This window comes from Mytilus californianus, unplaced genomic scaffold (genome assembly GCF_021869535.1).
Source record: "Mytilus californianus isolate M0D057914Y unplaced genomic scaffold, xbMytCali1.0.p SCAF_3, whole genome shotgun sequence".
NCBI classification, from domain to species: domain Eukaryota; kingdom Metazoa; phylum Mollusca; class Bivalvia; order Mytilida; family Mytilidae; genus Mytilus; species Mytilus californianus.
In genome coordinates, this window is record NW_026262679.1 from 32494244 (window position 1) to 32555191 (window position 60948).

General features: G+C 32.2%; 2 protein-coding genes across 2 annotated transcripts; both read right to left on the minus strand.

Moving 5' to 3' along the window:
- Positions 1–7826: 7826 nt before the first annotated feature.
- On the minus strand, positions 7827–36702 carry LOC127734374 (regulation of nuclear pre-mRNA domain-containing protein 2-like). Its single transcript, XM_052244210.1, has 9 exons — positions 36356–36702; positions 29516–29645; positions 28641–28741; positions 28102–28256; positions 26645–26771; positions 23599–23774; positions 14458–14653; positions 13672–13785; positions 7827–12757 (listed from the first exon to the last, which is right to left on the minus strand). The coding sequence occupies exons 1-9, from the start codon at positions 36504–36506 to the stop codon at positions 10962–10964; spliced, it is 2946 nt and encodes a 981-aa protein (XP_052100170.1). The 5' UTR covers positions 36507–36702; the 3' UTR covers positions 7827–10961.
- A 16083-nt stretch (positions 36703–52785) lies between these two features.
- On the minus strand, positions 52786–58950 carry LOC127734389 (stabilizer of axonemal microtubules 2-like). The gene is made up of 3 exons (XM_052244229.1): positions 58801–58950; positions 55073–55159; positions 52786–54691 (listed from the first exon to the last, which is right to left on the minus strand). Exons 1-3 carry the CDS (start codon positions 58835–58837, stop codon positions 53292–53294), a joined length of 1524 nt encoding a protein of 507 aa, XP_052100189.1. The 5' UTR covers positions 58838–58950; the 3' UTR covers positions 52786–53291.
- Between the last annotated feature and the right edge of the window lie 1998 nt (positions 58951–60948).

Sequence of the window (60948 nt, forward strand, 5' to 3'; positions counted from 1 at the left end):
GAAAATTTAAAAGAAAAAAAAAAGGAAAAAAAGAAAAAAAAAAAAAAAAAAAAAAATCCCCCCCCCCAAATTTTTTGAACCCCCTTATGATTCATCACCCCGAAACTCAATCCCAGCCTTCCCTTTGTGGTATGGTACCTTGCAGTACAATTTCAGAGAGATCCATACACTTGAACACAAGTTATTGTCTGGAAACTAGAAAAATGCCTGTTTTTGGCCCCTTTTTGGCCCCCAATTCCTAAACGTTTCGGGCAATTACCCCCAAACTCAATTCCAGCTTTCCCTTTGTGATATGGAACCTTGTAGTACAATTTCAGAAATATCCAAACACTTACACACAAGTTATTGTCATGAAACTAGAAAAATGCTTGTTTTTTGCCCCTTCTTTGGCACCTAATTCCTAAAATTTTGAGGCAATTACCCCCAAAATCAATTACAGCCTTCCCTTGTGATATGGAACCTTGTGGTACAATGTCAGAGAGATCCATACACTTACACACAAGTTATTGTCAGGAAGTTACAAAAATGCTTATTTTTGGCCCCTTTTTGGCCCCTAATTCCTTAACTGTTGGTACCATAACCCCCAAAATCAATCCCAACCTTCCTTTCGTGGTATTGAACCTTATGGTAAAATTTCATGGAGATCCATTCACTTAAACTAAAGTTAGAGTGCGAAAACCAATGTGTCTTCGGACGACGCCGGACGACGCCAGACGACGACGACGACGACGACGCCAACGTCATACCAATATACGACCAAAAAATTTTTAATTTTTGCGGTCGTATAAAAACGAGAAACGAGAAACACTTATGAACCACATCAACAAACGACAACTACTGAACATCAGATTCCTGACTTAGGACAGGTGCAAACAAATGCAGCGGGTTTAAACGTTTTAATGGTACCAAACCTTCACCCTTTTTCTGGAACAATAGTGTAACATCACAACATAGAAAGACACACTATAGAATATCAACTGAAATAGCTTAACTCAATCAAAGGACATATAAACACCATTGAACATACACTGAACAAATAAATTTGACCTATGATGCTTATTTTTGGCCCCTTATTCCAAAACGTTATTGGCAATTACCCCCAAACTCAATTCCAGCTTTCCCTTAGTGATAAGGAACCTTGTAGCACAATTTCATAAAGATCCATACACTAACACTCAAGTTATTGTCATGAAACTAGAAAAATGCTTGTTTTTTGCCCCTTTTTTGGCCCCTAATTCCTAAAATTTTGAGGCAATTACCCCCAAAATCAATCCCAGCATTCCCCTTTGTGATATGGAACCTTGTGGTAAAATGTCAGAGAGATCCATAAACTAACACACAAGTTATGTCTGGAAGTTACAAAAATGCTCATTTTTGGCCCCTTTTTGGCCCCTAATTCCTTAACTGTTGGTACCATAACCACCAAAATCAATCCCAACCTTCCTTTTGTGGTATTGAACCTTATGGTAAAATTTCATAGAAATCCATTCACTTAAACTAAAGTTAGAGTGCGAAAACTAATGTGTCTTCAGACGACGACGACGACGCAAACGTCATACCAATATACGACCACAAAAATTTTTTTGCAGTCGTATAAATATATAGTTGACCTATCGCTTATAGTATAAAAGAAACAGAACAAATCATGAAAACGTAATATTGACCAATGAACCATGAAAATGAGGTCAAGGTTAAATGAACCCTGCAAGACAGACATGTACACCTTATAGTTATCCCATGCACCAAATTAAGTTGACCTGTTGCTTATAGTAACTAAGAAACAGAATTAACCAGGAAAACTTAACATTGACCAATTCACCATGATAATGAGGTCAAGGCTAGACGAACCCAGCCAGACAGACCGACACACCTTACAATCATTCCACTCTCCAAATACAGATGACCTATTGCTAAAAATATTCGAAAAACAAACCAAATCACACCAAGAGTGCACACGATGAAATGACTCGCCTGATATATTTGTCATGACTGAATTTATGTTAAAATGAGTAATGTGAAGGTTTTGCTATAAGTTTCAATTAAATTAACCTCATCAATGATCAATGTAAATAAGGTCAAGGTCAGATGAACCCTGCAAGACAGACATGTACACCAAACAAGCATACCATACACCAGAAATAGCGGACCTATTGCTTATAGTATTTGATAAACAGACAAAATCTTTGAAACTTAACGAGATCAAGGTCAAATCAATCCTACCAAAAGGACTCGTACACGTTACAATCATTTTATACACCAAATATAGTTGCTTATAGTGTTAGAAAAAGAGACCAAAAACACAAAAACTTAACATTGACCAATGAACCTTGAAAATGAAGTTCCTTTGGTCAATGTGAAGTTTTTGTGTTTTCGTCGTTTTTTTCTAATACTATATTTGGTGTATGCAATAATTGTTAAGTTTACATTGTACACTTTACCATTATTCCATGCACCAAATATAGTTGACCTACTGTTTACAGTATTTGAGAAAGAGACCAAATCACGTTACTTTAACCTTGATCATTAATCCATGAAATGAGGTCAAGGTTATGTGAAACCTGTCTAACGGACATGTAGGCCTTGCTAGGAATCCATATACTAAATACTATTACTCACAAATGAGAAATACACACGACTAAAATACAACTTATTTTCAAGCAGTTGCTGAACTATAAAAATGAGGTCAGGACAAAGGACATATGACAGAATTAAACTTCCTAACATAAGGCATCAATATAGAAGGTATGAAGCCTTCAGGTCTTTTACACTTGGAAGTATAAAGCTCAATACAAACAGCTTAATACGATGATACCAGAAAGTGATTCCTATGCCTAGCATTCTGCCTGCAACTTTCCGAGACAAAAATGTTTCTGGAAATAAAAGAACGCCTCTACAAAATTTTACTTCACTTGAAAGATGAACTCTAATACTGAGAACATAATTTCTTTAGATCGGAATAAAATTTGAATGTGAATGATCCAATCAAGTGTTTTATTAATAAACTGTTTGGTTGATGCAAGATATTTAACATATTTTGAACTCCAAACCTAGTCATTTTCAGTCTCGTCAGTTGTTTTATATTCTACATCTTTAGGTTATTGGTATCTTTTAGACAGACCTACCTTTTAAAATACGTATAATTTTTATTCTGAACCGATCCGCTTTTAAACTCCCAGTAATACAACTGGAATCTTTGAGGGTATTGTTTATTACATTAATGTACTTATGTGAAATTGTATCGTCTAGTAAGAATATAATGTTGTCCGTTTGAGCTACTGATTTTCATATCCTGGTCTCACTACTTTTATTATACATTTTTCACATTTCTTCATTGTATGCAGTGGAGGATCCAGAAATTTTCATAAGAGGGGGCCCACTGACTGCCTAAGAGGGACCTGCTCCAGTCATGCTTCAGTGATTCCCTATATAATCAACCACAAAAGGGGGGCCCGGGCCCCCTGCCCCCCCCCCCCCCCCCCCCCCCTAAATCCGCCTCTGGACTATGAATACATTGTCCTATGCTATATGATTGGCAAAACTAAATCAAAGGCACGTGTTAGAAAAGTGACATGCTCTATGAATTTAAGCAACTTCTCTTTGGTGGGTTCATCAGGATAAATGTCTGCACCTACAAAACAGACCCCTGTTAACAAGTGGCAGTCAAAACTACATGCATATTCTCATCGTTTTTCAACTTTTCAGATCCTTCCAATTGATGTAAAGTTCAATTGCTCTCATACTGAATATGAATGAAATATTTGCCGCGGGACTTAAAAGTTACAATCATTTAATTGATCTTTTCATAACTACTGTAAATTTAGAAATTATTGCATGCATTTATTATTGCGATTTATGAAGAATGGAAAAAATGCCAGATTAATTATTGTGATTGGAGGAAAAAACTGCATACATATATATGCATCAGATATCAGAATGCGAGTTCTTAATTTCTCAATACTCACCAGGTCGCATTATTTGCATTAATAAAAACCTTGCAATAAATTCTGAATTTACAGTATACTATCATAAGTATTGACTGGGGTATAGAAATATGGTCATCCCTTGGTCTTCTTCCAACCTGCAGTAAAACCCCTTAACATAGTGGGTGTCCTTGATGCTGTGCAGGATGTATAAATTCACAGACACAGCTGGTCAGAATGGAGATGCTTGCCTTGTGTAGATGAAATGCCACAAAGGAGAAGGTCCGGTAAGGGCTTGTTTTGGCCTAATATTCTAAGTACATCTAATGAAAGATTTTTGACATTTTTTAAACACGTACGTGTCTACTTCGGTCGATTCAATTAGTGTATACAAAAGATTTGGACTGATTTGGTCATTAAAGACGCTCAAATAGAGACTTAAATATGAAAAATCTATCAAATATGCCATAAAACATCACTTTTTAGATGGTTTTTGTCTAAAATGAAAGTGTCCACATTCGTGTTCAGTCTCAACCTTTATATATGTTATGTATTATCATCAAGTACAACATATATTTAAATATTAAGACTGAACACAAATGCGGCCACTTCCATTTTAGACAAAAAACGCCTTTAAATTAGCACAAATGCTAAAATTGTGAAGATTTCAGTAATATTGCATGAATTTATGATGCTATTACCTGATGCATGTGCATTGTATTGTCAAAATCAGCCCATATTTATGGAACAGAAGTATTCTTCTTTCCAATAAATAGCTAAAAGTTTACATTTTAACAAATTTGTAAAAATGCTATATTTTGGGGCCAAAAAGGGGTCTTGCCGGGCCTACTCCTTTTCTGTACATTAAAGAACCCTTGTTATAACTCACTGCGTGGTATTAAGTGGCCTGTTGCAAGGCAAAATTTCAGCCTGTTTCCAAAACACACTCATTTTTCCAGTTGCAGTCCAAATTTCTTGCCTTCATCCCTGTTGATCCTAACCTGCAGAACCTATTATTTCTTTTTACTCATCCTGAACATGCATGAAATATATAATGCTGTATGTAAAGCAACAAGCAATTATTATAATACATGCTTAATATATCAATAGGAAATCTATGATTATTTAGCTTGTCTTGCTTCTGCACAATATGTATAAATTATTTGGAATTAGAAAGACACATCATGTTCCAGATGTTTGTCTTTTCAAGTTATCTTTCAGGCAGCATGTATTTTTTGTGTCTGATTCAAGGATAGAAGCGTCCATCTTTAAAATGTACCTGAACAGCTACTAAAAATACATTTTATCATTAGTTCTGGTGGTATACAGGATAATTTATTAGCTTCCCATGATAGTTTCTGAGGGATTCCAAACCAGTCAAAATACTGCAGTGTCAAAATGAAGTTTGAAGGAGCAGCACAAAGTTACAAAAATAATCTGACTTAGGGCTTAGGACTTAGGGGTGGGCTACCCTTCCAAGTAATAAAAATTTAACTTTCTGTCTTTTTGTATTATTTTGCTTGGAAACCATCACAGATGAAAAATTTGATTAATTGAGAATCTAAAATTTCATGGCGGATTTTTTTTATCAGGAATTTTAAAATTGGTTTGAGGAGGAGGTAGGATAGAGGGAGGGCCGTTTTTTTGGTTCCTGAAATTGTAAAGTTAAAATTTGTTCAATCTTATCAAAATTAATCGAGTAGGATGATATACTCTGGAAAATTCGGTACAAAAATGTCAATTGCAATGACACCAACATTATAATTGATTGGTCCAGAATCCTCAAATTTAATATCTTTCTTTGCTAATTACCAAAGATTTTTGTATGCAAATGTTCCATTAGGGTCAGTCAACTTTTGTTATTGTGTGTAAAAAATCATTGTGCCTACAGACAGATGACCACACTCCAGTACAATAACTTTCAGTTATATAACAAGAGGCTCATGAGAGCCTGATATCGCTCACCTGTAATTTCAGTTTCAGGCATTTGACTTATTTGTAGATCTTACTTTGCTGAACAATTTTGTCATTTACAATTTCCCTCTTTCTATAATAATATTAAAGATAATACATAACTCAAAACTGTAAAATTTCCTAAAAATTAACTATTTCTGGACAGTAACCCAACAATAAGTTGTCCTATTAGTCTGAAGATTACTCGACAGGTAGATCTAAACCTATTTAACACTTTCACCTGTCAGTTTTGCTCTTACTGCTTTAGTTTTTGAGATGAAAGCCAAAAACTTCATTTGACCCTTATGTTCTATTTTTAGAAACTGCCGCCATGTTTTTGAATGGATCCCCGAATACAACCTATAAACTAAATACCATAAGGAACATTCAATTGAAGTTTTGAAGTATTTGGCCAAGTAGTTTCAGAGAAGAGAGGATTTTTGAAAAGTAATTCACAAAAAATGTAAAAAAAAACGTTTTAAGGGCAATAACTCCTTAAGGGGTCAATTGACTATTTTGATCATGTTAACTTATTTGTAGATCTTACTTAGCTGAACATTTATTGCCATTTATACTTTCTCTCTATCTATTATAATATTAAAGAAAATAACAGTAAAATTTAATAAAAATAAACTATTTCCAACAGTAACCCAACAATGGATTGTCAAACTTGTCTGAAAATTTTAAAACAGATACATCATGACCCATTAATCACTTTAACTCCCTTTTATTTTTGCTCTAACTGCTGTAGTTTTTGAGATATAAGCCAAAAACTGTTTTGTCCCCCATGTTTTATTTTAAGCCATGGCGGCCGTGTTTGTTGATGGATCAAAACTTTGGATACAATTTACAAACTAGATTCCCTAAGGAACATTCAGTTAAAGTTTGGAAGTATTTAGCCCATTAGTTTCAGAGAAGATTTTTGAAAAAGTAATAGACTAGCACGAAAAAATGTAAAAAATAAACATTTCAAGGGCAATGACTCCTTAAGGAGTCAATTGACTATTTTGATCATTTGGCTTATTTGCAGATCCTACTTAGCTGAACATTTTTGCCATTTACACTTTCTCTCTATCTATTATAATATTAAAGAAAAAAACCAAACACAGTAAAAATTTCATAAAAATAAACTATTTCAGAAAGTAACCCTATAATGGGTGGTCCAATTGGTCTGAAAATTTCATAGCATATAGATTTTGACTTATTCATCACCTTAATTCCATATCACTTTTGCTATAACTGCTATAGTTTTTGAGATAAAAGCCAAAAACTGCATTTGACCCCTATGTTCTATTTTTAGCCATGGCGGCCATGTTTGTTAATGGATCAAAACTTTAGATACAACTTATAAACCAATTACCCTAAGGAACATTCAGTTAAAGTTTAGAAGTATAAGGCCTAGTAGTTTCAGAGGAGAAGATTTTTAAATGTTGGCAAACATGATGAATAAATTGTGTAAAATTGTCTTTAAAGGGCAATAACTCCTTAAGGGGTCAATTGACAATTTTGGTCATATAACTTTTTGTAGATCTTACTTTGCTGAACATTTTTTCTGTTTACAATAGGTTGTTCAGTTCGTCTGAAAATTTCAGGGCTGATAGATCTTGAGCTTTTGAACATTTTTACCCCATGTCAGATTTGCTCTAAATCTTTTAATTTTTGAGATATAAGCCAAAAACTGCATTTGACCCCTATGTTCTATTTTTAGCCATGGCGGCCATGTTTGTTGATGGATCAAAACTTCGGATACTGTTCATAAACTAGATACTCTAAGGAACATTCAGTTAAAGTTTGAAGGTATTTGGCCCAGTAGTTTCAGAGGAGAAGATTCTTGAAATAGTTTACGACGGCGACGGATGCCAAGTGATGGCATAAGCACACATGGCAGAAACCTGAAACGTATACTTTTTTACTCTTCAATATAATTAAAAAAAGCAAGTCCTAAAACAGAAATATATGACCTTGTAAAAATTTTATGTTGAAACTTTTTATCCTGCTGTAGAAGAACAAAGTTTTACATGACAACATGATTAGTTTCAAGTAAGGTGACAATGACACATTATCATTCATGATTTAAAAGCACTATCAAACAATGGGAAAATGTACAACATGATTCTCTTATACAGACATACAATGTGCATATTACCTCTTTTTCATGATAACAAATAGAATTCACCACATAGATAATACAAACTGTAACCTATGTAATTCACACATATCAAGTAAACCTGCAAATTAAGCAATTTTACACCATTTTGAAAAGAACACAACATGTGCTTCAGGTTTCATAAAAAAATTATTACGACAAAATCATTCTTCACATGGCATTCATGGATTGTGAAACTGAATAAACACAAACATAAACAACCTAGCAATGCTAAACAAAAAAAAAAAGCCACATTTTCAGAATAATTTTTTCCCGAATAAAACTTCTTGGCTGTTAATGCAAGCGAGTCAGTAGGCACTTTTACAATTTCCAACCATCTACAATATAAAATTCTATATAAATTTTTAAAGATTTCTTCAAGTAAATACATGTACATCCACCTCCCAATTACTAACTTTAATTGCCTTCTAACACCCTCACATAACCATTTCTGGACCAGCCCTTATCCAGATTAGTTGAAACCTGAACCACACATTATTTCATTTGCTTAATCAAGTATGCCTGGATGACATGCTCTGGACAGTAAAAAGAATTACAAGAAAAAAATCAAATGCAGTTGTATCATTTTTGCAATCTTTTTTAAAAATAAATGAGATCTATCAGTAAATACTGTAAATTCAGAATTTGATGCATGTCTTTATTATGGTAAATCGTAAAAAAAAAACACAATGATGCAAGTTAGATAAAACAATTCCTGTACTGTTGTCTAAATATTACAAGAGGAAATTAAATGGGCATGTCTACTATTGTGAATTTCACCGTCACATTCATTTGCATTAATAAAAACATTGCACAAATTTCTGATTTTACAAATTTTACAATACATTATATACCACATACACATATTTAAATCAAATAATGGGAGAAAAAGTATTCAACAAAATGTATATGACACTGTGTTCTTTGCATCTGTACTTTATAGAGTAACAATAATTTTTTTGTTAACATGTCCCGATAAGATTTTTCTATTTAACTTTGCATCAGGGATAACAAACCGTTAAATTTAAGATTCACTTCTACAACAATACAGTTTTGATCCCACAGTGAATTTTTCAGGAAAGTTTGCATACAAAGCTATTTTTTACTTATTCAATTCAAATATGTAATAAAAAATATACCTTCATGTGCTACTTTTAGAGATAAATGGGGTCAAAATTTTGGACATTTACTGGAAATTTCGGTTACTTAGACATTTCTATCCTTTGGAAAGACAAACCTAATTTTTTATTGCAAAAGATAAACGCAAGCAGATTTTTGTAAAAACATTTTGAACATCTTCTCTACATGAGTGTGCCTTGAATTTGTGTAACAATTCTTTGCAAATAATAAATTTTTATCACTTGCATGATTTTATTACCAAAATAAAAACGAAGCATTTTTTTGCATGTATTTATGTAATTCAAAAAATTTCATTGGTGATTTGTTCATAAAAATTGGCACAAATAATCTTCATACATAATCAAATCAAATGTCATTTTTAAAAAAAGAGGTCCATTAACTTGTTTTTAAGTTAAATCAGTTTGAATGATAAAAATCAGTCGTAAAATGCATCTTTTCCCCTGACATGTCACAGTTTGACTTCTCCAAAAATAACATTTTACGTTAGTGACCTCATAACCTCCCCTGCAACTGTATCATATGCCCTTAGTCATTTTCAAAAGCACTAATTTGGCCCTTGAAATCCTAATTAAATAGTTTTACTACAACTGAAAAAAAACTGTGTAGATACAAAAAAAATTATTATAATAATACTGTAAATAAATATGTTTTCAGAGATAACCTTTAAAAAAAATTCACCAAACCTGACCTTCCATTTTTTCAAAATGTAGGTATGTAGGGCTTTTAATCAAGAAAAAAAATATAAAATAAAAAAAACAAAAAAACTTTCCGTTTTGAATTTTCCTCGGAGTTCAGTATTTCTGTGATTTTACTTTATACAGAAACCAACTGAAAATCACTTTGCCTGGATCAATGGGAAATCAGATAAACAAATGAAATAAAACTTTGTTGTCTTTGGAAATGGTCAACATAAAAAGTTTTTTAATTTGTTGCCATTCTTGGTCATTTAAATTTCAATACTTTCATGTTTTGTATGGCAATTAAAGTAGAAAAGAAAAACTCCAATTTGTTTAATGTAAAGTCTAGAACAGCATTAGATTCTTCTAGCTGTGTTTCATGTTAGTTTTAAAAAAATGATATGCCTAAATACCTTACAAATCGGCCCAATGGTTTTAAGCAGGCAGATTCATATTGGAAAAGAAACATAATCTTTAATATTTGACCTTACAATAATAAATCTGCTTGGCTATTTATCAATAATGCCCAGAAAAAACCTTACATTTTCCTTCCACATCCAATTATGGGCAAATGGACCAGAATATAATTATCAAGTTTAAGGGGCCTAATGCAAGCACATTTTAATAGAAATATTTTTGATTAAAACAATATTTAAGAGGATAGAAAAATTTCTACATACATAGATACAAAGAAAAAGAATAAATCACATATCTTACACACCACTAACATGAGTTACATACCATCTCTCAACAATATACTAACAAATTACCAATCAGAAAGATGGGAAGCATTCTGTTGAACTTCCAAGACTTTATTATTAAAGAATTCTACAACAAAATAATTAAATTTAAGAAAATTAAAATTCTGTTAAACAAATGACTTTAAATGTAGAAGTATGAGATACCAGAACACACCAAAAACATTTGGCTTTCTTATCAAAATTTATAAAAATTCTTATGCTTTCATTCCTTTCCTTGATTATAAGTCTGATTTTATGACAACAGTATTTCATTAACATACAAAATCCTTTGATCATTTTAACAATTCAAAACAAAAGTTGTGTCAGGTGCTTTTCATCTTTCTAACTGTATTTAGTTAACAAGCAACAAAATATAACAATAACATTAATACCTCTGGAAAGGTCGTCTGAAGGGACGATAATTATCATGATATGGCCTCTTTGGAGGAGGACCACCATAGGGGTCTCTAAAATCAGGAAAATTGGGGTCCCTTCTATACGGATGTTCAAAACGAGGAGGAAATCGTGGATGAAAGAAAGGTTCATGATGAGGAGGAGGTGGCCGAGGATGTCTGTGAAATGGCGGCCTAAAGTCATGAGGGGGAGGATGATACGGCACTTCTTCATACTGTTCGGCTTCTTCTGGCTGCTGTTCATATTCATTTGCCTCCCCATCATATGTTTCCTCTATAACCTCTTCCATTCCTTCCTCTGGATTATACTCCTCCTGATCAGTATAACCACTTATTGCATTTAATGATTCATTGTTCACTTCCTCTTGTGCACCATTTTCATTCTCATTTAAGTGATTATTATCTGGTTCATCAAAGTCTACCGGAGTTATAGTAGTTAAATTAGGTCTTGATCTATTTGTAGCAAACATCTTGGGTTTATTGTTATTTTGTACCTCATCAATGACTGGCGGTGAAACAAGGTTTGGTCCTCCAGCTGTCTTTCGCTTTAGTTTCTCTAAAAATTCTCTGTGATCATCAGCCACTTGACCACCCGAGTCTGAGCCTGGCTTCATAAATTTATTTCTACCTTCAATTGGACTTGGAGGTTCTGAAGGTGGTTCTGGATTAATTGCCATATTGTCATTTTCTACCAAAGTTACTTCCCTCAGACTAGAAGTCCTGTTTCTTAAAATGCTTTTAGGTTGTACTGGAGGAGACACCATCTGAGGTGGTGGTGACTGTAGATTTGTGTTATGCCGTTGATGTTGGAAATCTCCCCACACTTCATGTCCTTCATGTGGCTGTGATGATGGCCTCACAGGGGCCTGAGAATTTGGGGGAGGCGGTCTCCAAGGAGGTGGTGACAACATATGGTCTCCTGCTGCCATTCGCACTGGGGGTTGTCCAGCAAAACCAGGAAAGGGGGGTCTTTGAAGTGGGGCAAGAGTTGGAGGTCTCCAGGGTTCTGGTATTCCACCAGGGTTGGAATTCACCGGATTTCCATACGGAGTAGACACTGGACCATAAGGATGCTGCAACTGGGGTCGAGGGTTTGCAGTTGACAATACAGGGGGTGATGTAGGGACATGACTTTGAGATGATACTGGGAGCTGGGAGTTGATCATAGGAGGTTGGGAGCGACTCACTGGAGGAGGTTGTGACATAGGAGGTTGAACCATCTGTGGGAACATAGGAGGTGGTAAAATTGGCGGAATAACCCCTGGCTGTGGCTGCTGTGTTGTATTCTGAGCTTTCCATTCTGCCCATGAACCTGCAGATTGTTCTGACATGATTGGTTGATTGTTTATAGTTGTGGTGTCTTCCTTTTTATGTTGAAATTGTGTTTTGACAGTGTTTGTTAATAATGATAAACTTGCAAGGAAATTAGACCCACTTGCTGTTGTTTTTGCTGTATTTGCCAAAATCTGTGTAAGAAAGTCAATCGGATTCTGATGTTGTTTAGCTGGTGGAGGCGAGTCCTGTTTTTCATCCATAACAGGAGTAGAACTGCCTTCATCTTTCACGGGTGTCCCTTCTCCTTCTTCATTTGACTGTTTAGACAAAACTTTAATGGCACTAGCTTTTGGAGGAGGATTATAGACAGGAATTTCTCCTCCATTGTTAGATTTTCTTGGGTCATGTCCATTGTAAGTGGATCCCTGACTTAGAGCTGCACTGTGTTGTGTTGTCATCATTGACGATATATTCTGTAAAGTATCTGTATCGGCTGTAAAGAAAAAAAAAATTGAATATTTTGTGCTTGAAATACATGTTCTATGTTCAATTTAGCACATGCATCTACAAAATTCCAGCATTTTCTTAGATAGGTGTGTTTTTAAAAAATATTATGCAAGCACAGCACAAAATAAACAAACAACTAAGGCTTGGATCTATAAAACATGTCCTAAAGAGAAGTCTGTTTAGTAGTGTACTAGATATGGATGGACAACTTACTATCCTGTGTATCCTTAATTAACCCATAATAATGCCATGTGAAAAGATTTCCTTTGGAACCCTCTTATTGACAGAATAAGCATTTATATAAATGAAAAGGGGTTCAAAAGGAAGTCTTGTCTGCCATATTATGTTTTACTGTTGAAATTTTGTCCTATTTTTAAACCTTTACCTTGGTTATTGATTGTTCAACTTGAAATGTCCATCAACTCTGGAAAACTTCAAACATCCTGATAATGATATTCTTTCCGTGCCCTATATAACGACTTTGTTACATTTTATCAGTTTCTTTGCATTTAGGGATATTCCATAAAACTATACCCAGGACTTTTAAATATCAGTTATGGATGGCTGTCACATCCTTTTTTGTAAAGTAAAAATGTAAGTGAATTCTAAAATGCTTCTTAAAGGTGTTTACTTAATTTTCAAAATGCTTTCTCTAGGAACCATATGAATGAATGAAAAAACCTCATATCTCCAATTCCAAGTTTAAGCAGGCAATTTTACGACAATAAATAATGCAAAACATGATGCCTTATGACAGAGTCTCATATTTACATTGAATTTAATAAAAAAAAAAAAAAAAAAAAATCTTAGAATTAAAAATATAAGAAGTCCACAGTTCTTGTATATACCTTTCTTTTATCAATACATTACTTATTATACAGAAATCAGTATACAACGTACCAGTAAATGGTTGTGTGAATTGTGGCTGTGTTGGTAAGTATGGATCAGCTGCAGGATCATAACTCTCGTCAGCATCTTCTAATACCACAGAGGGCGTTTCTGTTATTGTCTTAGCTGTACGAAATCAAAAGAAAACATAAAAAACAACTCTTCTACACTTTATTCACAGTTATATATATATATTGCTTAACTTTAAAACAAATTGAACTGTTATACCAGTTAAACATATATTTCTCCAAATAGACATTGTATTTGACAATCCATATGTTTTGCTTCATATTAGTCAACTGTTTACCAGTAGTGTGTGTAAGAACTTATCTAGGAGTATTTTTCCATATCATTAACTGCTATTGGTGGTAATTTTAAAAATTGGTGCAAAATGCAATTAACTGAAATACTGAACATTTATACTTTTATTCCTGCGAAATTCTAACAATCACTGATGCAGATGTCTTGAGTTTATGTCTGTTAAAACTCCTCCATTACATGAACTTCTAAATTAGAAAGATATATCGTACAAAGTGACTTAATGTCAAAAATGATGGACAATTAATTAGAGAATTTGAAAATCTAGAAAATTTCACTGACCATGCAAGACCCTCAAGGTAGTCAAGGAAAAGATGATTAAGTAGTACCTTGCCTTTTTCTCCACTATGACTCCAGCTAGAGAATCTCCTGATTTAAATATTACCTTAGATGACCTTTAAAATGTTAGCTTTGAGCATTCCTGATGAAGATTAATAAAAAAAAAAATGTAACAGCAAATCTTGTATTTATAATACTTACGAATAATGCTGTTAGATGCTTCGTCATCCAGATCCATATCTACTGATTCAATATTATCAAGGGTATCCTCAGGGGGTGTATTCCCTGGGGAGGGAGCATCTCTGGATGGTGAAGGTACAGGACTTGGCAAGGACTTGACTAAATCTTCTAATCTCTTTCTTAAATTGTTTATTCTTGTTCCAAAATTTTTGTATGCCTAAAATGTAAATAATTTTTGTGTGTGTAGAATCCTTTTTTGATCAGAATGCTACATATTTTGTGTACCTGTTCTATATATAAACCCTGATAAGAAAAACAAAATCTGTACACAATACCATGATTACAGAATACAGTAACAATTACACAGTAGTCTGTCTTAGGGTGGTTTCTTTAACATAATGATATCCAGGAAGACTCTTTCAGTGCTTAATAGTGATGTCTTTTTCAGCAATACATGCCATACCACTTTGTACTCTCTGAATTCTTTGGGATATGAAGTTTTTAGTATTTTTAAGTAAAAGAAACAAAAAAGGTTAACACAAGGGGAATAACACCACTATTCAAATAGAAATAGTAAGCAGTGTGTTTTATATATCATATAGTTAAATCAGTATAAATAATCATAAAGGTCAAACAATTGTAAATAACATTCTATTATAACTTAGTCTGCATAAACACAAAAAGCAATAAAATTAAGTGTTGTATATGGGGTTTACAGAAGAGAGAAATAATGGGCCAAACGAATAAACAATAAAGGATAATAGTGTTATAAAATATAAAGAATAGGGAATAATCAGCAAACCAATAAACAATAAAGGATAATAGTGTTATAAAATATAAAGAATAGGGAATACTTGGGCCAAACGAATAAACAATAAAGGATAATAGTGATATAAAATATAAAGAATAGGGAATAATCAGCAAACCAATAAACAATAAAGGATAATAGTGTTATAAAATATAAAGAATAGGGAATACTTGGGCCAAACGAATAAACAATAAAGGATAATAGTGTTATAAAATATAAAGAATAGGGAATAATCAGCAAACCAATAAACAATAAAGGATAATAGTGTTATAAAATATAAAGAATAGGGAATACTTGGGCCAAACGAATAAACAATAAAGGATAATAGTGATATAAAATATAAAGAATAGGGAATAATCAGCAAACCAATAAACAATAAAGGATAATAGTGTTATAAAATATAAAGAATAGGGAATAATCAGCAAACGAATAAACAATAAAGGATAATAGTGTTATAAAATATAAAGAATAGGGAATACTTGGGCCAAACGAATAAACAATAAAGGATAATAGTGTTATAAAATATAAAGAATAGGGAATAATCAGCAAACGAATAAACAATAAAGGATAATAGTGTTATAAAATATAAAGAATAGGGAATACTTGGGCCAAACGAATAAACAATAAAGGATAATAGTGATATAAAATATAAAGAATAGGGAATACTTGGGCCAAACGAATAAACAATAAAGGATAATAGTGTTATAAAATATAAAGAATAGGGAATACTTGGGCCAAACGAATAAACAATAAAGGATAATAGTGTTATAAAATATAAAGAATAGGGAATACTTGGGCCAAACGAATAAACAATCAAGGATAATAGTGATATAAAATATAAAGAATAGGGAATAATCAGCAAACCAATAAACAATAAAGGATAATAGTGTTATAAAATATAAAGAATAGGGAATAATCAGCAAACGAATAAACAATAAAGGATAATAGTGTTATAAAATATAAAGAATAGGGAATAATCAGCAAACCAATAAACAATAAAGGATAATAGTGTTATAAAATATAAAGAATAGGGAATAATCAGCAAACCAATAAACAATAAAGGATAATAGTGTTATAAAATATAAAGAATAGGGAATACTTGGGCCAAACGAATAAACAATAAAGGATAATAGTGATATAAAATATAAAGAATAGGGAATACTTGGGCCAAATGAATAAACAATAAAGGATAATAGTGTTATAAAATATAAAGAATAGGGAATACTTGGGCCAAACGAATAAACAATAAAGGATAATAGTGATATAAAATATAAAGGAATAGGGAATAATCAGCAAACCAATAAACAATAAAGGATAATAGTGTTATAAAATATAAAGAATAGGGAATAATCAGCAAACGAATAAACAATAAAGGATAATAGTGTTATAAAATATAAAGAATAGGGAATACTTGGGCCAAACCAATAAACAATAAAGGATAATAGTGTTATAAAATATAAAGAATAGGGAATAATCAGCAAACCAATAAACAATAAAGGATAATAGTGTTATAAAATATAAAGAATAGGGAATAATCAGCAAACGAATAAACAATAAAGGATAATAGTGTTATAAAATATAAAGAATAGGGAATACTTGGGCCAAACGAATAAACAATAAAGGATAATAGTGTTATAAAATATAAAGAATAGGGAATAATCAGCAAACGAATAAACAATAAAGGATAATAGTGTTATAAAATATAAAGAATAGGGAATACTTGGGCCAAACCAATAAACAATAAAGGATAATAGTGTTATAAAATATAAAGAATAGGGAATAATCAGCAAACCAATAAACAATAAAGGATAATAGTGTTATAAAATATAAAGAATAGGGAATAATCAGCAAACGAATAAACAATAAAGGATAATAGTGTTATAAAATATAAAGAATAGGGAATACTTGGGCCAAACGAATAAACAATAAAGGATAATAGTGATATAAAATATAAAGAATAGGGAATACTTGGGCCAAATGAATAAACAATAAAGGATAATAGTGATATAAAATATAAAGAATAGGGAATAATCAGCAAACCAATAAACAATAAAGGATAATAGTGTTATAAAACATAAAGAATAGGGAATACTTGGGCCAAACGAATAAACAATAAAGGATAATAGTGATATAAAATATAAAGGAATAGGGAATAATCAGCAAACCAATAAACAATAAAGGATAATAGTGTTATAAAATATAAAGAATAGGGAATACTTGGGCCAAATGAATAAACAATAAAGGATAATAGTGTTATAAAATATAAAGAATAGGGAATAATCAGCAAACCAATAAACAATAAAGGATAATAGTGTTATAAAATATAAAGAATAGGGAATACTTGGGCCAAACGAATAAACAATAAAGGATAATAGTGATATAAAATATAAAGAATAGGGAATACTTGGGCCAAATGAATAAACAATAAAGGATAATAGTGTTATAAAATATAAAGAATAGGGAATACTTGGGCCAAACGAATAAACAATAAAGGATAATAGTGATATAAAATATAAAGAATAGGGAATACTTGGGCCAAATGAATAAACAATAAAGGATAATAGTGTTATAAAATATAAAGAATAGGGAATACTTGGGCCAAACGAATAAACAATAAAGGATAATAGTGCTATAAAATATAAAGGAATAGGGAATAATCAGCAAACCAATAATCAATAAAGGATAATAGTGTTATAAAATATAAAGAATAGGGAATAATCAGCAAACGAATAAACAATAAAGATAATAGTGTTATAAAATATAAAGAATAGGGAATAATCAGCAAACCAATAAACAATAAAGGATAATAGTGTTATAAAATATAAAGAATAGGGAATACTTGGGCCAAACGAATAAACAATAAAGGATAATAGTGATATAAAATATAAAGAATAGGGAATAATCAGCAAACCAATAAACAATAAAGGATAATAGTGTTATAAAATATAAAGAATAGGGAATACTTGGGACAAACGAATAAACAATAAAGGATAATAGTGATATAAAATATAAAGAATAGGGAATACTTGGGCCAAACGAATAAACAATAAAGGATAATAGTGATATAAAATATAAAGGAATAGGGAATACTTGGGCCAAACGAATAAACAATAAAGGATAATAGTGTTATAAAATATAAAGAATAGGGAATACTTGGGCCAAACGAATAAACAATAAAGGATAATAGTGTTATAAAATATAAAGAATAGGGAATAATCAGCAAACCAATAAACAATAAAGGATAATAGTGTTATAAAATATAAAGAATAGGGAATAATCAGCAAACGAATAAACAATAAAGGATAATACTGTTATAAAATATAAAGAATAGGGAATAATCAGCAAACGAATAAACAATAAAGGATAATAGTGTTATAAAATATAAAGAATAGGGAATAATCAGCAAACCAATAATCAATAAAGGATAATAGTGTTATAAAATATAAAGAATAGGGAATAATCAGCAAACGAATAAACAATAAAGGATAATAGTGTTATAAAATATAAAGAATAGGGAATAATCAGCAAACCAATAAACAATAAAGGATAATAGTGTTATAAAATATAAAGAATAGGGAATAATCAGCAAACGAATAAACAATAAAGGATAATAGTGTTATAAAATATAAAGAATAGGGAATAATCAGCAAACCAATAAACAATAAAGGATAATAGTGTTATAAAATATAAAGAATAGGGAATACTTGGGCCAAACGAATAAACAATAAAGGATAATAGTGATATAAAATATAAAGAATAGGGAATAATCAGCAAACCAATAAACAATAAAGGATAATAGTGTTATAAAATATAAAGAATAGGGAATACTTGGGCCAAACGAATAAACAATAAAGGATAATAGTGATATAAAATATAAAGAATAGGGAATAATCAGCAAACCAATAAACAATAAAGGATAATAGTGTTATAAAATATAAAGAATAGGGAATACTTGGGCCAAACGAATAAACAATAAAGGATAATAGTGATATAAAATATAAAGAATAGGGAATAATCAGCAAACCAATAAACAATAAAGGATAATAGTGTTATAAAATATAAAGAATAGGGAATAATCAGCAAACGAATAAACAATAAAGGATAATAGTGTTATAAAATATAAAGAATAGGGAATAATCAGCAAACGAATAAACAATAAAGGATAATAGTGTTATAAAATATAAAGAATAGGGAATAATCAGCAAACGAATAAACAATAAAGGATAATAGTGTTATAAAATATAAAGAATAGGGAATAATCAGCAAACCAATAAACAATAAAGGATAATAGTGTTATAAAATATAAAGAATAGGGAATAATCAGCAAACCAATAAACAATAAAGGATAATAGTGTTATAAAATATAAAGAATAGGGAATAATCAGCAAACCAATAAACAATAAAGGATAATAGTGTTATAAAATATAAAGAATAGGGAATACTTGGGCCAAACGAATAAACAATAAAGGATAATAGTGATATAAAATATAAAGAATAGGGAATAATCAGCAAACCAATAAAACAATAAAGGATAATAGTGTTATAAAATATAAAGAATAGGGAATACTTGGGCCAAACGAATAAACAATAAAGGATAACAGTGATATAAAATATAAAGAATAGGGAATAATCAGCAAACCAATAAACAATAAAGGATAATAGTGTTATAAAATATAAAGGAATAGGGAATACTTGGGCCAAACGAATAAACAATAAAGGATAATAGTGTTATAAAATATAAAGAATAGGGAATACTTGGGCCAAACGAATAAACAATAAAGGATAATAGTGTTATAAAATATAAAGAATAGGGAATAATCAGCAAACCAATAAACAATAAAGGATAATAGTGTTATAAAATATAAAGAATAGGGAATAATCAGCAAACCAATAAACAATAAAGGATAATAGTGATATAAAATATAAAGAATAGGGAATACTTGGGCCAAACGAATAAACAATAAAGGATAATAGTGTTATAAAATATAAAGAATAGGGAATACTTGGGCCAAACGAATAAACAATAAAGGATAATAGTGTTATAAAATATAAAGAATAGGGAATACTTGGGCCAAACGAATAAACAATAAAGGATAATAGTGTTATAAAATATAAAGAATAGGGAATAATCAGCAAACCAATAAACAATAAAGGATAATAGTGTTATAAAATATAAAGAATAGGGAATAATCAGCAAACGAATAAACAATAAAGGATAATACTGTTATAAAATATAAAGAATAGGGAATAATCAGCAAACGAATAAACAATAAAGGATAATAGTGTTATAAAATATAAAGAATAGGGAATAATCAGCAAACCAATAATCAATAAAGGATAATAGTGTTATAAAATATAAAGAATAGGGAATAATCAGCAAACCAATAAACAATAAAGGATAATAGTGTTATAAAATATAAAGAATAGGGAATAATCAGCAAACGAATAAACAATAAAGGATAATAGTGTTATAAAATATAAAGAATAGGAAATAATCAGCAAACCAATAAACAATAAAGGATAATAGTGTTATAAAATATAAAGAATAGGGAATACTTGGGCCAAACGAATAAACAATAAAGGATAATAGTGATATAAAATATAAAGAATAGGGAATAATCAGCAAACCAATAAACAATAAAGGATAATAGTGTTATAAAATATAAAGAATAGGGAATACTTGGGCCAAACGAATAAACAAAAAAGGATAATAGTGATATAAAATATAAAGAATAGGGAATAATCAGCAAACCAATAAACAATAAAGGATAATAGTGTTATAAAATATAAAGAATAGGGAATAATCAGCAAACGAATAAACAATAAAGGATAATAGTGTTATAAAATATAAAGAATAGGGAATAATCAGCAAACGAATAAACAATAAAGGATAATAGTGTTATAAAATATAAAGAATAGGGAATAATCAGCAAACCAATAATCAATAAAGGATAATAGTGTTATAAAATATAAAGAATAGGGAATAATCAGCAAACGAATAAACAATAAAGGATAATAGTGTTATAAAATATAAAGAATAGGGAATAATCAGCAAACCAATAAACAATAAAGGATAATAGTGTTATAAAATATAAAGAATAGGGAATAATCAGCAAACCAATAAACAATAAAGGATAATAGTGTTATAAAATATAAAGAATAGGGAATAATCAGCAAACCAATAAACAATAAAGGATAATAGTGTTATAAAATATAAAGAATAGGGAATACTTGGGCCAAACGAATAAACAATAAAGGATAACAGTGATATAAAATATAAAGAATAGGGAATAATCAGCAAACCAATAAACAATAAAGGATAATAGTGTTATAAAATATAAAGAATAGGGAATACTTGGGCCAAACGAATAAACAATAAAGGATAATAGTGATATAAAATATAAAGAATAGAGAATAATCAGCAAACCAATAAACAATAAAGGATAATAGTGTTATAAAATATAAAGAATAGGGAATACTTGGGCCAAACGAATAAACAATAAAGGATAATAGTGTTATAAAATATAAAGAATAGGGAATAATCAGCAAACCAATAAACAATAAAGGATAATAGTGTTATAAAATATAAAGAATAGGGAATACTTGGGCCAAACGAATAAACAATAAAGGATAATAGTGATATAAAATATAAAGAATAGGGAATAATCAGCAAACCAATAAACAATAAAGGATAATAGTGTTATAAAATATAAAGAATAGGGAATAATCAGCAAAATAAATTAAGAAGAGAAAACAAGGGTAAATAAATGGAGAATGTGCCCCCATGGACACAGATGATGCACCTGCTTGCATACAACATTATAAAGGGACATAACACAAGAACAATAAAAGTGACACTACCCAAATTTGTACTTGATCTTAGTTTTGTGGTCATAAGTATTGTGTATAGGTTTCATGTTTGGTTGGGGCAAACTTACTTTACAGAACGGAAACTAAAAATTCTGCAATGTTTCGATTTATAAAGGGGCATAACTCAATAATGGTTAAAGTGACACTACCCAAATTCAACTTGATCTGTGTTTTATCAGTGGAAGGCAAAATTAAACATTGCATTGTATAAAGTGTTGATTGTAATTGATTCAACTAAAATCATGGACAAAGGAAGATAACTCCAATTTTAATAAACTGCTTGGCTGAGCGCAGCTGGATACGCCGGCAGAGGTCCAACCCTGATTAGTTGGGGCAAAAATGGACACAATATTCAAGCTTGATACAGGTCTGAATTTGGATTGTAATTAAATATTTGACATATTATAGGTTTCTGAGTAAGTGTAGTCAAAGAACTTAAAATTGGTTATATGAATTGAATTTATCTTCAATTAAAGATTTCTTACTGTTGTGCAATACTTAGTAAATCTGTTGTCAGACTATAAACAAATAAAGTTCAATTTCTTCTCAATGTCATATTTGAAATTTATGAAAATCAATAGGGAGAATTACATCAATAGCTATAAATAATTCACCAAAGTTTCATGAGAACTGCTGAAAGCATTTTTGAGTTATTGTCCAAAAAATGGAAAATCCCCCCTTTTTTAATGAATAAAACCCCATAACTCAGAAATGTAAAATCTAAGATTTATAAATTCTAAAGGGAGCTTACATCAACAGATATAAACAATTCACCAAAGTTTCATGAGAACTGCTGAAAGCATTTTTTAGTTATTGTCCGAAAACTGGAAAATCCCCCTTTTTTATGAATAAAACCCTGCAACTCGGAAACGTAAAATCTAAAATTTATAAAAATTGAAAGGGAGCTCATGTCAATAGATATAAACAATAACCCAAAATTCCTTGCAAGTTGGTGAAAGCATTCTTGAGATATTGTCGGAAAACTGGAAAATCCTCCCTTTTTTAATGAATAAAACCTCAAAATTCGTGTATTGTGGTAATAAGCATTGTGTATAAGTTTGATAACATTTGGTTGAGGCAAACTCAAGTTAGAGAACAGAAACCAATTTTGGGACGTACGTACGGACAGACAAGGGTAAAACTTAATGCCCCATCCGCTTCGGCGGGGGCATAAAAATTAAAGAAACTGAAATGAAAACCCTTCCATCTGGACTCTCAGTATGTAGCAGGCAATGTGAAAAGATCAGTGTTTATTTTTGATAGGAACCTACAGGTCATGGACCTAAAAATAAAATTCAGGGAAAACATTTGAACAACTTCTGGAAAATTGCACTATGGGACTGCATCATCAATTATTAATAAATTGAAACAGAAAATAAAGGGCATTAAAATAGGGTATTTTGTGGGTAATATATTTATCAGAAAACAACAAAGGTGGTTATGCAACAAACAAAACTTACAGTAAATATTATCAAATAACTTACATTAGCAACAATTTTAGCTTCTTTATACTGCTCTTCATAAAACAATTGACTAGTTTCTAACATCTCTATAAGTGCTCCTTTCTCTATCAGGTCTTTATTGGCACTGGAAACATAGTCTTCTAACTTATTGCAGGATTCTTCAAACTGCTTAGAAAACTGGTTACCATGAGCCTTGTCTATAATGAGAAAATTTCCATTCACAGGTCACAAAAAATAATAAAAGTAAATATTGTAAATCATGAATAGCTGAAGTAAGTTCAGGGTAATTTTTGAAAGAGTTTTCAAGTGTATTGCACAATATATATAAGTTGCTTGCAGATAGTTATTTCAAGTCAGAATTATTTTCAGATGACTAAATAGCTGATATAATGTGGATTCATTTTTATTCGTGGCATACCAATTTTCGTGGGTTTTTGTAGGTCACATTAAACCATGAATTTAAGATGTCAACGAAGAATAATCCTGAAAAATATGTATTTTTGAGTTGGATGTTTATTTCCGGTTATATTATGCAATTCTAAAAAATCAATAATTAAGTACCTTCAAACCAATTCAGATATTCATATTGAAGGCATTTATTGACATATGCCTACTGCAGAAGTACAACTTAATTATACTTATAAGTTACAGCCCATTAGATAATTGCACAGCCTAACTAATGTATGAGTGATTTTAGAACAAACTTTGGTTCTAGAATATTTGCTGTTTATTACTATTTTGGGGATTTTAAAACTAAATCATCCAGCCATCGTTGTCCTGTCCAATCAGGCTGAAGACCACAATTAATGACCCTGCTTTTCGTTGTCCACGAATATAGTTCCTTTCAATTAGAGTGTATTTTTTCTAATTTTTTTTTCTTTCCCTTCTTAGTTTTTTTTTGGGTGGAAATGAAAGAAGAGAGGTGAAATAAACTTTTGGATGTTGTATTTTAACTGATTTTGATATGGAAAGTGTGATTAGGCCAGGTGCAAAAAGGTGATATTTACAGTTTTCGGAACATCTCTTGACTTGTCCATAGGGGTATGGATGTGTTTTGGCTAATTTGTAAGATACTGGAGAGCAATCTTTCTGAATAATGGATATATGTTTGGACTAGCACTGTACTTTATGGTATCTAATGTAGATGTTTAACTCATTTTTGAACACTGAACACACAAAAAAAGTAGATAAAATCAGAATAAGAGTGCAAAATGTGCTGCTTTAATGGTCTTAGTCTAACGGTCAGTATGAAGCAAGTGAAAAATGAGGTTCTATGCACATACAAGTTGAATTCCTTTAAGCAGATTTCACTGAATCTGTATCAAAAGCACTTATTACTGGTTGTTTGACCTTGTCTGTTTCACAGACTACCTTTATTTTCTTTTGTTTGATAGCTAGTGGTTAAAATATTGGCCTTTTGAGGCTGAAATTTCATGCCGGTTTTAAAAAGTACAGTAAATAACTTTGCATCAGACCATACTGTCTACATATATAGTTGAAAGTGACAGTCTTGTTACATCCAGGCTCCATGTTTTATCATATCTAAGCAAAGATTTGAGCAAAAAGAAGCATATCTCCATCTCCCATATCATTTATATGCTTTTTAATATGCAAATGTGGGGAACGACCTAAATTGACAACCTGTTTTTTTAAGCTTGACATTGCTTTAGACCATTTTATTCACATGTGTTATGCTATTTGAAACTTATATTTCCATTAAAAGTACATTTATAACATGTAAAAGGTTTTTTATAACTTAACAACTTCAGAAAATTGTGGTAAGTGAAAATATTACATTTCATATAAGGCATCACTTCATTTGAAAACCTCTGTTTTTTGGCACAGGCTCATATAAAATTAACTTCTGGCCATTTTTTATAAGTCTGAAACATGAAGTATGCTATCTGTTGCTTTTAATAGGTGATAACTTATACATAGAGACATTAAAAAGTGTAAGTTTTGGCATATTTTGGTTTTTAGAAGCCCAAATTTGATAGTTGAAATTGTTCTAATTCAACACCACAATTCAGCACCCAAAGTTCAGATATAAAAAATGCCACATTTTTTATAATTGGTATCATATGGCTTTGAAACTTTGTAAACTGTTTCATAATACACTAAGCTTAAATCATGCCAAATTTTATTAGAATTGGTCAAGTTTTAGACCCCTAATAGGCTGAAGACCACAATTAATGACCCTGCTTTTCGTTGTCCACGAATATAGTTCCTTTTAATTAGAGTGTATTTTTTCTTAATTTTTTTTCTTTCCCTTCCTCACTCATTTCTTAGTTTTTTTTGGGTGGAAATAAAAAAAGAGAGACGAAATAAACTTTTGGATGTTGTATTTTAACTGATTTTGATATGGAAAGAGTGATTAGGCCAGGTGCAAAAAGGTGATATTTACAGTTTTCGGAACATCTCTTGACTTGTCCATAGGGGTATGGATGTGTATTGGCTAAATTTGTAAGATACTGGAGAGCAATCTTTCTGAATGTTGGATATATGTTTGGACTAGTACTGTACTTTACACACACAAAATATTTGACAAAAAGATACGGTGCATTTTTTTAATGAAACAAAACGCTATAAAGAACTAATAGAGGAATTTAATTGTGGTCTGTGGCCATCATAGGGTCTTATGCAAAAAAAAACGAAAAAAAAAACATAAATGCAGAAGAAACAAATTATCTTTTGATTGGTTCATGAGTAACAATATTTTTCCTCTCACAAGTAAATTTTAGATTTTTAAAAATCTAAATTTCAAACTATCTTGAGTGGAGAAATATCATTTCTCACTTGCAACAGAAAAATACTCATTTTTTTATTATTTTCTTTTTAACTTGAGTATATTGTGTTCCCTAATTTCATGTTGAATATTTTAAAAAACATGTTAATGTTCAAAATGGATATACAGTAGGTTTATACAAGAGAAACTTTAATCAATGTGTGGTTTATCAAACTTTATAGGAGGCACACAGAATTAAAGAAATAATTTCAACCACCTCACTGAGTGTTATATAATAGCTCCCACCAATGACAGAAACAACTGCCAGCATAAAAACATCACCTTTTAACTGTTTGATAGCTTCTGTACTTGAGGCATCCAGTTTCATGTTTGACAATTGTTTTCTTTTCAGTTCTACTTCAGCTTCAAATCTCTTGTAGTTGTTGATCTTATCTATTAGACTCTGAGGCTGTAATATACAAAAGTCTACAATTATCAAATTAACATCTTTATTCATTACAATATAAGCAAAATATGACTGATTGATTTTTGGTGTTTTAACGCCACTTTTAAGCACTGCTTTTGGGCTATTTCGTGGCGGCCAGTTTTTATTGGTGGAGGAAGCAGGAGTGCCCGGAGAAAACCACTGACCTTCAATAGGAAAACTGACAATCCTAGTCAATTAAGATTGGAGTCGAGTGCACCTGCACGAGTGGGGTTCGAACTCACAACCTCAGTGTTGACTGGCCAGTGATTACAGTAGTAACTACTTAGACCACTCGGCCATCGAGGCCCCCTAAGCAAAATATGAAGACAGAAGCTAGCTTAATGTGTCAATATGACACAATTGACTTGAAAATGGGTCATTTTTCCTTCAGATAGTGCTAACTTCATCTGTAAGTCATTATTATAATTTAGTTTTATATCTGGAAGCACAGCTGATAAAAATTGACAAGTACAATTTCATGACATTTTCCAAGTAAATGGTGTGCAATTCCATTACAAAAGATCCACAAAGGGAAAATCAATCTGTAATCAATCATTCATATTCAAGAAATTAAAAAATATTATATCAGTGGCTGCAGGCATGACCAAATAAAATGTGTTCATCAGACAGGATAATCAGCTTACACTCTCACATTTCCATGTGCAGTGAACTGCCAAATTCTAAGTTGAAACCCTATTTGGCATATATTTTTTAAAAGTCCACATGATGAAGAACATGTGTACTGAGTTTCAAGTCAATGTGTCCACAACTTTATAGTAAACTGCTTAATACCATAAACATAATGATCCTTCAACCATTGCAGGGCATAAAAAGTCTCAACAAAAGTAGTGATTAAAATTCTGTGAGGGTAGTAATTTCTTCAAAAAGTAGGTCAAAGTCAATCTGTGATTCCTGATTATATGTATAAATATAAAAATAAGCAGTTATAGGCAACAGTATATGCAACTGCGTACCAAAATTTAAATCAGGTAAGTATAAGTCTGAGATTGCTCTGACATCTGATGGCCATCATAAGACTTGCTGGGGCTGTGAGGTATGTCAGAGCACAGTATATAAAAAACAAAGTAAATTAAGTAATTGCCAAACAAATTTTGGGGCAGCAAATTTCTGTCTTGAAATAGTAATAGATCCATTTTCAGGCAGATATATCATACATCATTTTATGTCTTATTCATTGGAGACCGATGTTTCTGCCCAGTGCAACCTAAGATCTGGTTAAGCTCTTCTTTAATAAATATTGAATTAGTTTTTGGAGTACTTTATTGCATCAATGTAGTTTTGGAGTATTCACCTTAAATTCTGCTATAACCTGTGGATCTATATTAACTGGGTATGTAGCAACAGGTTTAGCAACTGGCTGTTGTGTTGCTGTTACCGTTGGAGTACTAGAAGAACTATGATTAGCCACAGGTGTAGGTGTGCTGTGCGTAGAACTCTCTTTTGATTCTGAAATAAATATCATAATAAGCACATAATGTTTTCTTTGTAACATTAAAATTAAGACCTTTTTAGTATCTTCTTAATGCTAAGTATAGTGAGACCCAACAATCAATAGAAAGTTACAAGCACTTGCTTTTAATGACACAAAGATCCAGTATTTCCTGAAATCGCAATAATATCCTATTTTCCTCCATTGTTCCAACAATGGCAATAATAAATGCACACATTTTTTGTTTATTTACAGTTCTTCATTGATGTTTCCCCCAACATCTTCCATTCCTAGTCAATGTATGTGTGAAGTATTGACTATTAAGATCTTTTACTGTCAGAATATATACAGTCACAATTCAACAGATTTCTGTTTTAAGACAAGTACCATACAATACAAACCATAAAGTTCTGTGATCTCTGCTAAAAAGTCTTTTGGAAAAATATGTCTTTCTCTCCATATCTTCAATATCCTTGTTACATTTTTTGCAATTGATTCATCCCTACAAAACATTTAACATATGATGATATAAATACATGATACATCTAGATTACTAATAATTACATGTTATTGATGATCTTCACTTTGGATATGGACTCGTATTTCTTGTCTGTGCTTTATGTCTCTTAAGAGTCGGGTCAAGGGGATATGGGGCACTGACAGAGAATATGAATTGGATACATTAGTTTCTATTATTTTCTTAATATGTAGTCAAAAAAAAAAACAATTTCGTAATTTCAATTTTCATATGTGCTTTTGGGCATGCTTCAAGGCATGTTTAAGTACTTTGAAAGAGTTTCTGATTTCTTTTCAAAATTGGCAGTCTTTCAATCAAACAATGTAACTATATTTTCTATTGATCATGTTAATAATTCTTTACAGGATTTAACATCCCTTCCTTCCCTTTTTCTTCTTTTAATAATTTTGTGATTGACTTTTCCCAATAAGTTGAAAGTGTGGTTAAATTGTTTCAGCTGGTAAAAACTTATAACAGCAGATTTCATGTTCATTACTGGAAGCTTTGAAGACATGTACATGTGCAGCATTTATATTTGGACCAACATTTAGAAGGCAGTTGGCTAATCTTTCATTTACAGAAACTAGAAAGTCTATTCTAAATTTCAGAAAACTTCACAGGGTCATATACAAAATGTATAACAAGATAATAAAGCATCCTGCTGAATTTTGATTAACAGCCTAAAAACATCTTTGTAACTTTGGGCACGCCTAACAAACTTGAAAGTAATTAATCCCCCCCCCCCTGAATACAACTTACTTGACTAGAACAATAGCATCTCTTAAAACATCCTTATAAACCTCAATGTATACTGTAGCTTTCTTGCGTTTTCCGTTCTGGACAATGTCATTACAAAGATTAAATAATGCCAGTTTCTGCTTTGTATGGGCTGAAAAAGAATTAAATTCAAATAGTTTATTTTCATATATAATACAGACTTAGGGTGGACATTGTCCTTATGCTAGGTAAATCTTTTAAAAACATTTGAACTCTTTTTTTTATTAAGTTACTGTCTTAATAGATGAAGCTAGGGAAACTATCAAAGTAGGAATGTTTTGTGTCACAATGAAAAAGCTGAGAGACAATAGCAAATGTGATGTTTGAAGTTGTTTTCATTCATGTATGCTTCAAGTTCAAACCTTATAAACCATTTTGATGTTTTCTATACACAAAAAAATCAACGGAAAACAGTTAATTTTTTCCACTAAATTGCACTGATTTTAAGCATGATTTTGCTTCTTTCAGTTGCTCTTACTTGACAAGAGTACCAGAATGTCCTAACGCAGATAAGGAAACCTGTCAAAAAATTACACACTCCCAGGTCATTAGTCGGTAATATGAAATTGATCTATTACACATGTATATATACCTGCAGCTTTCAAGAATACAAGTTGAAATTAGTTCAGTGTGAATCCACATTTCTATTTCATCATGTTGATTTTATATTTCAATTCAAATCTTTATTAATAAACTCATAGATACCTTATACATACATGACATACTTAATTAATACAAAAAATTTGTAAGGGTTCTACGGAACCCAGTGTCTCGCCTACTTTTTCTGTAAATTGCAGGCTCAACAAAAATGAGGACGTAAATCAATGAAAATATTCCACTTGATACTATCTTTTGATTGTAAGAAGCTTATGTCCAAGTTTGGTAAAAATCAAGGATAGTTTATGAATCTAATAAATGTTTAAAAACTTTAACTGCAGACTGAATGTAATGTTAACTGGGAGAAAACAAAATTTCCTTCTAAATACTAGCTTTTGATCATAAACAAGCTTCTGTGCAAGTTTGGTACAAATCCAAAATAGTATAAGAAAGTTATTAAAATTTTAAAAACTTTAACCATAGAGTGAATGTGTTGTTTCCTGGAAGAAATCTAAGTCCATTTAAAAGTAAAATAAGGAAAAAATGGATTTATTTTTTTACAAAATTTACTTCTGGATACTATCTTATGATCATAAACAAGCTTCTGTCCAAGTTTGGTACAAACCCAGGATAGTTTAAGAAAGTTATTAAAATTTTAAAAACTTTAACCACAGAGTGAATGTAATATTTCCCGGCAGAAAAACTAAGTTCATTTATAAGTAAAATATGGAAAAAATGGAATTTTATTTTTACAAAATTTACTTCTGGATACTATCTTGTGATCATAAACAAGCTTCTGTCCAAGTTTGGTAGAAATCCAGGATAGTTTAAGAAAGTTATTAAAATTTCAAAAACTTTAACCACAGAGTGAATATTTGTGGACGCCGCCGACGCCGACGGAATGTAGGATCGCTACGTCTCGCTTTTTCGACTAAAGTTGAAGGCTCGACAAAAAGCAAAGTTAAGGTTTTTGTTTTATTTACTATTTGAATTCATTATTCATTAGTATTTTAATCTCAAATTACATTATTTGTTTTTGTATTTTACCAAAAGCAATGTAGTCTTTCAAAAAGTTAACTACTAGGACCATCTATACATTCAACTCAAAACTGTCTATGCATGGAGTCAGTATGCCATCAAAGACATTAATACAGTCAGTCGCCTCCTTAGAAAGTGGAATACATCTATGGATCATCCATTTAAGTGCATTTTGTCAGTGTTCTATTGTAGTGAATTTTGATGGTAAGGGATGAACTTTTATTTCTAGTTCATGAGATAAAATTTACTTTGTTCTTAGATCAAACTTTAGTGCTTGGTTATGAAATTTCAATTTCTAGTTAATGAGTTGAACTTACTTTTAAATTAGTGTTTTTAACTTTAGTGCTTAATTTGAACTTAAAACTAGGCTTAACTCTTGTACTTAACAGTTCAATAGATACATAAAGCACGCAGTGTTTAACCTGCAGAAAAAATGCATGCCTTCAATATATTGTCTTCGAAAAGTTAATAAAATAAGCATTCTGAGAGTATTGCATGGCAATACATAGTCCCCTACCGGTTAAGAATTCATTGTGTTGGAACAAAATGCTAACTTGATCTATAACTTGTCATCGTGTAAACTATATTACAAATATCTAGCCAATATCTTCAAGCATGACGAAAGAAAAAGCGGAAAACTGATTATTTGACTGAATTTTCTAAATCCAAGGACCAGAACTCTGGACAAAATCTTCAGACAAGAACAAAATCAAACTTGATCTATATCTTGTCAAGATAAAACTATATACTAATTGTTAAATCAATATCTTCAAGCATCATTTTGAGCATGACAAATAAAAGTTTGGAACAGATTCAGGGGTCAAAATTAACTTTATAAGGCCAGTAGCCAGCTGGGCTACTAGACTTGAAAATCAGTTAGCCCAGACAAAAAGTTAGTAGCTCACTTTACTTCGGTATGACCGGTGAAGCTCGCGAAGCGAGCTGAACTTGCTAGGGGGGTTTGGGGGCATGCCCCCCCCCCCCCCTGAAAATTTTGAATTTTTAGACTCAAAATCCTGCATTCTGTGCATACTTGGAGGTGATTTAGATGCTTGGGAAAAAGTAAATTTTGTCTTATTTTAGTTGTTGACTTCAATCAAATTTAATAAAAAAAATCATTTACAAAATGGGAATCTTAATTCATGCCGTGTGTACCAGTTTTTTTTACATATCTTTTTTTTGTTAGACAACTAAAGAATTCTCTGTCCTTGAATACATGTAGATGATAGATAAAATATTTAATTTTATTTCTATAATAATCTAATTTATTAAATATCTTGGTCTATTTATTTTGCGTAACTACGTACATTTGTAAACAAATGACCCACCTTTTTTCTCAAACTTGTACACGTATTTCAAAAGCATTGCCATAAAATTGATATCTCCTCTGATTTTCTCTTTTTTGTAAACTGATCAGTAAGTAGGAAACTAAAATCATTTTGAACTAATGTTATCTATTTGTGGTCGACAATATTCTACTTTCGTTTTTGACATTCATTCTCTGGACACCACGTGGGCTTTGAAAAGGGAACTACAAAAGGTACTGTTTTCCAGATTCTTAGGGAGCTACCATTTCATTTTTATGGTGGGGGGGGGGGGGGGGGGGGACTAGGATGATAAATTTTGTCCTGCATTTTTTTTTAGTTGTAATCTCGGTCCTGCCTTTTTATTTTTCACTCTATTCGATCCTGCCTTTTTTTTATTAGTTTATCCTGACTTTTTCTACATAATTTGTCATCCTGCCTTTTTTTTTTGCCAAGTTGCTCATCCTGCCTTTTTTTTCCCTCAAAACTCCTGTCCTGCCTTTTTTTCAAATTTCATCCTAGCCCCCCCCCCCCCCCCCCCCCCCCCCATAAAAATCAAATGGTAGCTCCCTTAACATTATATATATTATACTTTCTTTTATTTGACTGATATTATTTCATAACATGCCATTGTCATCTTCTCTGACCTTCTTCGCTTTCTTGAAGCCAAAACCGAACAGGGTATTTGATCGCTTCACATTGTTAATGACCATCGGAACGTCTCTCTTGTTATCCTTGCAAACATACGATACTTTCTGACTTTAAATAGACGACCAATCAGTGACCTGAATTCACTTGAACTATATTAAGTCAAAGGTAACAATTATTTTACATCCTTGTTTATCGCGACTTTGCGACAATACGAGTCTCGACACTTGCCTGTATACATTTTAAAAAGATTTTTTTTTTTTTTATTTTTATTTTTGTCAGTGAAGTAGATGGCACTTGGAGCCACAACTGAATAAAAAGATCATCCAGGTCAATTTTTGGTCGCCATGGGCGACCGTTTATTTTTTTCCCTGAGATTATTTGAGTGAATTTTCTAAGTTCTAGGACCATAACTCTGGACAAAATCATCAGACCGGAACAAAATTCAAAATTGATCTGTAACTTGTCATGATAAAAAACTACATACCAAATATCAAATCAATATTTGCATGCATGACGAAAAAAAGTGCGGAAAACTGATTATTTGAGTGAATTTTCTAAGTTCAAGGACCATAACTCTATACAAAATCATCAGAACGCAACAAAATTCGAACTTGATCTGTAACTTGTCATGATAATACTACATACTAAATATCAAATCAATATCTGCATGCATGACGAAAAAAAGTGCGAAAAACTGATTATTTGAGTGAATTTTCTAAGTTCTAGGACCATAACTCTGGACAAAATCATCAGACCGCAACAAAATTCAACCTTGATCTGTAACTTGTCATGATGAAACTACATACCAAATATCAAATCAATATCTGCATGCATGACGAAAAAAAGTGCAGAAAACTGATTATTTGAGTGAATTTTCTAAGTTCAAGGACCATAACTCTGGACAAAATCATCAGACCGAAACAAAATTCGAACTTGATCTGTAACTTGTCATGATAAAACTATATACCAAATATCAAATCAATATTTTCAAGCATGAAGAAAAAAAGTATGGAAAACTGATTTGCCAGACTGACTGATGGACTGAGTGCAAACCTGAAGTCCCCTTCGACTTCGTCGGTAGGGGACTTATAAAAATTACACCAGTCACTGTCTAAACAATGGTCTTGAGTTGTCTTTATAGCCAGAATTAGTTGTTTACATACATGTACAAGAAGATCCTCCGAGTTGTCTTTTTTGTAAACAGTCATTTAATAATTTAAATAGTCCAAATCTACATTTTTGAGTTGAAATTTAAGACGGTTCTAGAATCTAAGAAGACTTTATAGACTTCAAAGTTTATTTACCGACGGTCTGCGTTGTTTTCATATACGGTCCCAATTGCCCTTTTTACGTCATATACCTATCTATATGTACCAGGGCTTCCAAAAAATATTTGACCCAGCCGGACATTTTACATCTCATCCCGATTTTAATCCCTTAAGACTAAGTCACAAAAGGCAATTAAGGTAATCAGATGGCCATCCCAATGATTGACATTAGATTTAAAAAAAAACGATATTAAACCTTTACTTTGATGTGAATTTGATGTTCGGGCGTAAACTGTTAAATTGGCAGTGCATAATTCGAAGTGTGCACATCAGCGTGCTCATAACTGCCTTAGACTCTTTATTTGTGCAAAATTACGTTGTCAAAAACTTTACTTTCGTTTTTAAAATCACATTTTCCTGATACCGGATGTTGACCTGACAATGGTAAAACATGGACCAGAAACGGATACGTAAAAATCTGTGTACGTTTACAAAGCACGACTGAGTGAAGAAGCTCTTTCCACGTTATTTCTTCAACAAAATACTTAAAATGAACGTTAGATACAGGTATCAATGATAATTTTTATCATTTTTTAAGAAATGTAGGATGCATAATTAAATTTCCCTACTGCGCACATGCGCACACGTGTTTTAGTTCATACAACGTAGTTCTTAAGATTTTTCATTTAAAACCTTTTTAAATTTTTCATCAAATCATGTTTAGAAACGTATTTCTTATAATTTCATTCTTTTGGACTAAATCATTTAGATAGAAACCGCTGAAATGTAAGAAATTAACTTTGAATAGACTGATCAATTTATACGATGTCCGGTACTGGAAATAGTTTACCTGTCACCTGAACAGGTAGATTTCAGCTGTCCAACAACTAATTAGCCTTGATTAAAATTAGAAAGTATTGAAGTAGGGGTTGTTTTGATAGTAATTAATCATCATGTCACTTTTATGACCGGAAATGTGTGGCTGTTAAAGGCAAAAGGTTGAATCAAAAAGATCGCGAATTATGTTAAAATGACTGTCTCTTAAGAAAGCCTTGAAAACTAAAAAGTAGATGACCGTTTCATGCTTTGCCCAGCCGGACTTTTACCGGACATTATACAAATGTCCGGAATATATGACCGTTTTGGAAGCCTTGATATGTACCCCTCTAGATGAGCCAGAAGAAGAAGCCATGCCATGTACTACAGTTGGGGTTGTCATGGATGGAAAAACCTATAAAACGCTAGTTAACAGTTCATTACCAGGGGCAGATCCAGCCATTTTTAAATGGGGGGTTCCCAACCCAGGATATAGGGGGGGTTCCAACTATATGTCCCCATTCAAATGCATTGATCGTCAAAAAAAAGGGGATCCTCCACTGATTACACAGTATTGGGATAAAAAAGCACATGGATAGACTTCTGTGAGACTGCATGATGAGCCCTGATTGGAGGAATTATATGTTCCAATCTAATCGTAGAGCGAAGCATTTATACACTGAAATAAAAAAATTATCCATATTTATAGTAATTTGTATGCTAATGAAGGTACTTAGTTTTCAGGCTTGCAATTGCATATACTTCTAACAGTTAAATAATGTTTGACTGGCAGTTTTATCTGTCTGCAGTATACACAATATGCAAAAAGTTATTTACGACCAGTCAGTTGGGAGTGTCTAAGTCCTACAGAGAAATATGGAACTAATCGACAGACTTATAAGTCAATTCTGACCAAAGAGGTTCTTTGCACCCCTACACAGGCTACAGAGCAACTAAATGCTCCAAGTCCGACGATAAAGGTAATTTTGTTTACTCTGAAGTTCTAATTTCATTGCAATCACTCTGAAATTAAAGAAATTGTGAGACAAACGAAATTACACGACAGCATCGCATGTGTGAATCAAAATAAGTTTATTTCTCATGTTTATCGGTTAAATGTCGGTTTATACCAGTTTATTTCCCCGTACCTTTCTTGACAACCTTTAACCACATTTCCACGATTTGTTTTGCATCTGTTTTGTGGTGAATAGCCCATAAGGAGAGGCTCTGAATGCTGTCTTGTGTATTTGATACACCCTGTAGTTTACGCTCAATATTTTCAACGTTAACGGACGCCATGTTGACCTAAAATTTGCAACTTGTTCACTAAAACCAAGATTTTCTACTTTCAATGAAGCTGTAGCAATTTCAGTACAAAGAGAGGTTAATTTTAGCTTGTTCTTTGGAATGCATTGATTATACAAATGTTAAAACAGGTCATATTTTGCAGGAAATTAGGCGACCACATTTCAATGTTTGGCAGCCATTTTGGGTGCTCACGTTGTCCCGGGATTTCATTTTTTTTGTATTTAATATTGAATTTTATTTTTAATCAAAGTGAGCAAATTGATTTTTTTTACAAAAAAACAAAACAAGACATAGTGGATGGATACTTATATGTAGAGAAAATTAAATTAATTTTGACAGGTTGAAGAAAACACGCGAAACATTCCGAAAATTGCGGCGTTGTTGCTTCACCTATACCGGATTACACGTGAATACTTATTCGAGTAGCCCGTTTATATGCGATCAGCAAATACTATATAATATGAGGCAGGCATTACCTGTGAAAGGGGACGAAGTCTATATAAAAATTTTTTTTTTAAAAGAAACGGAAATACCGTAACGTTTCCGATTTTGGTTCTGTTGTTAGGGATTTTAGTTGTGACGTTATTTTAGTTATGACGTCATATTCAATGTAAACAAAGAAACGCTATCATCAGGAAACGTTTTTTCATATCAAAGAATAATTAGAAATGAAATTGTTATTGTGTTCCTTCCTATATTTTACTGGACTGATAAATATATATTTCACTCAAAGTCTCATGACAAACGATACCGGAAGAAGGAAGTAGGTTTCTGCGCAAATGCGGGAATTAAAAAAAGTTACAAAAAAAAAGTTAACGATTTTGAGTTCATTAGTACAATGAAAATTTCGGGAAATTTTCCCGTTTTTTTTTTTTTTTTATTGATTTTTCTACCGTAATATGAGGCAGGCGTTACCTGTAGAAGGGGACGAAGTCTGTATGAATTAATTTTTTTTTAATTCAAACATGTTTTAACTTCAAAATCTGTTCAAAAAGAAAGGAAATACCCTTACGTTTCCGATTTCGGTTCTGTTGTTCGGAATTTTAGTTGTGACGTTATTTATATTATGACGTCATATTCAATGTAAACAAAGAAACGCTATCAGGTAACGTTTTTTCATATCAAGTCATTCAAGGAATTATTAAAAATGGAATTGGTATTGCGTTCCTTCCTATATTTTACTAGACTGATAAATATATATTTTACTCAAAGACTCATGCAAACGAGACCGGAAAAAGGAAGTAGATTTCTGAGCAAATGCGGGAAAATAAAAAAGTCTGAAAATAAAAAAGTTAACGATTTTGAGTTCATTAGTAGAATGAAAATTTCGGGAAATTTTCCCGATTTTTTTTATTTTTTTTTATTGATTTTTCTACCGTAATATGAGGCAGGCGTTACCTGTGAAAGGGGACGAAGTCTGTATGAATTATTTTTTTTTTAATTCAAACATATTTTAACTTCAAAATCTGTTCAAAAAAGAAACGGAAATACCCTTACGTTTCCGATTTCGGTTCTGTTGTTCGGAATTTTAGTTGTGACGTTATTTATGTTATGACGTCATATTCAATGTAAACAAAGAAACGCTATCAGGTAACGTTTTTTCATATCAAGCCATTCAAGGAATTATTAAAAATGGAATTGGTATTGCGTTCCTTCCTATATTGTACTAGACTGATATTTATATAAATTTTACCCAAAGACTCATGCAAACGAGACCGGAAAAAGGAAGTAGATTTCTGCGCAAATGCGGGAAAATAAAAAAGTCTGAAAATAAAAAAGTTAACGATTTTGAGTTCATTAGTAGAATGAAAATTTCGGGAAATTTTCCTGATTTTTTTTTTTTTTTTTTTTTTTATTGACGAAGTCCCCTAATATGAAAAAGAAAGGAAATACCCTTACGTTTCCGATTTCGGTTCTGTTGTTCGGAATTTTAGTTGTGACGTTATTTATATTATGACGTCATATTCAATGTAAACAAAGAAACGCTATCAGGTAACGTTTTTTCATATCAAGTCATTCAAGGAATTATTAAAAATGGAATTGGTATTGCGTTCCTTCCTATATTTTACTAGACTGATAAATATATATTTTACTCAAAGACTCATGCAAACGAGACCGGAAAAAGGAAGTAGATTTCTGAGCAAATGCGGGAAAATAAAAAAGTCTGAAAATAAAAAAGTTAACGATTTTGAGTTCATTAGTAGAATGAAAATTTCGGGAAATTTTCCCGATTTTTTTTATTTTTTTTTATTGATTTTTCTACCGTTATATGAGGCAGGCGTTACCTGTGAAAGGGGACGAAGTCTGTATGAATTTTTTTTTTTTTAATTCAAACATATCTTAACTTCAAAATCTGTTCAAAAAAGAAACGGAAATACCCTTACGTTTCCGATTTCGGTTCTGTTGTTCGGAATTTTAGTTGTGACGTTATTTATGTTATGACGTCATATTCAATGTAAACAAAGAAACGCTATCAGGTAACGTTTTTTCATATCAAGCCATTCAAGGAATTATTAAAAATGGAATTGGTATTGCGTTCCTTCCTATATTTTACTAGACTGATATTTATATAAATTTTACCCAAAGACTCATGCAAACGAGACCGGAAAAAGGAAGTAGATTTCTGCGCAAATGCGGATATTAAAAACTTTTTTTTGTAACTTTTTTTAATATCCGCATTTGCGCAGAAATCTACTTCCTTCTTCCGGTCTCGTTTGTCATGAGACTTTGAGTGAAATATATATTTATCAGTCCAGTAAAATATAGGAAGGAACACAATAACAATTGCATTTCTAATTATTCTTTGATATAAAAAACGTTACCTGATGATAGCGTTTCTTTGTTTACATTGAATATGACGTCATAACATAAATAACGTCACAACTAAAATCCCTAACAACAGACACAACAGAACCAAAATCGGAAACGTTACGCTATTTTCCGTTTCTTTTTTAACAGATTTAGAACTTAAAATATGTTTGAATTAAAAAAATAATTTATATAGACTTCGTCCCCTTTCACAGGTAATGCCTGCCTCATATTAAGGGGACGAAGTCCCCTATTACGGTAGAAAAATCAATAAAAAAAAAAAAAAAAAAAAAAATCGGGAAAATTTCCCGAAATTTTCATTGTACTAATGAACTCAAAATCGTTAACTTTTTTATTTTCAGACTTTTTTATTTTCCCGCATTTGCGCAGAAATCTACTTCCTTTTTCCGGTCTCGTTTGCATGAGTCTTTGAGTAAAATATATATTTATCAGTCTAGTAAAATATAGGAAGGAACGCAATACCAATTCCATTTTTAATAATTCCTTGAATGACTTGATATGAAAAAACGTTACCTGATAGCGTTTCTTTGTTTACATTGAATATGACGTCATAATATAAATAACGTCACAACTAAAATTCCGAACAACAGAACCGAAATCGGAAACGTAAGGGTATTTCCGTTCTTTTTGAACAGATTTTGAAGTTAAAACATATGTTTGAATTAAAAAAAAATAATTCATACAGACTTCGTCCCCTTTCACAGGTAACGCCTGCCTCATATTAGGGGACTACGTCAATAAAAAAAAAAAAAAAAAAAAAAATCAGGAAAATTTCCCGAAATTTTCATTCTACTAATGAACTCAAAATCGTTAACTTTTTTATTTTCAGACTTTTTTATTTTCCCGCATTTGCGCAGAAATCTACTTCCTTTTTCCGGTCTCGTTTGCATGAGTCTTTGAGTAAAATATATATTTATCAGTCTAGTAAAATATAGGAAGGAACGCAAATACCAGTTCCATTTTTAATAATTCCTTGAATGGCTTGATATGAAAAAACGTTACCTGATAGCTTTTCTTTGTTTACATTGAATATGACGTCATAACATAAATAACGTCACAACTAAAATTCCGAACAACAGAACCGAAATCGGAAACGTAAGGGTATTTCCGTTTCTTTTTGAACAGATTTTGAAGTTAAAATATGTTTGAACTAAAAAAAAATAATTCATACAGACTTCGTCCCCTTTCACAGGTAACGCGACTTCGTCCCCTTAATATGAGGCAGGCATTACCTGTGAAAGGGGACGAAGTGTGTATGAATTTTTTTTTTTAATTCAAACATATTTTAACTTCAAAATCTGTTAAAAAAGAAACGGAAATACCGTAACGTTTCCGATTTCGGTTCTGTTGTTAGGGATTTTATTTGTGACGTTATTTATGTTATGACGTCATATTCAATGTACACTGGAAATTGATATAAATCTAAACAAGAACCATATTTCTTATAGTAATACTAAGACCAAATTGATCCAGATGCGATAAAGAGACCTTCAAGAACTCTATAAGAGAATCCGTAAAAGATATGACGCACAATTGTCTATTTTCATCAGGAGCTGTGAAAAAACTCTCCCATATATTACACACAGCTGGTTAGGACTCTAAACCTAACTATACCGTAAATCTGTAACGATAAAATCTGTAGGCAAAGGGATATGGAATAAAGAAATTAGTGAGGCCTCAAAGACATCTAAATGTGCCTTTTATCAATGAGAAAATGACGAGACTAACACATAAAAAAAAAAATAGAATGAGAAGCACAAGAAAGACTCTAAGGAGTACACAGAGGAGAGCACATGCCTCTAGAAGAAATAGCCTCATGGAAAAAATTATGCGATCAGCTCAAAGTGATACAAAACTCTTTCATAAGCTAGTGCTACAGCAGCGTAACAAGAAAACTATGACAACTGACAACATGGTCTTTAATGGTCAAGAACAATGTGAGAATGAACACCTTCTCAATGGATGGAAAGGACACTTTGAGAAACTTTACAAACATGGTGAAGCTGATTTACAGAAATTAAATTGTAAAAAACTCAATCTTATGACTTTACAAAATGATATTATTGAAAAACTAGAAACAGACAAAAATGAGAAAATTGATAATACAAACCAAAAGAAAATACAAAATATTTTGAGCAAATTAAAATCAGGAAAAAGTCAAGGACCCGATGGGCTGTCGGCTGAACACTTTAAATACATGCCAGATGAGCTTTTACCTTTTCTGATAGCCATTATAAATAGTAACGGTTTTCGAAGATAAGGATGTGCCTCAAGTCATCAAGAAAGGTGTTATTACCCCCGTACACAAAACTGGTAAGTATAAATTATATCCTGAAAACTACCGGAGGAATTACAGTTACAAACATCATGTCAACACTTATAGAAGGAATTTTAAAAGAGCGTGTAGAGCCAATCCTCCGCATATCGCGGAGTAAGCTCCAGCGTGGTTTCAATCAGAACACATCATCTGTTAACGCAGCATTCATAGTATCTGAGACAGGTGAACACTGAAAGGAAATATTGCAAGAACTAGTACTTGTAACGCTTGATATAAAAAATGCTTTTGGCAAGATACACCACGAAATTCTTTTTAATAAACTTTACCATGATGGAATTACTGGAAACACCTGGCTACTCTTAAGAAACATGTACCGAAATGTGACAGTGAAAGTAAAATGGAACAATAACCTGTCTGATGAATTTGTACAGGAACTTGGTGTACGACAAGGAGCAAAGTTGTTTTACTGTACTCTATAAAAAGTACAATAATACCATTCTACAAGCCCTAGATAGATCAAAATTAGAAGCATCAATAGGAAATATCAATGTTGCAGCCCTACATGTGCTGACGATATAGCCATCCTTACAGACACAGAACATGAAGCTCAGGCACTTCTGAATATTGTCCATAGCATATCTGCACAAGACCTAGTTACTATCAATCCTACTAAGTCTGACGTTGTACCACTTACAAAAACTGATCACGAATTCAACATTTACTTTGGAGATGACAAAATGGATAAAAAAACAGAAACAAAACATCTTGGTTTAATTCGCACCGTAAGAAATAAGCTAAATATTGAGGACAGGGTAAGGACTGCAAGACGAACCATCTACGCACTTCTTGGACCAGGACTACATGCTCGTAAGGGAATATCCCCATTTGTAGCCGCTAATCTTTGGCAGACATATGCTCTACCTAGAAGTCTCATTGGTATCGAAGTACTTAATTATACACCTGCCGATATTCTGAAATTAGAGCGACTTCAGCTGCAAATATGTCGAAAAATACAGGGCTTACCAGCACGAACAGCTAATGCCGCAACATATGTCATGCGTGGAATCGAGCCAATACAGGCTGTTGTAGACAGAATTTTGCTCACTTTTTTCGGAGGTATACTTCAAGATGAATGTAGCATTGAAATCAAAATTATCGAAAGACAATTGGTTATGTCAAAGGAATAACCAAACTCATTTATTAATAGATTACGAACTGCTTTGGCAAAATATGAGCTACCTAAAGCTGAGAAATTGATTGAAACAGCTCCTACAAAAATGAAATGGAAAACAACAGTTAAACATGCAATTGGAAAATTTTGGGAAACGAAATGGAATTAAGAAAAATCAGAAAAATCAACAATGAAATTTTTGGACATAAAGCACAACCCATTCGGAAAACCTCATCAAATCTGGAAAATGGTCTCAAACACAGTTTGAGATTTTAAAAAGGCTGAAGTTAAAGAGAAACTAGTGACAATAATATATACGCTTCAACATCTGGTGATTGTTAAATAACGTTTATAATGGCTGATTTTTATGAATATGTCTCTAAATTTTTTTTACAAGAGCTGCATATCGTAAATTTTGAGAAAAGAAACCCGATCTCTATTTTTACATTTTCATAGTAATTCAACAGGAATTATAATAAAGATTTACAGAAAGTCTCGGTACCGACGGTTTACACCAACTTTGACAGGTAAAATGAAGGGGACTGTCTCAAAATAAAAAAAAAGTACGAAGCAATTAGCATTGCAAGGTATAAGTTGCAAAAAACTGTTAAACAAGATTTTACACAATGATTTATTAAATTAAATAAAGATTGTTGTCTGTTCACAAGTCCTGCACAGGTCTCCATAATATTTCTGAGCTTTTGTCTTGCGTGCCTCCATAAAGGTTTTCTATTGATATAAACATGAGACGAGGAGATGTGGTATGATTGCCAATGAGACAACTATCCATCAGAGTTAAAATCAAATGGTAGTAAGCAATTATAGGCCACCGTACGGCCTTCAGTAATGAGAAACCCCATACTGTACAGTCGGATACAAAAATCCCCGATAGGGAAAATGTGAAACAGTTCAAACGAGAAAACTAACAGCCTAATTTATAACAAAACAATTTACGAAAAATAAGTAGGACAGACATGAACCAACGACAACCACTGAACTACAGGCTCCTGACTTGGGACGGGCACATAAATAAAGTGGCGGGGTTGAACATGTTTGTGAGCGCCAAACCCTCCCCTAACCTGGGACTGTGGTGTAACAGCACAACATAAGAATAAACTGTAAAAATCAATTGCAATTGGGTTAACTCAAAAGACGTATGCATGGCGGGTAGTAACGATGACTGGAAAAATACTGTTTTCGCGGCTCAACTTCTGGCCAATGATATTCTATTCCATCGACGGCACCAGGGATATAAGTCCAAATATCGCACTTTCCTCCATTCGTTCCGAGGAGACAACTGCACAAACGACTCCAAAGCTCCTTGAAATATTGGAATACATGTATTAATTTCTGCTACAATTGTGGCAACACTAACGTCGAAAATCAACGCGAGAACATGATATGATGGATATGACTGAAGCCACATTATATACAAAATAACCTGATTTTTCTGAAAAAATTTCTAGGGTCTCCTAGTATGTTGTGAAAATGAGTCCTTGACAATCTGCAAAATATTTAGCATATTTCAGGGGTTTCACCGGTTGCAAGATAAAAAAAATGTCTGTGTTTATTAAATATTTTTTTGCTACCGTCATTTTCTCAATTCATATAAGAATATAGTGGAATTCTAAATTGGTAAATCTTTTTGATGGACAGATTGAGATTGAAGAATGCATTTAATATCAAAAATAAGATATAACGTAAATATTCTGGCTTAAAAAGTATTTGAACTCAACTGGGTATATAGAAATGCTCTTTGTCCATTTTATAAACTATGTCTGACAGCCCTATCCAATTTTCAAATGGCCATCGCAGCCTTTGAGCGGCCGACTTCTCGTAAAAAAACTACTAAATGTAGGCTCGAAATTAGATGTTAGAAATTGTGTTCTGTAGCCCATGAAGGTTGTCTGAATGGCCCCTACAGACTCTAATTGGTGTGCACAGATTTTAAAGAAATTGTTGTCAGCACGGATTATCTGTTCCCGCCGCTTCTCCCCCTGGTTAACTACCCTTCCCTCTACTTTCATGTCTGTTGAACTGGAAAATATTTCTAACGGAAAACTGGATTTTTTATTTGTACACTATGGCACTGTAGGTGTATAAAAAATCATTTAAGAGCACTTATCTGGCTTCATATATGTGTTTGAGCTTGACGACATCCGAATTATATGTTCTGTTACAGAATATCGACTCAAATTTTGGTGCTTATTGTCGGTGGAGTGATAATATGCTTCGTCCATGGGACTCTGGTTTTATTTGCACAAAAATACCTTATGAATCAAGTGCGCCGTAAAAATCACATTTGAGACGACCCCTTTCATTGCAAATGTCAAATGTCAAAGGTACCGAGACTTTGCGTAAATCTCTATATATATATATATATATAGTCACAGCATGAAGGCAATAATTCAACTGACAAGTTGCTTTCTTTAAAAAAAGAAATGCAATCGTGAACCTAAATGCCTATTTGGTATGAACGATCAGATAATTGGTACATAAAGAAGCATGACTTTACCTCATTTTTTTTTTATATAAAATGTAGAAAAACTGATATGGATTCTTAAAGAAGCTGCTGTTATATATGGGGTATAATTTTCTTGTTAAAGAAATAATTTCTCTCTCTCCCATCCCTCTCTCTTCCGATAGATAACATTACAACATGCAACTGATGAAAATTCAGATCTATCTTAACTCGCGTTCTCGTACACATACCATATGAGGATAACGAAAAGAATCTCTATATTTAGATTAGATTGTACAACATGCTAAATTAGAGGCAACCATGCACTGTTTGTTCCATTCTGAGGTGCTATTTTGGAAATTAGAGGTAGCTTCCTGGCTAAAATCGAAATGTAATTGTGAAAACAGTCTTTGTTTTGAAGAAGTTTATGAAATGAATCATGATTATTTGTTTGTAGCCAGTTTGAAAATAGTTCAAAACCCTAAGCTATATTCGTATTTGTTAATTCCGAACTAAGACCGTTTTGGAAAAACAATTACACTGGTTTATATGGTTTGGTCATTGCTATCATATTCGAGATATGCTTGATCTCAATTTATTTATACCCCAGGCAACAAACTCAAAACAGACTTTTAGAGTAGAAACAATTTGAAAGCTTAACTTTACACTTAAATCAGTTTGCTCAAACATTTCGTTTTATACGGATATTGATTTTACGAAACATAATTTTTTACTAAGTTGTCGCCAAAAACGCTCAAGACCTCTGTCAACTAGACCCTCTAAATTCGCTTAGGACTACATATTGGCTCGACTCCTTGAAAACTAGTTGACGGAATTCCCAGAAACTTGCACTGATTCTTCTTTAGGTGGCACATGAAGTTGTGCACCAGCTATACTTCAACTTTTAATCTGATTTTATTTTGAGGGGGAGGTGGGTTGTTTCACATACCGAAAACAAAAGAATTCACTTTGCCATTTATAACTATATGTTTTGGAGAGGGAAGTCGACACACGTGCCCTTTGGAAACTAACACATTTTTCTAAAAAAATTAACATACGCATCTCTAATTTTATAAAAGAATCATGAATAGGTAATACTCATCTTCCTGTTATTATATGTTTTTGGACAATTACTAATCTATCTTCGATAACCACATACCGGTAGTAATTTATAATAGTTTGTAATGCCAAACATCGAGGAATATATCAATCCTCAATTTGTTTAATTTCATTGACCATAAGTTTTAAATAAATAGTGAGTTATCGCCTTAACTCCAAAGAATATCACTCAGTGTCTGTAAATCGTTTCATATCTTTAGATTTATTTTAAGGACTCAAACGTATATTCATTTATGAACCGTTTCGATGTGACTTGTAAATTCTGCATTTAACACACGTAAAAGGTGCCTTTAAATTTCGTCGTAATTTCCAGAACCTAACTTGTATTTTTATATAAGATTAAGTATGGTTTCTTTAAATAAAAAAGGAAGATGTAGTAAGTTTGCCAATAAGACAACTCTCTACTAGATACCAAATGACGTAGAAATTAACAGCTATTTGTCACCGTACGGCCTTCAACAATGAGAAAAACAAAACCCATACCGCACAGTAAGCTATAAAAGGCCTCGAAATGACAATGTAAAACTACTCATACTTGAAAACGAACTACCTGATTTCATCGCGGTCATTTATTATAATTATTGCTTTTGTTTCCTTATTTATATTTAAGTTTGATAAAAATTTAGAGCCTTAATTACTATCAATAGAAATTCATTATCTTATTTCTGACTGTATCTATCATCACTCAGTCTCTATAAAAGACATTCGTTATTTTATTTCTGACTCTGTATTAGTATTTCACCACTGCTGCATTGCATATGCATAATCATTTTTTCTGTTATACGACATCACAAACATCAAGCCCAAACATTTAATTTTTCTTTAAGAATCGTCAACATACCGCTAAAATATATTACAAAATATAAATTTTGTTGTAGCATCTTATTTCTGCATTTTACACACCTCAACGATTCTTTAAGGTTCAGATTGTTTTTCTTTAATTTATTTTCTTTTTGTTTTTTAAAATTTGTATTTTTTCCAATATTTTACCAGTTAAATAATATGTGATTATCATAATTACGTTTTTGTTATTTTAATCAAAATAGGAACAATTTTAGAAACACCTTGATTGTTCCCATCTTTCCTGAACATAGAATTTTAATTGCTGCTTGAAACGGACTTACTCTTTTTTAATTTCGCTAACTGAATGGCTCAGTTTGAAAATCGTTAAAACGCCCTATATCCATTGACCGTCACTTTTTCGCTTAAAATCTACTTGATCTCCAATGTGAACACAACTTGTATTTCAGAAACCTAAACAAATGCGACTGTAATTTAATTAGCTATTAATGTACGATATCAATCAGTCTCGATTAACACTTATCTCTATAGCAACTGTTGGACGCTAATACATATTCATTAGATCAATTCATTACCTATTACGCAGGTGGCCATAGAAAAGAACAGATGTATTCCGAAAAGAAAGTAGGCATTTCCGGTATTCCGAAAGACTACAGCATCAATTAATATATATATGCGCAATAAGGGAATGGTCATTATTTATCAGCTGAGGGGGTCGGTTCAAATTTTTCACATTAAAAGGTTTTGTTGGCAACCCCCCCATGATTCTTATGAACCACATAATGACCCCCCCCCCTGAGAACATAGTTTCAAAAGTTTGACCCCCTCCCCCCTACCAAACAAAAATCTCTATCGATTAACAGTTGGGAGAAGATGATGACTGCAAGCTACAATTTAAAAAGTTGCAGGAATTGACTTGAAAAATAGCTATGAGAAGTGTGTGGACATTGACACTATCCGTAACAGAATACGGCATAAAGGGGTTTTCCTTGATTGCAGTACTCATTTTCTTTGATTTTGAACTGATATTTCATAATACATTCTACACTATCATTCTGTTATTTTATATAACATGTATAAGTAGCTTGAACTAATTAATTTGATAAAGATAATTTACTTTGTCTGGTTAGCAGTCATTAGTAAGTGATATTCTGTAAATATTATAATGCCTTGATGTTTCATCATGACCTTCCATATTCTTTATTTTGAAGCTGATGCAACTGATTTTAGAAAACATTTTTCAGTTGTATTCTTCTTTGAGAAAACCCTGAGTATACTATAGAGTTTTTCTTCTTTTGTTTTTTTCTTTCTTTCGAATATGAATAGCTGACACATGCAAGAAGAAAAATTGACAAAATAAGCATTTAAATGAAAACAAATATATATTGCTTTTTGACTTGAACCTTTATGAACAGAATGAAGTCATACCTTAATACAGATTGTCCCTGATTTTGAAACTGCTAATTCTTAAAACGTTAAGCTTTTAAAGGCACAATTAGCCAAATTTGTTTATATACATGAGCATGTGCTATTATAAATGAATGGAATGACGTAAAAAGAAAAAAAAACAGAAAATTCTTTGTTCCAATTTATTTGAATGCAACCTATAATTCTACAATATTATATATAACCTTTCAATAATGAATTTCCCTCTGTTATGAATTCGAATAAATTTAAATTTACTGTCTGACACAGAATTATTTGTGAATGAAAAAACATTAAAAAAAAAAAGAGAAAACATGGCTAAATTCTTTTAATGTCTTTATTAAAATTTTGAAGTTTTGTAAATGATTTTTGGATTTTAATTTTCTCATCATATAGTTATTTTTTTATTTCAATCCCACATTTGGAAGTGCAACTGAAAATAACACATTACAAATATTACTATAATTGTATGGTTCTAGTCCTTCCTGGATCAAATATGTACATGATTTATTTGCGATAAAGAAATATATATATGTAGGTTAATAACTATATGAACATTCAATATTTTATTTCAATGTGAAAATGTTTTACGAAATCCGATGTGTATTGTTTTGTGTGTGTGAATGCCATGCTGCCCAACAAGGGCCCTCGATTTGAACATTAAAAATTCTTTTTATTATTCGATATCTTTGAAATAATTTCATAAAATAATTACACATATTTACAAATGATTTTAGAACGTACACACCTTTTACAGTCCTATATCTATCCTAAGAAATCGCATCAAAATGATTTGAACACTTCAGAAAGTTGTAATACACATGTTCAGAAACTTTTAAAACTCATTGTTTCCTGTGGTCAAAACTAGAGACAAATGTTTTATACAGTTGTTAATCTTGAGATAAGTCGGATTGTAAACTTTCACATCCTTCTTGTCCTATGGATAATCATGGAACTATTATATTGAATATAATAGTTCCATGGGACAATGAACCATAACAGATGACTGTGATAAGGAGTCACCAGATTCACTACCCTTGAGAAATTAGGCAGCCTTCTATTACTCACTGTACATGACCAAAGATTTAATAATGACAGAAATTATTTAAAAGATTGCACACTCACTTTAATATTGTCAACAATTTATATGCTTATCAGACATAAAAACTTTCATTGTGTGACCCCCCCAGTCAAATAAAATTTTTGATGGCAACCCCCCCAGCTGTATGATATTTTTGGTAGTGACCCCCCCTAAAATGAACCAACCCCCTCAGCTGATAAATAATGACTTTTCCCTAAGACAATACATTATCTGTTCTGGGTTATTGATAAACTTTGTTTCACAGATATTATTATACGCCGCTGAAACAAATGTTTTAAGATGGAGGCAGTCTGTATGAAAATTTGTAAAAAAAAAGAAATTGTACAGATGCATGATCAGTCAAAAATAAAAAATACGTAAAACATTCTTCTTCAAATATTCCTCTGACAGAACAAGAGCTTGACAACAAAATTATTTTATTTGTATTTCAACATTGCGAAAACTTCAGAAAGAAGTGTTTGTGGATTTAATGATATGATTAAAATTAAAAAAAACAAAGGTCGATTTTGGCTCACATGACCGAATGACCATGTGAAATTTTGTCATTACTTTGCGTCCGTCACCGGTAAACTTTTCTTTAAAAAAATCTTCTCGTCTGAAACTGAACAATGGATTGAAATCAAAGTTTATTTGCTTCATCTATAGGATGTCTGCTATAAACTGTCTATTTTTTGTCCATTTTGATCAACTAACACGGCTACTGTGGAAAACAAATAGAACTTAGGTGTTTTGGATTATGTCTCGAAAATTATAGAAATTAGAGAAAATCCTTAGGGTAGACATTATCATCAAGACAAGATTTATCAACCGTGCACATTTTAGAAAAATGTGTCGACCCGTTTTGAGTAATTGCCCCTGAGATTTAGTTTTTTTTTTTTAAATTTTTATGGCAGTTCTTGGCTATTGTCTCGAAAACTATAGGAGCTAGTTTAAAAGTCTGAATTGCAAAATGGCCAGTAAGATAAGCCCTATTTACCCGAATACAATGCAGAAAAAAAACTGACCACCATATAGAGATATTAACCGTTTTTAACTATTATCTTGAACATTATAGGAGCAAGGTTAAAAACATAAATCGCAAAAATTATCAGCACAACAAGATCTAGTTACATATTTATTACCCATAAAATGTCGATTTTTAATGGATTTTTTTCTGGGCAGCTTATATTATAGCGGATTATATCAGCGATAGGTCACCTAAATTTGGTGTAAAAAGGATTGAATGTATATATGTCCGTCTCTCAGGTCCAACTGACCTTGACCTTATTTTCATGTTTCATTTGGTCAATTTCGCAGATACTATAAGCAATGGGTCAACTATGAATATAGAATGATTGTACATAGCTGTCTAGAAAGGTTCATCTGACCTTGACCTAATTTTCACGGATCACTGATATGTGAAGTTTAAGTGATGTCTGCAGTAAGACCTTGACCATAAAGAAACTTCATCATGACCAGTTAAGAAATCGATACTTTCCAGCATGTGCAATCTTGGTAGAATGATGTCTAATCTACATTCAACCCTCTAACCTCCAGTATAGTTCAGCAGGCATTTCCTCCGATTAGGCTTCCTGGAACACACCCTTTGAGGACTTTAGACATTTTTCGAATTAAGGGCACATAAATAGTTTGGTATCCAGCATATAGATGCAAATATTGATTTTACTGGTATGCAAAACGAAGACGACCCTTTGGTTATTATCACGCCAGTTTAAATGTATATTGCCTTATATAGGTTTAACATGTTAGGTTTTTAATTGTATGTTCAATCTAGTATCCAATCAGTTAATGTAATATTTGAATATTAAAGCAATATTGTTTGCAACCGGGACCCATCTATTAGGTTTTCTTAGTTCATTGGTCAATGCCAAGGCAATATGTGAATATATTGGGATGCATATTGATTAAAGGATGTAGTCAGATGAAATTAAAAAAATCTGGAATTTATAATTGATACTATTATTAGTAAGAAGAGCATTGGCATTATTTGGGCCTTGTATCGTTAGAAAAGAAATCTAGAATCTGCTTAAATTTTGGTAAATGACCTTTTGTGAGCTATTGAAGTCTTATATGAGAAGTAAATTGGGTATTATGGGGCAAAATATTTTACCCTGTATCGTAGGAAAAAACCCAAGGAGTCCGAATATCTGACAAAAATCCTAAACCGGCCTGACCTAACTATAAACTGGACCCCTGCTGTTGTTTCAATCTTATCTACAAAAAGTTTGTGTCGAAGTATCAATCAGCGGGTGGCCAGTTAAACCTAACTACATCCTTAAGGTGTACATGTTCGTCTAGCAGGATTTACTGACATTGACCTAATGTTGATGGTTCATTGGTCATTGTAAGGTTTTCATCATTATGTTCTTTTCTCAGATACTATCAGAACTAGGCCAGCTATATTTGGTAGGAAGAATGATTGTAAGGTGTAAATGTCTACGTGTCTGACAAGGTTCATTTGACCTTGACCTCATTATCATTGATCAACATTAAGTGTCATGATTGTCTGTTTTTTTTTCAGATCCTATAAGCGATAGGTCAGCTATATTTGGTTTATAGAACATCTTCTGTGAATTGTTGACATCTATCACGATTTTGAAGAGTACATGTCTATCTGTCAGGGTTCATCGGACCATGACCACGTTTTCATGGTTCATTAGTCGTCCTATTGCTTATAGTATACGAGAAGAGGACCAAACTATAGAAACTTAACATTGACCAATTGGTCGCTGCTGGATTGTAATCCCTATGTCTCACGTTGCAGGTCAGATAAAAAGCACTATCTACTAGGTAATACAAAGGTCTGGATACAAATGTCATCCTAACCGCTGACTTTCTCCATTAATCCATCCATATAAATGTATCCAAACAGGTGCTAAAAATGTGTTTAATCCAAAAATATATATATATAATTATTATGTCCTAGGATATATATACTGCCATTTTATTTGTAAAGGATTGTAAAATCAATAAGTTGTAAAAATACATAGGTATCAATTAAAATAATTCTAGACAGATTGTTAATAAAAAAATGTACAAAATGCTTTATCTTGTAGAATTGTCACAAATATAATATATAAATTGGTGATAACTTTAATAATTTAAGAGTAAAAAAAACAGAGGTTATGAAGAAGAGTATTGGGATTGAAGTATTAGAAATATTATCCCCAAGATATGCGTAAGTTCTGAAAGTTAGTAATTGACAAAAATCTATCATTTTTTTCCCAAAATACCCTTTTCGTCTACAAAATTATTTTATTCTTCATTTTACTAGTAAAAAAATACAAAGCTATGAAATATGAGTTAGGTCATATATCATATATATATAATTCATACTTTTACCCTACTTGTACCCAAAAAATATCTCATAAAATGTAAATAGACAGCAACTTGTACTGGATCTGAACCTACTTTTAATTTTTTACATAAAGAAATTGAACAATAAAGTTAGTATAAGCTGCTCTGACGGCCATTCCTTAAGGTAATTTTGTAACAGTTTGGATTACATTATGTCTAGCGCATAATACACTAGGAGTACAAGAGTCTTAACATGTACATAATGGACGTGGTTTGGGAACGTACTCTTGACGTTACATGGTATTAGCATAACTTTGGAAGGCTGTGTTATCTGGTTTGAAGGAGCGATTTGCCACCATTTCATGTGGAATGAAGTGGGCTTTCTGAGTTGACATGCCTTCAAATGGGGCATTGTTGAGATGGTATCTCTCTCTAGCAGACTGTTCCACTGCCTTGACTTGCCACTTTTTGTAGTTTAGTGAATAACTTGTTGTACCATCGAACGGTCCATTAGATACTTTTCCTGCATCTGTTGGTCTTATCATGGCATTTCTATCCAATGGCAATTGTCTATATGTTGATTTATTGGTAGTTTGCATGAACATATCACCTTCTGGTTTTTTGTAACCTTCCTGAACGTGAACATATGGCTTTGATGCTGGATATTTGATATAATCCTTACGGTTATTTGTTAAATCTTCTAATGGTTGACCTGATGAGAATGCTTGATTATCTGGCTTGAAACTTTTTGTAAGTTCACCAATTGGTCCCCTGTAATCTCTTTTAAATGTTGTGACACCATCGAAAGGTACACCTGGTGCTTTGTACTGCTCTCTTTCCCGTACAAATTTTGTCCCTAGAGCATGTGGTTGATAGGATTGCCTGTAACCGGTATTGTCAGCAAATGGTGCATCGGATAATTTTGTTTCCTCTTGGGGTTTTATTGATTGGCGAGGAGGCTCGGCATGTTTGATATAATCCTTACGATTAGTTGTTAAATCTTCTAATGGTTGACCGGACGAGAATGCTGGATTATTCGGCTTGAAGCTTTTTGTAAGTTCGCCAACTGATCCCCTGTAATCTCGTTTAAATGTTGAGACACCACCGAAAGGTACACCTGGTGCTTTGTACTGCTCTCTTTCCCGTACAAATTTTGTCCCTAGAGCATGTGGTTGATAGGATTGCCTGTAACCGGTATTGTCAGCAAATGGTGCATCGGATAATTTTGTTTCCTCTTGGGGTTTTATTGATTGGCGAGGAGGCTCGGCATGTTTGATATAATCCTTACGATTAGTTGTTAAATCTTCTAATGGTTGACCGGACGAGAATGCTGGATTATTCGGCTTGAAGCTTTTTGTAAGTTCGCCAACTGATCCCCTGTAATCTCGTTTAAATGTTGAGACACCACCGAAAGGTACACCTGGTGCTTTGTACTGCTCTCTTTCCCGTACAAATTTTGGCCCTAGGGCATGTGGTTGATAGGATTGCCTGTAGCCGGTATTGTCAGAAAATGGTGCATCGGATAATTTTGTTTCCTCTTGGGGTTTCATTGATTGGCGAGGAGGCTGGGCATATTTACGGTAATCATGATTCATAGTCGTCTCCCCTTCAAATCTGGCGATTGGTTGTACCCATGGATCCTTACTAATAAAAGGTCCATGACGACCACACATATCCCATTTCTTATAAGCATCTGAAATCATAAAGTAAATTAGATACTTATACCCGGTATATACTTGTGATTTTTTTTTTCAAATTAATTGGACAGAAATAGTATAAAACACACTGTAAAGTTCATTACTACGAGAGAACTAGTGAGTATGAAATGCAAATTGTCCAATTATCTTTAACATGATTTCTTCTGTCAACAAAATTTTTGGAGACATTTTTAAAGACATTGGCAGTTTACTCATTGTTAGTAAGTTAAATAGTTAATGCATACTTTTATATATTTGTAAAAATGTCAATCTGTATTTTTAGAATAAATCCATCTTTGAAAGAGACAACATGATTTGTATTAAATATTTCAGATCACTTTTTTTAAATCAATTCTAAAAGTGTCCATTACATTTACCTTTATAAGTTGGTTCCCCTTCAAATTTACCGCCTTGCAGCTTTTGACCATCATCTCGAATCTGTGTTGCAGGTGGCGCCATCTTCTCTGTATAAGATAACAAGGGATGATAATTTGAAACTTATATGTTGTGTTCAAATTTCTAGGATTAAAAAAATGAATGTCATTGTACAAAGTAAAAGTAAAGTAGATATATATATATATACATGTACTGAATAAGATCAAATGGTGAACAAGAAAATCTAGCTCATGAAAGGAACATCTTTATTGCTTTTCTTCATGCTGAATGTTAATAAAGGTTTTCTCTAATACCAAATCATAATACATTGTATATTGTACTACAAGATCTTGATGGTTTCCAACAGTTGTTATCATCAAGGACTGATAAAGTGTTGTTTAAACTTTTAGTGGTAAAACAATTACAGGGATAATTTTGCAAACCTATCATGAAGTGTAATTGCATGGCAGTATTATAGCTTAACTTTAAATTGATAATTAAAAAACATAAAATTCATTGATTAACAGGGCACTGTTGTGGCTTTTGTCCATCCAATACATCAAAATCAAAAAGGTAATCACTGCAGCAAACATCTAACTAGCTGCGGAACCGTAGCTCATAGGTCCTTATGATATTTTTTGACAATTTGCGGACCATCTAACGTAAGCAATGAAATGCCAAATGTGGACAAATGAACACATTTAGGAATAATTCGGTCAACAACTAAATCAAAATCAGATACACTCCATATAGAACAAAATATCACAAAACCACGTAGAACGGCCTATATGAAAATAAGGAGATGTGGTATGATTGCCAACGCGACAACTATATCCACCAAAGTTCAAATGAAGTGGATGTATAAGCATATAGTTTATTAGCAGCAGGTTTTCGTGGAAATAACGGTTTAGATCTAGTAACATCAATATCAATACAAATGTATATAAGACATATATCTAACCTGTATTGACGTATGGTCTAGAAGTATTACAACCAAGTTCAACAAATATGCAAAAATTAGAGCAGTTTCAAAAAGCAACATTAATTAAAGAAAATTCTGTCATTACCACCAAATACTTCAGATCCAGCAGTCTACATTATATCTGGTATACTTCCAATATAGGCACAAATAGATACAAAAAGTTTAACTTTGTTCAATAACATATGCTGACAAAGCAATAATTCAGTAGAAAAACAACTTGCATTTAGACAGCTTCTTGTTAAACCAGACAATAGTAATAGTTGGTAACTTGGTATATAGTCGTAAAGAAATTTCTATACAAATATGACTTTTCTAATATCATGCAATTTCTTGACAATCCACCGAAAAAATTTAAATGGAAAAATATGGTGCAGAAAAAAGTTGATTTGTATAAACTATTGGATCCATAGAACAATTTAGAACAGTAGATCTTATTCCTCTTTGACATATTTAAATTGTGATGTATTTTTACCGAGAAAATGTCATCCAATTATTGATCTTAATAATGACAATAACCCGTCAAAAGGTGCATTATCGATTGCGATCAAACTTAAACTAGTCACTGGAACTTTTATGACACAAAAGAACAAAAAGCAAGTCCCCTCTGTGTAAACTTTGTGACGATGAAGACGAAGAAATTGAACATCTATTACTAAAATGCAAGATTCTAGTCAGAGCCTATAAGGTGTCTTTTCATAAACCAAATTGAGGAAACTATCTTTAAAGATACGTACATTTCATTTAATGAACTGCCTACAACCATTCAGACACAATTGATTACGGATTGTACCGAATTCAAACATCAGAACACATATATAGTATTAGATAGAAATACGGAACAAAACTGTGAATTATTATCCAGAAAACTGTGCTATGCACTGCACACTATAAGAGTCAGAATCATCAATTTTCAGAAAAAAAACAATCAAAAATAAGATGATTAATCTTGCATATATAATGATTATCCCCGTTACTACAAAATTATAGATTAATTTACCATATACAGACTTGTAAATAAACTGTATATAATTGTACATGATATTCAAGTTGGTGGAGAGTTTTAATATTGATTACAGTCATATGCACTTCTAGAGTGTCGGAAGTACGCACCAGCGTACACATAAATTTAGGAGAAAAAAATGAATTTGATCTAGATAAATTAAAAGAACTGGTTAAAAACACACGAGTTTTGTAATTCTTTCTTCAATGACTTGTAATTGAAGATAAAAGTGACAAAATCTACTTTTTATCAAATGGTATCATATTATATATTTGTTCATTTTCTGCCAAAGTATAAATCTACTGTGAATTCTACTCAGTTTCCTATGTAAACCAAATGACAGATGAAATTTCATCCAGAAAAATGCACCGTTATTCGCATTAGCACCAGCATTAAATTCAAAAGAGAAACACGAAAAATTACACGACCACACACTCGAAACTGTACTAACCAGCAAATAACTAGGAGTACATTTCAGCGAGGACTTACAATGGAAACATTATGTTGACGTTACTGTCAAAAAAAGCATCCAAACCATCGGATTCCTTAGACGAAACATAAGAGAATGCAGTAAAAACGTAAGAATTGCAGCTTATATATCTCTGGTAAGACCAACTTTGGAATATGCAAGTGGGGCATTGGACCCTCATACCATCGAGGACGTAAATCGACTAGAGCAAGTACAAAGGAGGGGTGCTAGGTAACAAACAACTATACAGACAAAACACCTTGATGTGTCACAAAAATGATCAAGTCACTAGGTTGGGAAGCACTAGCTTCCAGATGAAGTAACCATCGACTCGTCAGACTTTACAAGATATCCAGCATGGGCTAGTGGACATTGATGCCAGTTACATCTTACGCCAAAACGATCGACGTACCAAACAACGTCTATACCAACCACCGGCAAACCAGATAATTTATAAGTACTCATACTTCCCTCGGACTACAACTATGGAACCACCTTCCACCAGCTAGCAAAGTGTACATAGTTTTAATTATCTAGGAACGTTTTATCTGTAAATAGTTAGAGGAGAATTTCTGTCTCCTTCTCCTTCTAGTGGACTAATTACATTCCAACAGGAATCCAGTCACAGAAGAAGAAGTTGTTAAAAGCAATTCATTACCCGGTATGTGCTGAGATACGCTATGTGGTTGTAATTTTAGTCGATCGAGCCTGCGACATTTATGTCGCGAATACGAGACTTAGCGATCATAGATTCCGTCGGCTTCGGCGTCGTCAACATTTAGGTTTATTCTGCGGTTAAAGTTTTTTTTTAAACATCAATAACTTTTAGTATTTTTTACATGATACATTTGTAAACCTTCATAGATTGTAAATAATGGTCTCTGGTAGCATTGATCCCAGCATCAAGGTTGTCTATAATTAAGATTACAATTCAAATTTTGAACTATATATGTAATATGTATAATTTAATTTGATTTTTTTTTATTGTTGTAGTAATATCAAAATAAGAAGATGTGGCATGATTGCCAATGAGACAACTCTCCACAAGAGACCAAATGACAGAGAAATTAACAACTATAGGTCATCGTACGGCCTTCAACAATGAGAAGCCTTTTCTTCCTCATTACTTTTCATATTATTTAGTCTATAATAGTATTTTTTTTGTTTTCAGGAGAGTCATCCAAACCCCCGTGGCAAGGAAGTGGTTATCGTATATGAGTAACAATATTTAGTGTAAGACATCAGTTTTATATAAATGCTCATGTTATCCAAAACTTACTTGTAAAATCTTTATTATAAGATGTTATACCCTCCATTGCACCATCAGGTCTTTGGTACTGATCTGGTATCCTTACAAATGGCTTCTCCAAGGGATGCTTGATGTAATTTTGTCTGCAAATTGAATCATATTCAAACAGCTGATTCACTAACTAACAGTATTATGCCGTCAACGGTCTGTGACGTCGCAGTTTCCGCGAACTGGAAACGATTATGAGAGTTATTCCTCTTTGATCTGAAGGAGAATGACAATCGTTTAACAAGATTGATTTGCCGAAAAGAAAATGAAATGTTCCTCGGATTATTGACGTGTTCCTAAATTGGAAAAAAAAATGTTTTGTTTGTTTCGTTATTGTGGAAGAACAAAACAATTAAGGAAACATAATTAAAATATGCATATAAAAAAGAAGTATACAAAGTATACCAAGAAAAAATAGAAAGAAAAAGGAACAAAATTACGAAAAAGCAAATAAAGAAATGTCTCAAGAGGAGGTGGTTTATATGGTGTTTGATTTGTTGTATATAAATCATTGGGATTGTATAGAGGCTTAATAGTATTGAGATGTGCTAAAAATGATGTTCATGTCTTCTTTTTGTCTTAAAGTGACTGTAAATCATATATACGAAATCAAAGCTGTGGCCAACAGATAAATTATAATATATATATATATATATATAGTAGTCCAAGATTACGGTGACAATATGATTGACATTCATAGCCTCGTAAATTCTAAATCGATGGCAAGAAAGGTTGTGTTCCATAGTTAATCAACTCAAGTTGACTTTCGATTGTTATACTTAGTCAAGGTAAGAGATGACTGACGTTAATTATCTTATCACATAATTGCAGATTTTAATATTATGTATATTAGCACATGTATATAATTACTGCAAAGTGCAGACATGTATAATATATTACAGCTCAGACTAGACAATTTTTTTTTCTTTTTGCTTTTCAACGTTCTTAATAAAAGAAAGATATTTATCTGTAAATGATTTTATATTTCCATGTGTTGTCCATTATTAGTTCTTCAGACAAAAGATATTTGAGACAATTTTATCCACCCATGCTTATAGTGCGTCATAGGCTGAACACAAATCAAACGTTAGATGATAAGTATAGTACGATTATGTAATAAAAGGAAAGAGAAACAATGAACAGATTGGGTGGGATAAGTTTGAACGGCAGCAAAATGTGTATACATAGTTTTGGTCCTAACATAATTATATCATAATCAAAAGAAAAATGTAGCTTGATAATTTGCAAACCGGAAGGGTGATGGTATACTCAACAACTAGAACAATATTGTTTTATAAAGTCCACATTTTGAAATGATTTTTATTTTGATAGATGATCATAGATGGAGAGGAGCTGCAAATTTCGACTGGTATTTTCAATGGATTTTTATATTGAATACGTTAAAAATAAAATAATCATAATTTATATTTTTAACTGGTTTAGCAAAATCTGTGTATCTGCGAGTATATATGTTTGTTTGTTTGTAAGTTACATTGTTGATGTTTAACGCCACTTTCCGCGACATTGTCTTTATCATGGTGGTAAGTTTCAGGTAGAGGACACTGGGGATAACCACCCGGACCTTCTGCAGGAAAACTGGTTATTATGCTGCCGCGGTGTGCACTACTTCTATGATTTGGTAAGCTTTCAGTAAAGAATTATCCATATTCCTGATACATAAATGAATCAAATTTCCGGTGTATACAAAAATGACATTCAGGCCATCACCGGAGTAAGGCGATAAGTTCAAGGATTATTTGTACATATGTCAATATCAGATAGAGTGTCAGTTCTATTCTATATTATTCAAATTTTCTAAAATATAAGAATCAGATATCTGTAAAAACTACATGTTAACAATATCCAAGAACTTAATATTTAAGATCCCTGCTTTATTTTAAAAATATTCCATGTCTCGTATGGTGGATTCTCGTTTGCGTAACGCCCAGTGGCAAGTATTTCATCCCATACCTCGTAACGCCTAAACCAGTCTAACGTTAGCTTTAGTCCTAACCTATTTTTATTTATTTCAACTGAAATGTGACCGTATGAATTTAGATCTTTCTTTTTATATGAATCATACGAAGAGCATAAGTCAGTAACAAACCACACAAAAACAAAAATACATCT

Bases quoted from the DNA above. Each gene is read 5' to 3' on its own strand.
- LOC127734374 (XM_052244210.1), bottom strand. From the start codon at position 36,506: ATGGCGTCCGTTAACGTTGAAAATATTGAGCGTAAACTACAGGGTGTA. The intron at 26,772-28,101 runs GTGAATACTCCA...TGTATATTACAG, and splicing joins AGGTTATAGCAGAATTTAAG to CCTCAGAGTCTAATAGATAA. The intron at 12,758-13,671 runs GTACGTTGTATA...TTTTCTTTACAG, and splicing joins ATTCACACAACCATTTACTG to CCGATACAGATACTTTACAG.
- LOC127734389 (XM_052244229.1), bottom strand. From the start codon at position 58,837: ATGGAGGGTATAACATCTTATAATAAAGATTTTACAA. The intron at 55,160-58,800 runs GTAAGTTTTGGA...TATCTTATACAG, and splicing joins TTATAATAAAGATTTTACAA to AGAAGATGGCGCCACCTGCA. The intron at 54,692-55,072 runs GTAAATGTAATG...TTATGATTTCAG, and splicing joins AGGGGAACCAACTTATAAAG to ATGCTTATAAGAAATGGGAT.